The sequence below is a fragment of the Bubalus bubalis genome, chromosome 23 (genome assembly GCF_019923935.1).
Source record: "Bubalus bubalis isolate 160015118507 breed Murrah chromosome 23, NDDB_SH_1, whole genome shotgun sequence".
In the NCBI taxonomy this organism is placed as follows: Eukaryota; Metazoa; Chordata; class Mammalia; order Artiodactyla; family Bovidae; genus Bubalus; species Bubalus bubalis.
In genome coordinates this window covers 10,692,826-10,753,228 of record NC_059179.1, presented here as the reverse complement: position 1 = coordinate 10,753,228, position 60,403 = coordinate 10,692,826, and the positions used below count along the sequence as shown (strand labels likewise).

Below are 60,403 nucleotides of genomic sequence, written 5' to 3'. Positions count from 1 at the left end.
TTCTATAAATTTCATACTGGAATTGGCAGGTAACACAGAAAATGTTGTTTCTAATCCTTTCAACTGAACCCTAGAAAAACAGTATCTGATTTAAGATTTCCAACTGGATAAAAGCAACAAATAAACATAACAAAAAACAGAAAAAAAAAAAAAAAAAGCTTTTTCTCCTAGTCTCTAACCAGTCGTTCCCACTAAGTAAGAAGCTCCTGTGTCTACACTGGGCAGAGGAGGCTTGGTGTTCAGTTCAGTCCAGTCTCTCAGTTATGTCCGATCCTTTGAGACCCCATGGACTACAGCTTGCCAGGCTTCTCTGTCCATCACCAACACCTGGAGCTTGCTCAAACTCATGTCCATCCAGTCAGTGATGCCATCCAACCATCTCATCTTCTGTTGTGCCCTTCTCCTCCTGCCTTCAATCTTTCCCAGCATCAGGGTCTTTTCCAATGAGTCAGTCCTTCGCATCAGGTGGCCAAAGTATTGGAGCTTCAGTTTCAACATCAGTCCTTCCAATGAATATTCAGGACTGATTTCCTTTATGATGTGTTAGATAGGGGCTTAGATAGGGGCTTTATAAGGGCTTTTTAAGTTTTATAGGGACTTGGTTTTAGATAACCTATAAAATTTTTAGAATTGCACGTTTCTATTTTCCACTTTCATACTTGCAAGAATACAGTTCTAATTTGTCTAAAAAAACTAACCAAACTTCTAAAATGACCCAAAATTAACATTTTACAAACAATAAGAGTCATCTGAAGAGGAGAAAGAGTATTTTTGTTAGTTTGTGAATTTTCATCACCGAGTCAGGAATATCTGTTTCCACTCAGCATCTAGTGGAATATAGTTGAGATGCTGTCAACACCCTGTCTCAGAATTTTGGTCAGGAAGCCAGAACTCAGTGGCATGAAACTAATTTAAATATCTTCAGATTCTTTAGGATTGTGTCCATTTGTAACTGGATTGGAGTTGATTTGATTCAAAATTGCAGCTGGAATTGGTTTTGCTTTTGTGACTCTGTTTCAGCAGTTTAATTAAAATTATTTAGAGATTTATTTGATTTATTAGAAAGACTTTTGTATCCCTATATTGTTAACAGGAAATTACACTTTCAAGCAATACATTCTACTAACATGTCATTTTGAGTCTCAGAATGAAAAACAAAACCAACTGGAATGATAGTATACATGTTGGCAATACATAAATAATTGGAATCCAGTCTAGGCTAGAAAATCAGATTATTCTTGAGCAAAAGAAATGGGAAGGTGAAGTTTTCAAGTATTGCATAGTTGATGTTGGATATATTACCAAAAATTTTCTGCAGTGCATCCCTCGGCAAAGGAAATCCATACCATTCTGGTTGGAAAATTTTTAGAGTGAGTGACTTATTCGTCCATCTAAGGGGTCTCTACACTTTTGCTATTATCTCATATAATTTGGCTGTAATCTCTGTCTCTGGTATTCACTCCCACATATTCACCTTCCATTTTATCCAAAAATGTTGCAACATAGTATTGTATATAAGGTTTTCACATGGTATTTTATAGTAAATCTCATCTGTTTCCTACTTTTCTTACTCTACACTATGTTTGATGAAGGGGACTGGCTATTATGCAGAGTTAAAACACGTGCTTGCTTTGTACTATGAAGTGAAACCACCTAGGATTTTGCAAGCCCCGAATATCTCGTCTTTAAATTTTATGTGCTTTGTGCTTAGTCGCTCAGTCGTGTCCAACTCTTTGCGACCCCATGGACTGTAGCCTGCCAGGCTCCTCTGTCCATGGGGATTCTCCAGGCAAGAATACTGGAGTGGGTTGCCATGTCCTCCTCCAGTTAAATTTTATAGGGGCTCTTTTATAAACAGCTTTTGTTTTGATGATAGCCATTCTGGCAGGTGTGAGGTGACAGTTCATTGGATAATAGTTTTGATTAGCTTTTCTCTGATGGTTAGCTACGCTGAGCATCTTTTCATGTGCCTGTTGGCCATCAATGTCTTCTTTGAAAAAAGGTCTATTTAGGTCTTCTGCTTTTTTTTTTCTTCACCGCACAGCGTACAGGATCTTAGTTCCCTGACCAGGGATTGAACCTGTGTTCCCTGCAGTGCAAGTGCAGCATCCTAATCACTAGACTGCTGGATAATAAACATATTAAAATTTTTTTTCTGATGTTGAGTTGTATGAGCTGTTCATGTATTTTGGATATTAATGTCTTACTGATATATCATTTGCAAATATGTTCTCCCATTCAAACCTATGGTAACTGTCTCTCTGCCCACTTCTATCCCACTTCTTCTTTCCTAGCTTAAAGTGCAGCCAGTCAGGGAATCTCTAGATCTTTAGCTTTCCAGGTGAAGTTGGATACCAGGCTGTTTTTTCCCAAAAGGTAGGGTATATACCTTGAAAGTGAAAGAAAGTGTTAGTCACTCAGTCGTGTCTGGTGCTTTGTGACCCCATAGACTGTAGCCAGCCAGACTCCTCTGTCCATGGGCTTCTCCAGGCAAGAATACTGGAGTGGGTTGCCATTTCCTTCTCCAGGGGATCTTCCCGACCCAGGGATCAAACCCGGGTCTCCTGCACTGCAGGCAGATTCTTTACTGTCTGAGTCACCAGAGAATACCTTACCCTCTCCAAGTTGCTCTGTTGAAGTCCCTTCCTTGGTCCTGAATTGAGAGGCAGGCATTTACATCTCTGCTCCTTGGAGGAGGAAGAATGTGTAGGGAAAAGAAGAGGTAGAATACACAGCATAGTAATAGGTTTCTCTAAATGCCCTCTTCTGAAACCCACAGTTCCTGACCTTTTCAGATCCTTAATATCTTTGTTGGAGGAAGTCATTGAGAGGAAGTGACTGTTGCTTGACTCATGAGCTGGATCTGGGTAACCAGAGGCTCCTTACCGGCTCCCCTGTCCTTGGAACATGTCTTCTGCTTGCTCTTTCTGCATTAGAAGCTGCCCCAAAGACATAGCTTTGAGATGATAAGTTTTTTCTTTTTTTCACTTTTCAGTTATATTGGAGTATTGTTGATTAACAATGTTGTGTTAGTTTCAGGTGTGCCATAAAGTGATTCATTCACATATATACATAGTAAGCTGCTGTTGAGACCATCTGGGCTATATATGTGACTGAGCCCAGTTAAAATTGCCATATAAACTTTTAAGATTCTAGTGGACAGGTGCAGAGATAACCTGTCTTGTGGCCGTCCAAGACAAGCCTCCTAAATAAGTTCCTTTGCTTATCAAATTCTGTCATCTGCCAATCTGGAGAGACCTGTCTCTTTCTTCAATCTCTCCTTACTCTTAATATATGGGCCCAGTTTATGAACCAACAGTGTATGAGAATCAAAGAAACATTTTCTCTTACCTTTGTTGTCAATCTTGCATAGGAGTATAGCCCTTCACTTTGGCATACTGTTTTTATTGCACTGAGTCTCAATAGAACTTTCCATGTTATTTCCCTCAAGAGCTACTACAAATCTAAAAATTGATTAGTTAATTTTAGCCCAGTGAAACCCACTTTGGACTTTTGACCTTCAGAACTATAAGATAATAATTTTGTGCTGTGTTGTTCCTGGTGTCCAGCAATAGAAAATTAACACATTATCTATCCATTTGTTCCTCCCATTAGATTCTGAGTTCTCTAAGGTTGGGCTTCCCTGGTGGTAAAGACTGGTAAAGAATCTGTCCATAATGCCAGGAGACACAGATTCAATGGCAGACACATCTGCCAGATGGTAAAGAATCTGCCCACAATGCCAGGAGACACAGATTCAATCCCTGGAATGGAAAGATCCCCTGGAGAAGGGGATGGCTACCCATTCGAGAGTTCTTGCCTGGAGAATTCCAGGGACAGAGGAACTGGTGGGCTACAGTCCATGAGGTTGCAAAGAGTTGGACATGAGTGAGTGATTAACACTTTCACTTTAAGAGTAGGGATATTTTTAAATTTAGTGTAATAAAGTATATAAGGGCTTCCCTGGTGGCCCAGACTGTAAAGAATCTGCCTGTAATATCGGAGACCTGGATTTGATCCCTGGATTGGGAAGATGCTCTGGAGAAGGGAACAGCTGCCCACTCCAGTATTCTGGCCTGGAGAATTCCATGGACTGTATAGTCCACGGGGTCACAAAGAGTCAAACATGACTGAATGACTTTCACTTTGGTGGCTCAGTGGTAAAGAACCTGCCTGCCAATGCAGGAGATGTGAGTTCACTCCCTGGGTCGGGAAGATCTCCTGGAGAAGGAAATGACAACCTACTCCAGTATTCTTGCCTGGAAAATCCTATGGACAGAAGAGACTGGAGAACTATAGTCCATGGGGTCACAAAACAGACACACCTTAGTGACTAAACACCACCAGCAATAACAATAAAGTGCGAGCAAAAATCTATAAAATGTTAAAGTTTGACCAATTTAAGTTTATTAAAGAAAGAAGTTAAAAATAGTTCTAATGCATTAGCACTCATTTCAATTTTTTGAAGTACCAGCAATAAAACTGTGCTTATTTCTGTTGGCATGTGGATTTTACTTCAAAAAATAAATGAGAATTGTTTCCAAATTCAGTTGATAGTTATATTAAACTTTTACTTATTCTCTCTCTTCAGGTACTTCATTAAATTTCTTCATAAAATCATGAAATTTTAGGGCTCATGGAATACTCAGATATTATGTATTCATACTTTTTCATTTAAAGAAAAGTTGCATTTAAAAAAGTTAGAATTACTTAAATGTTGTAACAACTAAGGTTAGAACTGATTTTCTGTACAGTGTTAATTTTACTAAATTGCTGTTTTCATTTACTGAAAGTCACAAGGAACTTTAATGTATATATGTACATGTACATATAAATATGTACACACAGATTATTTGCAGAATATTCACAGATTCCAGAGATTATGAGGCAAATATATCCCTGAGGGACCATTTTTTCCCCTTGTCAATCACAAGCACACAGGTGGACACAAGAGAATTGGTAATCTTTTCTTCTCATGCTTCATTTGAATTTAGAGCGTTAGATTTGTTATGCTTCATCAATACACGTAGGCTGTATGTATTCTCTGTAATATATCAACTATTACGTGACAGCAATGTTTTTAGAAAGGATTTACTCATTCGGAAACTTATAGTTTAGTGGTAGAAGTTTGAAGTGTATACAAATAGCTAAAAATGCAGAAGGCATTTGTAGTTATTTTTTTGTTTGTTTGTTTTTCAGACAAATACTATGATCCCTCATTGGAAAGGAACTCATTAAAAACACTGAGTCCATTTGAAAATGAAAAACCACCCTTTCATGCAGGGGTTCATTTACTAAATAGAATTTAAACATCTTCATGACTAAGGTTTTCATCTAAAAAGTGACTGTGGAAGCATTATGAATTCTTTGCAATTTATTGTAAAAGCTTAATGCAATTTTAATCAAAATTCCCGTAATTTTTGAAAACTTGCTGAAAATGTAAGTTCTACTAAGAATAAAAGGGCAAGACTATTTAAAATATTTAGAGTAACAAGATAGAACTTATCCAGCTTTATTTTAAAATATATTTTAAAGCTATTGAAAAATTTTAAAGTGTATCATAGTACAAGAATTGACTACAGATTTACAAAACAGAATACATAAACCAAAAGCAATCACAAAATAGAAAAAATGTAATATATAATATATCACATGTGTGTGTGCTCAGTTGATCAGTCACATTCGACTCTTTGTGACCCCAGGGACTGTAGACCACTAGGGTACTCTGTCCAAGAGGTTTTTCGGTCAAGAATACTGAAGTGGATTTTCATTGCCTCCTATAGGGGATCTTCCTGATGCAGGAATTGAACGCATATCTTCTGTGTCTCCTGTCTTACAGGTGGATTCTTGACTTGCTGAGCCATTGGGGAAGCCCCAAATACACTGCATAATATACAATAAAAATAATATACATTCAGTGGAGTAAAGAGGTACATGTATGTTAAAGGTTAGAATGGGAAAATTAGTTGGATAGGTCTTGTGATCTTAGAGGAAAAGCATCATATTTAGAAAGAAGGAATCATTAAAAACATTCTTAAATTTTGAGATGATATTAATAGAAAACCTCCAAAACTAACACTGATGGGAAAGAAAAATAATTTTCCCTCTAACTTTCTAGGTTCTTGGCTGAGACACCACTGTAATAAAAGACAAATTAATAAGAGAAAAAACAAGCAAGTTTCACACCATGTATGCCTTCTGTATAAAACATAGAAGAGATCCAGGAAAACTGAGTCATTCCCAGAAATGGCCCAAGCCACCACCTTAAATACCATCTCCAGCTAAAGACAAAAAAAGATCTTGGGGTGCAGGGAGCAGTTATGAGAGATGAACAAGAAAACACAGTAAAGAGTTATGCACATTTAAGGCACTGTCTTCTCCATACACAAGGATGTCTAGAGATTTAAAGTCATTCTTCTCTTTCTAAAAAGACATGGAGACTGCCTTACAAGTGGGGATTTCACTTACAAACTTGTGTCTCTCACAAAATGCTGCTGCTGCTGCTAAGTCACTTCTAATTTGTACTCAATTAGAGCCTTTCCTCTGTGTGCTGTTTCTTAAAAATTAATCGGATTCATGTTGATGTATGGCAAAACCAATACAATATTGTGAAGTAATTAGCCTCCAACTAAAATATTTAAATTAAAAAAATAATCAGACTAAAATAATCATTATGCCAAAGAAGCATGTCTTAGGGTGACACAATTTGCTCCCTTTCAACACTATTAGTCATAAATTGAAATCTGGATTTAGACGCAACTCTAAAGCATATGTTCTAATATTCTGTCTGGCAATAAAGAAAAAAAAATGGCATAAACTGTAAGGGGAAAAAGTCTTCTCTTGAGCCTGTGTTTATTTCCTCTGTACAAACTAACCAAGACTTTAAGATTAGTGTTTGAAAATTGTTTAATGTTTAAAATTCTTCTGTTAGGAGCTCAAATATTTGGCTGTGCTGTTTGGCTCAATAACTTCAGACTAAAGTGCAGTTACACCCCAAAGTGCTGAGTAATCAGCCTAAAGGTATTTCCCTAATTGTGTTATGCATAGACTTCAACTTTAAAATACAGGAGGAGCTATACCTTGGATCATGTATGACTAGGGTCCAGGATATACTTTTGATTGAGGACGTTTGCCTTAATAATTTGAAAACACATACGAATGACTTGGTACTGGAATCTTGCAGCACTTGCAGAACAGGTGGCAGGTGTTATTAACCACCTGCCTGTGTCCTTGATGATCACGGCTTCTCTGGAAAGATTTGTCTTTCTTATTCCACCATGCTGTTTATTCAGTGGATATAAAACAGACTCCAGAAAGAGCTTTTAATTGTTATTAAGAATAGTTTGCTCACAGGTGATATGAGGGACTTCCCAAGTGGCACTAGTGGTAAAGAACCAACCTGCAAAGCAGGAGATATAAGAGACTAGGTTCCAGTCCCTGAATGGGGAAGATCCCCTGGAGAAGGGCCTGGCAACCCACTTCAGTATTCTTGCCTGGAGAATTCCATGGACAGAGGAGCCTGGCAGCTTCCAGTCCATGGGGTCACAAAGAGTTAGACACAATTGAAGCGACTTAGCATGCATGCATGCACGCACGTGATGTAAATGAAGTAAAATTCTGACCTGGGTAAACAAGTAACCAAATATGTACAGGAAGCAAAGCCTCCTCATTAATCCTAATTATTCCTGAAAGCACATCTTGATATTTTGATAGGAGGGTGGAAATTCAAGTAATGGCAATATATTCTTAAATATTGTCAAAAAACAAAATTTAACTGAGTAAATTCAAAGATCTAATTGGGTTTATTCAATGATTTATGAATCAGCATCATTTTCCCTAAACAGAAAGGAATTCCAAAGAGCTACAGGCTGGGAAAGATGTTTAAGGGCAGAAAGGGAGTGGGACAAGAAAGTCATAAACAAGGGAAAGAATTATTTCAGGAAAGCTCACTTCCCTGTAGGGGAAGACAGGGGTCTATCAGGTCGGTTGCCTCCTTACTGCTGGGCTGTATAATTCCAGATTGACTGGTCAAATTTCATATTCCTGGAAAAGGTTGAAACTGCAATTAAGTCTTGGTTTCCTGACATAGAATTTGGCACAAGTGACTTCATTTTGAGCATTAAAACAAAACAAACTAAAACACTTCCCCACTTTTGATCAGATCCTCAAATTAGTTCAGAAATGTGATCAAAATTTAAGGCACTAGTGCGGCTGGTAGCTACTGCTCTGGAGTTCGCCCAGTTTTCGCTGATTCTCAGTGTGATACTGACAGGTATTGAAGTTTCTGTTGAGCCTCTCTTGTAGTCATAGGTCACAATTTCTTTCTTTCTTTTTTTTTTTTTTTATCATTCCCTTTATTCTATTTTTGATGTTCTTGTCTTGAGGAGATCATATGCTTGGGCTTATGCATGCAGTATCTGGAACATGCATTTAAAGTCCTTGAGAGAATACAAGGCACCAGCAGAATTACCATGATTGTTATAAGCAGGATAATTCTCAATGTCTGGAGTGTGCTTTGAAGCCATAGTTGGTGAGACCCAAACCAATCAAAATCAAATAAGTCGAAGAAAGATCCCATTGAGGGAGTAATCATTTTAAGCCAGGTGGCTGCTCAGTGATCTTATGTAACTGAATTTCAATGTCCCCAGAGGCACCAATCCAGGTGCAGCACATGGTGTTGATCACAGCATAGATAACCCTTTGCTCAGCTAAAGGATAATTCAGGGTTATCATATTACAGGGCTTCCCAAATGGCTCAGTGATGAAGAATCCACCTGCCAATGCCGGAGACGCAGGTTCGATCTCTGGGTCTGGAAGATCCCCTGGAGAAGGAAATGGCAACCCACTCCAGTACTCTTGCTTGGGAAACCCTGTGGACAAAGGAGCCTGGTGGGCTACAATCTATGGGGTCACAAAAGAGTTGGACACAACTTAGCCCCTAAACAACAAGTTCTCCACATATTATTATTCCTATTGTATTATAAGAACAACTTTTCCAGTGAGTCTAAGGATTTTTGTTGGGCAGCTATTGTTTTATCTATCCCCAATACTTTCAAGAGTCAAGGAAGGCTTTCTGATTATAGAGTTATTTGCAGGCCTACCTCAGAGATATTTCAGGTTCAGTTCCAGATCACTGCAATAAAGTGAATATCACAATAAACTGAGTCACATAACTTTATTTGCTTTCCCAGTGCATATAAAAGTTATGTTTACACAATACTATAGTCTATTAACTGTGCAATAGCATTATGTCTAAAACAATACTGTAGATACCTAAATTGTAAAGTCTTTCATTGCTAAAAAGTGCTAACCATCACCTGAGCCTTAAGTGAATTGCAATATTTTTGCAATAGTAACATAGTTTTATTTTAGCTTATGGGAAAAGGCTTAAAAACTTAAAAAAAATTCTTTTAAATATCTTTCCAGTTCTCAGCTGGAAAAACAATAAATATTTCTGCAGTACTGAGCAACTTCTTGAATTCAAGTGATATCCCCAGTAAGGGTGCAAAAGCTATATTATTTTCCGTCTTCTACCTTAGTACTATAGAAGGATCTGGGCCAACTCACTCTGGTAAGAATTCTCACCCTTTGCCAGTTCTAGTATTCCCAGGATCCTATCTGTAGCTTAGATATCTATCAGAGTTTGGAAAGGTTTTCTTTTTTTTTAATTTGGGTGAAAATTAGTTTTATTTTTTTAGGAATATTTTATTTTTTTTAATTTTTTATATGACATTACACATGTTTTCTATGTTATTTCCTTAAACAGCCAAGAGAAAACTAAAATTAATTTTTAAAACCTTTCTTTTAAAAATTAATTTTAGTTTTCTCTTGGCTGTTTAAGGAAATAACATAGCAGTTTACTAGAAAATCTCTCAGAGTCCCATTGACCCTGGGAGGGCTCCATACAGGAGCTGTCCTTTAAGGGTAGATATAAGGGTAACCCAATCAATGGACATGAATTTGAGCAAACTCCAGGAGATAGTGAAGGACAGGGGAGCCTGGCGTCCCAGTCCATGGGGTCAAAAAGAGTTGGACATGGCTTAGTGACTGAATTGCAACCACATAAGGGTAACCATAAGGTAACTAACTTAGCAACGTTTTGTTTACAGTCTTGTAGTCTCTTTAGATGGAGAAGGCAATGGCAACCCACTCCAGTACTTTTGCCTGGAAAATCCCATGGATGGAGGAGCCTGGTAGGGTGCAGTCCATGGGGTCGCTAAGAGTCAGACACGACTGAACGACTTCACTTTCACTTTTCACTTTCATGCATTGGAGAAGGAAATGGCAACCCACTCCAGTGTTCTTGCCTGGAGAATCCCAGGGATGGGGGAGCCTGTTGGGCTGCCGTCTATGGGGTCGCACAGAGTCGGACACGAATGAAGCAACTTAGCAGCAGCAGCAGTCTCTCTAGAATGGAAAGACAAGACAGAGAATGACTAGAATGAGTACTCAAATAAAAGGTGGTAGAAGAGAGCAGTAGAAATCACAACACCTATTGTCTTTTGAGTTTTTTTGTGTGTGTGTCTTTAATTTTCTTTAGCATTTCCAATAAATTTTTTAAGGAAGCAATTTCAATACTGAAGAATTTCATTTTGTTTACTTTCAGGATCCTATTTTCAAGCATGCTTTTTAAATGATATTATTTAATTAGAATGTTTCTCATTATGGCCATGGTAATTTCCCTGAGGACTGCCTGTAATTCGGCAGGATCTTAGCTGCAATCAAGGTGAACTCATATTTCTGTCTGGCCATATCTGGGGGGGTCCCAACCTGGTGGTTACCAAGCTAAGTTCTGAGGAAACAAAACAGTAATCTTGTCTAAATCTACTTGTTTTGAGTAGGATTTTGTCACATTCATAGACATTTGTATCTTCTAAGACCACAGCTCTTGGAAACAAAATAAGTGTGCTGGTGGCTTGCTTAACTCTTGAGAATTCAAAGGTTCCATATTTATTTAAACTAAGATCATGGCATCTGGTTCCATCATTTCATGGCAAATAGATGGGTAAATAGTGGAAACAGTGGTAGACTTTATTTTGGGGGGCTCCAAAATCACTCCAGATGGTGACTGCAGCCATGAAATTAAAAGACTCTTTCTCCTTGGAAGGAAAATTATGACCAACCTAGACAGCACATTAAAAAGTAGAAACATTACTTTGTCAACAAAGGTCTGTCTAGTCAAGGCTATGGTTTTTCCAGTAGTCATGTACGGAAGTGAGAGTTGGACTGTGAAGAAAGCTGAGCGCCAAAGAATTGATGCTTTTAAACTGTGGTGTTGAAGAAGACTCTTGCAAGTTCCTTGGACTGCAAGGAGATCCAACCAGTCCATCCTAAAGGAAATCAGTCCTGAATATTCATTTGAAGGACTAATGCTGAAGCTGAAACGCCAATCCTTTTACCACCTGATGCAAAGAACAGACTCATTTGAAAAGACCCTGATGCTGGGAAAGATTGAAGGCAGGAGAAGGGGATGACAGAGGATGAGATGGTTGGATGGCATCACTGACTCAATGGACATGAGTTTAGGTAAACTGTGGGAGTTGGTGATGGACAGGGAGGCCTGGCGTGCTGCAGTCCATGGGGTCACAAAGAGTCAGACATGATTGAGGGACTGAACTGAACTGAAACCTATTTATTTATCTATTTTAGCAAAGTTTTGGGGGCTGTTGGAGCCAAACTAATACTTAAAAAGTATGTGCTACTGGGTTGGGAATTGTGTTGTGTTTTACAGTGTACCCTGCTGGGGTCCAGCCCCGGCTGATCCAGGGTATTCGAAGCGGGGACAGCGTCGGCGAGGATCAGGATACAATAGCTTCAATTAGATATTAATTAGAGATGTAAAGAGTAATAGAATGAGGATAGCTCAGTAGGAAAATTCAGTGGAGAAAAGAGGCTGAGTAGCTTGGTTTACGCGGGAGACCAATAAAACTTCAAGACAAGAAGTTTGCACCACTTACGTAGGCCGCAGGCGTCCTTCTGTTCTCCCGAAGGAGAGGAGACACTGAGGCCTCCCCGGTCGGATCTTAGAAGCCCAGGCAAAATTAGTAAGCTTGGTGGGTTCTGCGCTCCAGATGGAGACTCAGCCAGAGTGAGAGAGAGAGCGACATGTGGAGACCAGTATTTTGAGAAACTGATCCCAATTCTTTATTTTCCATGGTCTACCTTTATACACTGAGATGTTATGCAAAAGTCATATGGGGTCAGCAGTCCTGACTTTTATCAAAGTCAGGTGCTTCATACAAATGTATACAGAGGTCTTAGGGGTGTTACATCATCTTCTGGCCAGGAGGCCTGCTGACAATTTATGACCCTCTCCTTGTGACAGCGGCCAGTCAACCAGGACACTTATTTCTCCAGGGGTGATTATTCTTAAAACAGACGCCACCCAAATAAAGTTACATTCCTATAGGGTGAGGGTGTAGTGGGTTTTAGTTAAGGAAAGAATTTACTAAGCCTAAGGCCTAACGTGATTAATATCAAAGGTTAATACTTATTTCTTCTATATATTCATTAATGTGTGTAAGGGCAGGGGATGTGGAGACTTAGCAAGAAACATTGGCTCAACAAATGAAAAACCCTTCACCAATACAGTTTCTAATCAGCCCATTATACTTATACTAATAGTTTTCTAACTTTTCTAAGGAACCTGTTTTTAGAAGGTTTAAAGCATCTCCTGCCTCTCACGGTTGGGAGGCTGTGAGCAATCACATGTGGCCGGACAAGCCTGTCAGGCAGGCTAGAGAACCTTCAGAGGAGTTTGTAGATTAAAACACTCTTGTCATGCCCAGGAGTTTTTATTAACTGGAGCTCTAGGTTAACTCCTTCTCCGAAAGAGGTGGTGGGGGACAGCCCCCCGTAAAGTCAGAGGTGTAGGTGGGAGCACAAAGTAGTAAAGCAGGCAGGCTCTGGTTATGGGGGTAGATGCTCGAGGATTTCCAGGGGGACTCCTGAGGGTCGATCCCTCCTTTGTGTATGTTGAGCCTCCTTCCTCATGACCTTTGCCACGGGCAGAGTGCCTCACTCTGGCCCCCAACAGTACCCCATTGCACAAAACTTTTCTTGAGGTTGGTGAGCTACCTAGTGTCAATTGAACCCAATCTATGACCAATATATCCTAACATGGGAGTCTTTAGATTAGGTGGTAAGTGCAATACTCAATCCATGCCCACCACTTTTTGATTCCCATTGGTAGTAACCATTATGTATACCAAAGAAAGCAAACATGTGCATTTTAATATATCCAGGCAGTTAACAAGAGATGCTGCTGCATCCTGGCCAAGAAAAGGCCCTGGGTGCACCAGCAACACCTCCCATCATGGAACCTTGGAATGCAGAGAAGATGGACTGGGGATTGAGAACTAGTGGCTCTACATTAAAGGGGAACAGAGAAATGCCACTAACTGTTCCCAGGTGGATCATGGGACAAAATCAAAGCTTAAGAGTTTTCATTGATTAATGACAATTGTGATCTGAAGTAAAACATAGAGGCTTTGCTCCAATCAGAACTATTTACCAGCTCAAGCTGACCTGCCATGTATTGAAATGTAGATTATATCAGAAACTCCATACAAAGAGCCTGGACCTCAGAAATGAGAGGAACTTATCTAGGGCTCTTAGAAATGGTGAGAAAGAAAAAGAGCTCTAAAGGCTTTGTAGGTGTCACGTCTGTGTTTAACCAAATCTGTTAAAAAAAACAAACAAACAAATTCAAATAAGTAAATTTGAAGGTTTAATTGGCTTTATTCAACAGTTCATGAATTGAGCGGCATCTCATCTAGGAAATAGAAGTTCCGAAGAGTAGCAGAAAAGAAAAGGTTTTTTAAAGGCAGAAAGGGATTGGGATAACAAAGTCATAAACAGAAGAAAGGATTATTTCAGGCAAGATCACTTCCTTTAGGTGAAGGCAGAGATCTATCAGGTGGATTTCTTCTTTAATGCTGGCCAGGAAATTCCAGACTGTCTGGTTAAAGGTCTCATTCCTTCCTGAAGTTACAATTGCAATTAAATTGTCCCTAGACAAGGAGCTTAGCACAGTTAATTCCATTTTGAGTCCATTGTTTCTTTTTAAATCATATACAGGCATATCTTGTTTTACTATACTTGGCTTGACTGTGCTTTTCAGATATGGTGGAATTTTTTTGTTGTTTGTTTTTCTTACAAATTGAAGGTTTTTGGCAATTTTGCATTGTCAGTTGATGGTTAGCATTTTTTTAAGCAGTAATGTATTTTTAAAATTAAAGCATGTACTTTTTAAGATATTATTTTATTTTAGTATCTTTTAGATATTATTTTATTATTTTATTGCACTGTAGTAGATTACAGTATCATATAAATATAACTTTTATATGTTGTGGTAAACAAAAAAATACCTGATTCACTTTATTGTGATGTTCACTTTATTGCAGAAAGTGAAGAGGAACTAAACAGCCTCTTGATGAGGTTCATGAAACAAGAGAGTGAAAAAGCTGGCTTGAAGCTCAACATTCAAAAATCCAAGATCATGGCATTCGGTCCTATCACTTCATGGGCAAATAGAAGGGGAAAAAAAACAGAAACAGTGACAGATTTTATTTTTTTGGGTCTCAAAATCATTGTGGACAGTGATTGTAGCCATGAAATGAAAAGATGCTTGCTCCTTGGAAGAAAAGCTGTAACAAACCTAGACAGCATATTAAAAAGCAGAGACATCAGTTTGCCGACAAAGGTCCCTCTAGTCAAAGCTATGCTTTTTTCTGGTAGTCCTGTATGTATGTGAGAGTTGGGCCATAAAGAAGTCTGAGCTCTGAAGAACTGACACTGTTGAATTGTGGTGCTGGAGAAGACTCTTGAGAGTCTCTTGGACAACAAGGAGATCAAACCAGTCAATCTTAAGGAAATCAACCCTGAATATTCATTGGAAGGACTGATGTTGAAGGTGAAGCTCCAATACTTTGAACACCTGATAATAAGAACCAACTCATTGGAAAAGACCCTGATGCTGGGAAAGATTGAGAGCAGAAGGAGAAGGGGGTGGCAAAGGATGAGATGGTTAGATAACACTGACTTGACGGACATGAATTTGAGCAAACTCTGGGAGATAGTGATGGCATGCTGCAGTTCATGGGGTCACAAAGATTTGGACATGACTTAGTGGCTGAATCACAATAGTGCTTCATTGCAGGTGTCTGGAACCAAACCGCAATATCTCTGAGGTATGATTGTATAAGGATATTATTAATATCACAGGTCTGTCATGTCATGATAAACATTTTTTAAAAAGAAATTCAGAAATAAACTTGGTTCTGTTTGAGACATTAAGCTTCTATTGGTTAAATCCAGAGGTAGAAATTGTGAAAGCCTCATTATGTGAGATGAAATTTAAAAAAAAAAAAAAAAGCATTAAATAAGGTGACGTTAAAGATGGGATCCTGATACTACTGTAGTTATATGGTAGGAAAAGATGATTAAAATGGATTAGGGAGTATAATTCTAATAGGAATATATCACTTCTTTAGATTGAGCTTTGGAGAAGGAAATGGCAGCCCACTCCAGTATTCTTGCCTGGAAAATCTCATGGACGGATGAGCCTGGCAGGTTACAGTCCATGAGGTTGCAAAGAGTCTGACACGACTGAGTGACTTTTCCTTTATTTCCTTTCCTAGATTGAGTTTACGTGGCCATTTAGGGGAAAAAATAGAAACATTAAAAAGCAAAACAGGATTATAAATTGGTTATACCTTTATTGTTTTAGAGGAAAAGAATTGCACTTGGTTTAAAAAAAGAGAATTAATATAAAGTGTTCTCAAGGATAGACTGCATTACTGGAATTGAAAACTATATGGTATAATATATAGGACTGAAGAATAAAAATATGGCAAGAAAGAAACGAGAAAACAGGAAGAACTGGAATATATAGAGCCTTGAGATAATCTATAAACCAAATACAACATATGGAAGTGTTTATGTCCTGATTAGAACAAATTAATTTTAAAAAACACATTTATGAGACAATCATGGAAATGTGAACATTGCCTGGATATTTGATAGTATTGAGGACTTTTTGATCTGCTTGGTGTCTAGGTGTGATGTTTATATTGTGGTTGCATTTTTAAATTGTCTTTATTTCCAGATGAAATAATATGATGTCTAGAAGTTTGCTTTAAAACAATCTATTGCTGGTGTGGTGGGATATAAATACAGCAGACTTGGCTATGGATAATAATTATTTATGCTGGATGGTAGATATTTGGGGACCATATTAGATTCTCAATTTAAGCATGTGAAAACTTCAAAAATAAAAGCTTTTAAAAAATAACTAATAAGAAATGAAGCAGATAAAATTTAGAGAATTGTAAGTTTTGCATTAATTTTTGGAAACAGTATTTTAATGATTAAGCCAATTCCAAGTGTTTGCTATTTACATGTGATTTTAAGGCAATCTGGCATATTAAAGAAATGGATGGTTTAGGCACACAGAGAAAATCTTGTTCAATTCTTTGTTATACAAAATTAGTAAAGGCATTAATTACAGAGACACATAATAATAAGCTTCAATTATTAAACAAAAGCTCCTATGTGTCTGCATGTGCCACACATAAAAGAAGATATAAAAAGAAGCAAACTGGGTTCCCTGAATTTACAGACTTTATAAACACAGACATGATTAAAATACATCAAACATACATCCTGTACAAAGGAAAGTGGTAAGAGCCATAATAGAGGTAAAAGTGTAGTTTAGCATGAGATCATATGAAAGATTATTTTGTATTAGGACTTGATCTGAGGCATGAAATTGGTGCTGTGGAATATTAAACAAACTTGGGTTTTCAAGTTAGACAGAATTGAGTTAAAGTTTTCTTTCCACTATTTTCTGTAAGATTTTGCATGAGGAATTTATCCTCAGCATCCTACTTTTTAAAATTGCTATAATATTGTCAAGTTTGTTTTATTTTTTTTTTGTGTGGGAATTGTGATGCCATTATAAAGAATTTAGCAGAGTGCTTGTTTTCCCTATCTTATGTTTTGTGAGCTTCTCTAGGACTCAATTCCTATTTTTTGAGATAAGTTTTCCACAATTTTTACACAGGGTCTTAATATGTTGCAGAAACCAGTAATCGAGAAACCAAGCACCACACTTTGAGAATTGGAGAACTCAGGTTTATTATGGTGGCAGGCCCAGAGTAGTTAACACTCCAAGCTTTGAGCCCCGAACAAAGGGGTTTCAGAGTTTTTATAGACATACTATAGTGGGCAACACTAGCTGTTAATAGGCTGGTTTAAACTAAGCGGTTTTGAGCGTGTGGGACCAGCAGTCAAGATGGGGAGGGGGATGCCTGAGATGGGGAGGCATGATTAAGCAGGTTTGCAGGGGCTGGGCAATTGCAAAGAGTAGGACAAGGGTGAGTGAGATAAGTTCCAATTCCTAGTATTGTAAGTCCCCACTTTCTGAGACTACGTGACCTACATGATCCAGACTTTGCAAGAAGCAAGCTGAGTTACAGAGGTAGAATGAGCAGGAGGTTAGGTACAAATTTAACTTTTCCTCTTCAAATTACTACATAAAATGAGAATGTGCATGTGTGTGTATGTGCTAAGTCACTTCAGTCATGTCCGGTTCTTTGAGACCTTATGGACTGTAGGTTGCCAGGCTCATCTGTCCATGGGATTCTCCAGGCAGGAACACTGGAGTGGATCACCTTGCTCTCTTCCAGGGGATCTTACGGACTCAGGGATCAAACCTGCGTCTCTTATATTTCCTGTACTAGCAGGTGGATTCTACCACTAGCGCCTCCTGGGAAGCCACAATGAGAATAAGTAGGTTCAATTGACAAAATGTGTATGGCCTTATTTAAGAGGAAAAGCTAACCAATCTGATCACATGGACCACAGCCTTGTCTAACTTGATGAAACTATGAGCCATGCCGGGTAGGGCCACCCAAGATGGACAGGTCATGGTGGAGAGTTCTGACAAAACATGGTCCACTGGAGAAGGGAATGGCAAACCACTTCAGTATTCTTGCCTTGAGAACCCCATGGACAGTATGAAAAGACAAAAATACAGGACACTGAAAGATGAACTCCCCAGGTCAGTAGGTGCCCAATATGCTGCTGGCTGGAGATTAGTGGAGAAATAACTCCAGAAAGATTGAAGACAGAGTCAATGCAAAAACAACACTGAGTTGTGAATGTGACTGTTGATGAAAGTACAGTCCAATGCCAAAAAGAGCAAATTGCATAGGAACATGGAATGTTAGGTCCATGAATCAAGGCAAATTGGAAGTGGTCAAACAGGAGATGGCAAGAGTGAACATCGACATTTTAGGAATCAGTGAACTAAAATGGACTGGAATGGGTAAATTTAACTCAGATGACCATTATATCTACTACTGTGGAGAAGAATCCCTTAGAAGAAATGGAGTAGCCATCAGAGTCAACAATAGAGTCTGAAATGCAGTACTTGAATGCAGTTTCAAATATGACAGCATGATTTCTGTTCTTTTCCAAGGCAAACCATTCAATATCACAGTAATCCAAGTCTATGCCCCCACCAATAATGCTGAAGAAGCTGAAGTTGAACGGTTCTATGAACACCTACAAGACCTTCTAGAACTAACACCCCCAAAAGATGTCTTTTTCATTATAGGGGACTGGAATGCAAAAGTAGGAAGTCAAGAAACACATGGAGTAACAGGCAAATTTGGCCTTGGAGTACAGAATGAAGCAGGGCAAAGGCTAATAGAGTTTTGCCAAAAGAACACACTGGTCATGCAAACACCCTTTTCCAACAACACAAGAGAAGACTGTACACATGACATCAACAGATGATCAATACCGAAAAAAGATTGATTATATTCTTTGCAGTCAAAGATGGAGAAGCTCTATATAGTCAGCAAAAACAAGACCAAGAGCTGACGGTGGCTCAGATCATGAACACCTTACTACCAAATTCAGACTGAAATTGAAGAAAGTAAAGAAAACCATTAGGTATAACCTAAATAAATCCCTTACAATTATACAGTGGAAGTGAGAAATAGACTCAAGGGATTAGATCCGAGAGACAGAGTGCCTGAAGAACTATGGATGGAGGTTCATGACGTTGTACAGGAGGCAGGGATCAAGACCATCTCCAAGAAAAAGAAATGCAAAAAGGCAAAATTGCTGTATGAGGAGGCCTTACAAATAGCTGTGAAAAGAAGAGAAATGAAAAGCAAAGGAGAAAAGGAAACATATACCCATTTGAATGCAGAGTTCCAAAGAATAGCAAGGAGAGATAAGAAAGCCTTTCTCAGTGATCAAGGCAAGAAATAGAGGAAAACAATAGAATGGGAAATACTAGCAATCTCTTTAAGAAAACTAGAGATAACAAGGGAACATTTCATGCAAAGATGGGCACAATAAAAGACAGAAATGGTATGGACCTAACAGAAACAGAAGATATTAAGAAGAGGTGGCAAGAATAAACAAAAGAACTATACAAAAATATCTTCATGATCCAGAAAATCAAGATGGTGTGATCACTCACTTAAAGCCAGACATCCTGGAATTCGAAGGTGGGCCTTAGCAAGCATCTCTATGAAAAAAGCTAGTGGAGGTGATGGAATTCCAGTGGAGCTATTTCAAATCCTAAAAGATGATGCTGTGAAAGTGCTGCTCTCAATATGCCAGCAAATTAGGAGAACTCAGCACAGGACTGGAAAAGTTCAGTTTTCATTCCAATCCCAAAGAAAGGCAATGCCAAAGAATTCTCAAGCTACTACACAATTGTACTCATCTCACACTCTAGCAAAGTAATGGTCAAAATTCTCCAAGCCAGGCTTCAGCAGTACATGAACCATGAAATTCCATATGTTCCAGCTGGTTTTAGAAAAGGCAGAGGAAGAGGGATACCCAGCAGATAAAGGAACAGGATAAATGCCCACCAAACCAAACAAAAGAGGAAGAGATAGGGAATCTACCTGATAAAGAATTCCAAATAATGATAGTGAAATTGATCCAAAATCTTGAAATCAAAATGGAATCACAGATAAATAGCCTGGAGACAAGGATTGAGAAGATGCAAGAAAGGTTTAACAAGGACTTAGAAGAAATAAAAAAGAGTCAATATATGATGAATAATGCAATAAATGAAATTAAAAACACTCTGGAGGCAACAAATAGTGGAATAACAGAGGCAGAAGATAGGATTAGTGAATTAGAAGATAGAATGGTAGAAATAAATGAATCAGAGAGGATAAAAGAAAAACGAATTAAAAGAAATGAGGACAATCTCAGAGACCTCCAGGACAATATTAAACGCTACAACATTCGAATCATACGAGTCCCAGAAGAAGAAGACAAAAAGAAAGACCATGAGAAAATACTTGAGGAGATAATAGTTGAAAACTTCCCTAAAATGGGGAAGGAAATAATCACCCAAGTCCAAGAAACCCAGAGAGTCCCAAACAGGATAAACCCAAGGCAAAACACCCCCAAGACACATATTAATCAAATTAACAAAGATCAAACACAAAGAACAAATATTAAAAGCAGCAAGGGAAAAACAACAAATAACACACAAGGGAATTCCCATAAGGATAACAGCTGATCTTTCAATAGAAACTCTTCAAGCCAGGAGGGAATGGCAAGACATACTTAAAATAATGAAAGAAAATAACCTACAGCCCAGATTATTGTACCCAGCAAGGATCTCATTCAAATATAAAGGAGAAATCAAAAGCTTTTCAGACAAGCAAAAGCTAAGAGAATTCAGCACCATCAAACCAGCTCTCCAACAAATACTAAAGGATATTCTCTAGACAGGAAACACAAAAACGGTGTATAAATTCGAACCCAAAACAATAAAGTAAATGGCAAAGGGATCATACTTATCAGTAATTACCTTAAACGTAAATGGGTTGAATGCCCCAACCAAAAGACAAAGACTGGCTGAATGGATACAAAAACAAGACCCCTACATATGTTGTCTACAAGAGACCCACCTCAAAGCAAGGGACACATACAGACTGAAAGTGAAGGGCTGGAAAAAGATTTTCCATGCAAATAGGGACCAAAAGAAAGCAGGAGTAGCAATACTCATATCAGATAAAATAGACTTTAAAACAAAGGCTGTGAAAAGAGACAAAGAAGGTCACTACATAATGATCAAAGGATCAATCCAAGAAGAAGATATAATGATTATAAATATATATGCACCCAACACAGGAGCACCGCAATATGTAAGACAAATGCTAACAAGTATGGAAAGAGAAGTTAACAATAACACAATAAGAGTGGGAAAAGTTAATACCCCATTCACACCTATGGATAGATCAACTAAACAGAAAATTAACAAGGAAACACAAACTTTAAATGATACAATAGACCAGTTAGACCTAATTGATATCTATAGGACATTTCACCCCAAAACAATGAATTTCACCTTTTTCTCAAGAGCACACAGAACCTTCTCCAGGATAGATTACATCCTGGGCCATAAATCTAGCCTTGGTAAATTCAAAAAAATAGAAATCATTCCAAGCATCTTTTCTGACCACAATGCAGTAAGATTAGATCTCAACTATAGGAGAAAAACTATTAAAAATTCCAACATATGGAGGCTGAACAACATGCTGCTGAATAACCAACAAATCACAGAAGAAATCAAAAAAGAAATAAAAATTTGCATAGAAATGAATGAAAATGAAAACACAACAACCCAAAACCTGTGGGACACTGTAAAAGCAGTCCTAAGGGGAAAGTTCATAGCAATACAGGCATACCTCAAGAAACAAGAAACAAGTCAAATAAATAACCTAACTCTACACCTAAAGCAACTAGAAAAGGAAGAAATGAAGAACCCCAGGGTTAGTAGAAGGAAAGAAATCTTAAAACTTAGAGCAGAAATAAATGCAAAAGAAACAAAAGAGACCATAGCAAAAATCAACAAAGCCAAAAGCTGGTTCTTTGAAAGAATAAATAAAATTGACAAACCATTAGCCAGACTCATCAAGAAACAAAGGGAGAAAAATCAAATCAATAAAATTAGAAATGAAAATGGAGAGATCACAACAGACAACACAGAAATACAAAGGATCATAACAGACTACTATCAATAATTATATGCCAATAAAATGGACAATGTGGAAGAAATGGCCAAATTCTTAGAAAAGTACAACTTTCCAAAACTGGACCAGGAAGAAATGGAAAATCTTAACAGACCCATCACAAGCACGGAAATTGAAACTGTAATCAAAAATCTTCCAGCAAACAAAAGCCCAGGTCCAGATGGCTTCACAGCTGAATTCTACCAAAAACTTTGAGAAGAGCTAACACCTACACTGCTCAAACTCTTCCAGAAAACTGCAGAGAAAGGTAAACTTCCAAACTCATTCTATGAGGCCACCATCACCCTAATACCAAAACCTGACAAAGATGCCACAAAAAAAGAAAACTACAGGCCAATATCACTGATGAACATAGATGCAAAAATCCTTAACAAAATTCTACCAATCAGAATCCAACAACACATTAAAAAGATCATACACCATGACCAAGTGGGCTTTATCCCAGGGATGCAAGGATTCTTCAATATCCACAAATCAATCAATGTAATACATCACATTAACAAATTGAAAAATAAAAACCATATGATTATCTCAATAGATGCAGAGAAAGCCTTTGACAAAATTGAACATCCATTTATGATAAAAACTCTCTAGAAAGCAAGAATAGAAGGAACATACCTCAACATAATAAAAGCTATATAAGACAAACCCACAGCAAACATTATCCTCAATGGTGAAAAACTGAAAGCATTTCCTCTAAAGTCAGGAACAAGACAAGGGTGCCCACTTTCACCATTACTATTCAACATAGTTTTGGAAGTTTTGGCCACAGCAATCAGAGCAGAAAAAGAAATAAAAGGAATCCAAATTGGAAAAGAAGAAGTAAAACTCTCACTATTTGCAGATGACATGATCCTCTACATAGAAAACCCTAAAGACTCCACCAGAAAATTACTAGGACTAATCAATGATTATAGTAAAGTTGCAGGATATAAAATCAACACACAGAAATCCCTTGCATTCCTATACACTAATAATGAGAAAACAGAAAGAGAAATTAAGGAAACAATTCCATTCACCATTGCAACGGAAAGAATAAAATACTTAGGAATATATCTACCTAAAGAAACTAAAGACCTATATATAGAAAACTATAAAACACTGGTGAAAGAAATCAAAGAGGACACTAATAGATGGAGAAATATACCATGTTCATGGGTTGGAAGAATCAATATAGTGAAAATGAGTATACTACCCAAAGCAATTTATAGATTCAATGCAATCCCTATCAAGCTACCAACAGCATTCTTCACAGAGCTAGAACAAATAATTTCACAATTTGTATGGAAATACAAAAAACCTCAAATAGCCAAAGCGATCTTGAGAAAGAAGAATGGAACTGGAGGAATCAACCTACCTGACTTCAGGCTCTACTACAAAGCCACAGTTATCAAGACAGTATGGTACTGGCACAAAGACAGAAATATAGATCAATGGAACAAAATAGAAAGCCCAGAGATAAATCCACGCACATATGGACACCTTATCTTTGACAAAGGAGGCAAGAGTATACAATGGATTAATGACAATCTCTTTAACAAGTGGTGCTGGGAAAACTGGTCAACCACTTGTAAAAGAATGAAACTAGAACACTTTCTAACACCATACACAAAAACAAACTCAAAATGGATTAAAGATCTAAACGTAAGACCAGAAACTATAAAACTCCTAGAGGAGAACATAGGCAAAACACTCTCCTACATACATCACAGCAGGATCCTCTCTGACCCACCTCCCAGAATATTGGAAATAAAAGCAAAAATAAACAAATGGGACCTAATTAAAATTGAAAGCTTCTGCACAACTAAGGAAACTATTAGCAAGGTGAAAAGGCAGCCTTCAGAATGGGAGAAAATAATAGCAAATGAAGCAACTGACAAACAACTAATCTCAAAAATATACAAGCAACTCCTACAGCTCAACTCCAGAAAAATAAATGACCCAATCAAAAAATGGGCCAAAGAACTAAATAGACATTTCTCCAAAGAAGACATACAGATGGCTAACAAACACATGAAAAGATGCTCAACATCACTCATTATTAGAGAAATGCAAATCAAAACCACTATGAGGTACCATTTCACGCCAGTCAGAATGGCTGCGATCCAAAAGTCTACAAGCAATAAATGCTGGAGAGGGTGGGAGAAAAGGGAACCCTCTTACACTGTTGGTGGGAATGCAAACTAGTACAGCCACTATGGAGAACAGTGTGGAGATTCCCTAAGAAACTGGAAATAGAACTGCCTTATGATCCAGCAATCCCACTGCTGGGCATACACACTGAGGAAACCAGAAGGGAAAGAGACACGTGTACCCCAATGTTCATTGCAGCACTGTTTACAATAGCCAGGACATGGAAGCAACCTAGGTGTCCATCAGCAGATGAATGGATAAGAAAGCTGTGGTACATATACACAATGGAGTATTACTCAGCCATTAAAAAGAATACATTTGAATCAGTTCTAATGAGGTGGATGAAACTGGAACCTATTATACAGAGTGAAGTAAGCCAGAAAGTAAAACACCAATACAGTATACTAACGCATATATATGGAATTTAGAAAGATGGTAACAATAACCCTGTGTACGAGACAGCAAAAGAGACACTGATGTATAGAACAGTCTTATGGACTCTGTGGGAGAGGGAGAGGGTGGGAAGATTTGGGAGAATGGCATTGAAACATGTATAGTATCATGTATGAAACGAGTTGCCAGTCCAGGTTCGATGCACGATACTGGATGCTTGGGGCTGGTGCACTGGGACGACCCAGAGGGATGGTATGGGGAGGGAGGAGGGTTCAGGATGGGGAACACAGGTATACCTGTGGTGGATTCATTTTGATATTTGGCAAAACTAATACAATATTGTAAAGTTTAAAAATAAAATAAAATTAAAAATAAATAAATAAATAAATAAAAAGAAAAGGCAGAGGAAACAGAGATCAAATTGCCAACATCTGCTGGATCATTGAAAAAGCAAGACAGTTTCAGAAAAACATCTATTTCTGCTGTATTGGCTATGCAAAGTCTTTGACTGTGTGGATCACAAGAAACTGTGGAAAATTCTGAAAGAGATGGGAATACCAGACCACCTGACCTGCCTCCTGAGAAATGTGTATGCAGGTCAGGAAGCAAGAGTTAGAACTGGACATGGAAAAACAGAGTGGTTCCAAATAGGGAAAGGAGTACGTCAAGCCTGTATGTTGTTACCCTGCTTATTTAAATTATATGCAGAGTACATCATGCGAAATACTGGGCTGGATGAAGCACAAGCTGGAATCAAATTTTCCGGGAGAAATATCAGTAACCTCAGACATGCAGATGACACCACCGATATGGCAGAAAGTGAAAAAAAAAAATACAATATTATAAAGTAATTAGCCTCTAATTAAAATAAATAAATTTAAATTAAAAAAAAAACAACTAAAGAGCCTCTTGATGAAAGTGAAAGAGGAGAGTGAATAATTTGGCTTAAAACTCAACACTCAGAAAACTAAGATCATGGCATCTGGTCTCATCATTTCATGGAAATAGATGGGGAAAGAGTGGAAACAGAGACAGACTTTATTTTGGGGGGCTCCAAAATCACTGTAGATGGTGACTGCAGCCATGAAATTAAAAGACGCTTGCTCCTTGAAAGAAAAAGTTATCACCAACTTAGACAGCATATTCAAAAGCAGAGACATTGCTTGGCCAACAAAGGTCCATTTAGTCATGGCTATGGTTTTTCCAGTAGTCATGTATGGATGTGAGAGTTGGAGTATAAAGAAAGCTGAGCACCGAAGAATTGATGCTTTTGAACTGTGGTGCTGGAGAAGCCTCTTGAGAGTCCCTTGGACTGCAAGGAGATCCAACCAGTCCATCCTAAAGGAAATCAGTCCTGAGTATTCATTGGACGGACTGATGCTGAAGCTGAAACACCAATCCTTTGGCCACCTGATGCGAAGAACTAACTCATTTGAAAAGACCGTGATGCTGGGAAAGATTGAAGGCAGGAGGAGAAGGGGACAACAGAAGATGAGATGGTTGGATGGCATCACCAACTCAGTGGATTGAGTTTGAGTAAACTTCAGGGGTTGGTGATGGACAGGGAGGCCTGGTGTGCTGCAGTCCATGGGGTCACAAAGATTGAGCAACTGAACTGAACTGAGAGATTACATTACATATCACATTCCATGAATAGATTACAATAGATGTAGGTAGTTTAGAAATGTGAGTTTCTGATTTTCAAGCATAGCCAAAGGAAAGCGAATCAACAACAACAAGCAACACGACAAAATGTCATCTTTTTAATAGACATAGAACAGAGATTCTCAAGTATTTCTGACTAGCAGCATCTGTGTCACCTGGGATATTGTTAGAAAAATAAATTTTTAGACTCATCCCAGACCCCCGTCAGAAACACTGGGGGTTAGTCCTGGCAATTTGTGTTTTAAAGCCTTTCAATTGATTCTGATGTACGCTAAAGGTTGACACTGAAAGAATATTTTCCAGGATATTTCTGCACTTCTCAGATTAGTTTTTTCCTAGATTTTTTTTCAAGGATGTTTGTATAGCCAGGAGCTTTGAAAGATAGCCGTAATAGCTCTCTCCAAGGTAGAAGGCAGGTTGGTTCTTGACCAATATGATAAAGAAAATATCTCTCTTGGGGGCAGGGAGATAGGTATACTCGCTGCCTCCCTCCATAAGTTTGGGGGTTTCCTAAGCATAGGAATCCTCACTGTGACATAGAGACACTGTACGTCCAGTGTTTATCTAGGTCTGCCTTCACATTATCCCTGTAGGTCTTGAGGATCAAGAGAAGTATGAAGGTCATGAGGTCTGCTGTTCAGTAGACAGTACATATAATGTTGACTGTTCTATGAACTTCTCACTAAGTAGGTTAGTCCAGCTTAAAGCCAAGATTTTTTAAAGCTGGTATTTAAGAACAACAGCAAAATGATCTTAATACATAGTGCTTTGGAGTTATAAAAGTAATAACGGGTCATATTCAGTCAGTTCAGTTCAGTTGCTCAGTCGTGTCCCACTCTTTGTGATCCCATGTATTGCAGCACACCAGGCCTCCCTATCCATCACCAACTCCTGGAGCTCACTCAAACTCCCATCCATCGAGTTGGTGATGCCATCCGGCCATCTCATCCTCCATCGTCTCCTTCTCCTCCTGCTCCCAATCCCTCCCAGCATCAGGATCTTTTCCAGTGAGTCAACTCTTTGCACCATGTGGCCAAAGTATTGGAGTTTCAGCTTTAGCATCATTCCTTCCAATGAGTACCCAGGACTGATCTCCTTTAGAATGGACTGGTTGGATCTCCTTGCAGTCCAAGGGACTCTCAAGAGTCTTCTCCAGCACCACAGTTCAAAAGCAGCAATTCTTCGGTGCTCAGCTTTCTTCAATTTAAGTCTGAATTTGGCCATAAGGAATTCATGATCTGAGTCACAGTCAGCTCCTGGTCTTGTTTTCACTGACTGTATAGAGCTTCTCCATCTTTGGCTGGAAAGAATATAATCAATCTGATTTCGGTGTTGACCATCTGGTGATGTCCTTGTGTAGAGTCTTCTCCTGTGTTGTTGGAAGAGGGTGTTTGCTATGACCAGTGTGTTCTCTTGGCAAAACTCTATTAGCCTTTGCCCTGCTTCATTCTGTACTCCAAGGCCAAATTTGCCTGCTACTCCACATGTTTCTTTACTTCCTACTTTTGCATTCCAGTCCTTATAATGAAAAGGATATCTTTTTTGGGTGTTAGTTCTAAAAGGTCTTTTAGGTCTTCAAGAACTGTTCAGCTTCTTCAATGTTACTGGTTGGGGCATAGGCTTGGATTACCTATGGGTAATGGGTCATATTAGTTGAGTGCTATGATGGATCATGCATTAATTATATTAAACTCTCTGGCATAGAGAAGACATTCAACAGATAGTTGTTCAAAATGAATACAGAAATCCTCACAATGCTTTGAGGTTGAAATATAGATCCATATTTACTGTATACCTTGCTATGTTACCAACCTGCTATATATATTTGACTTGTTTATAGTTTATTTCAGCTATAATTTAATATCTTTGATGAGGTTTTGCATACACTGTTATTATGAGCAACCCATCTAAAAACTACTTTAGTGGATTACCTAAGCAGAGAGTCCTCATCTATATTTTAATTTGTTTCTCTAAGTGCTGTTTTCAAAAGGAAATTCTAGAGTGGCATCCTCCTTGTACGCTTTAAATAATTTTTCCTGTTTGGTTTAGATTATACATGGCTTTTGTGATCTGACTTCTTTGAGTGGGGCTGCAAAAATGACCAGCTGAGACATAGCAAAGCAAAAAAGTTTTGCATGTGAAAGCACAAATCCTTTCCTGTGTCTTCCAATATTTCCCATTCTTTACTTTTTTCTCACCTCTATTCCTTCTCTTTCCTTCTAACATCTACTTAGCTACTTCCACCTTCTTTCACACTAGCAGAGAAAACTCCCATTGAACTGGCATTTTTCCCTTACTAGATGTCTATGTAGAGCCTAGTAAGTCAGATATCCGGTAATAATCTGACTAATACTTTATAAAATCCTAAGCATCACCTTGTTCCATTTCCCCTCTTAGATAACTCTAGAAATATTTAATTTGAAAATGCAACAGAGCTGTGTAATTAACTTTGTGCAGAAGAGTATTTGAACTAGAATATGTGGATTTCAGCTCTGACAATGCCAATCACATATCTTTTATTAAAGTGCTCAACCTTTATGAACTTCAATAGCCTCATTTGGAAAATGATAGGGATTAAACTAGGTAATGCTTAGTATCTTTTTTTTTTTTTTTAGAGATGAAAAATTTTATTCATACCACTTTTTACTTCTATTGCAATGTTCCTAAGATTATCCTGATTTTTAAAAATATGAATTGCATCATATCTAATAAGTTTTAGATCACAACACAGTTCAGATATATTGGTCTTCCTGTGAGTTATACACAGAATATGAATACATACTTGTAACCCCAAAATAAATTAGACCAAGTTTTGGAGGGGAATGTGAGCCACAATATGATGGTGCAAAGTAAGATGTATGTATGAGGCACAACTCAGGGAGGGTCTATACTCAAGGCATCTGGGGAGTAGAGCCTAGGGATGGTGCTAAATATCCAAGAATGCCCAGGACAATAAAAAGAAATCTGCCCCAAAATGTCAACAATATTGAGGGTAAGAAATCCTTTACCTCCCAACTTCCTGAACTGGGGTTGCCAGTTGCTTCCTAACCTACCTGTGTTCTTTTCTCCCTAGAAAGGGAAAGTGAGCTGACCTCAATTCAACTTACAGTCTACTCTGCCCTTTCATGGAGTGTAACAGTCAAAAGAGCAAGTGATAGCCCCACTGCACAAATGAAGAGACTAAGCTTTAGCAACAGAAGATGGTAGAAAACAATCTACTCAATCTCCAAGCGTGCCGAAGAGGCATCAGTTGTCAACCCCAGGACTGTCACTTGGCAACACTCATGATTCAAGGCTCATTGTCTACCTGGAGTTTAGAAGAAACCTGAATGGGAGGATTGGAAGAGAAGTTTCACCTCTCTGAGTTCACGATCTCTCAAGAGTTTCTAGATACATTTCCAAGGGAAAAAATAATTTTAAAGCATTTTTTTTAAATTAAAAATGACCAATGAAAAGTTTGTTGATGCTAATATATTTTGAAAGTCAACATTACAGAAAGAAGCATTGCATTTCAAACAGTACAGAAATCATGTAAGCGAGAAGAAACTATTTTGGAAAAAGTAAATGAATAATTCTCTAAATCCAGAACTACTTTTTGTCTTCTGCCATCAAAGAAACAATTTCATTGTAAACTTCTTGAGGTGCATCCATTGCCCAGATAAAGTCCAAGTGATTGTAATTTGGAATTTGCTTGTGGTAAATGAGATTAGAGAGTTTTGAAAGCAGAAAGTCAACATCCTGAGGGTCAGCCAACAGGTCATTGTCAGCACTCCATACTGCAATTGGGACATTCATGGCTGTTAAATTGTAGATGGGAGGTGTGGGCTAAAACAAGAGGAAAAGAATCAGAATTTTCATAAGTAAATTCACTTTAAACTCAATACTTATTCAGTGCGTAAATCAGATATCACTTAAAAATTGAGAAAATTTATAAATAACATTATATTTGTTGCAGGTACACAGCAATGATTCCACACATGTCTACATTGTGAAATGATGACAACAAAAAATCTAGTTATCATCTACTGTGTGTAGTTTTACATATATATATATATAGAGAGAGAGAGAGAGAGAGAAAGAAAGAGAGAGAACTTTTAAGATTTACTGTCTTGGCAAGTTTCAAACGTGTACAGTACAGTATTAGTAACTATAGTCTCCACACGGTAATTCCATCTCCAGGTCTTACTTATTTTATGACTGGAAGTTCATACCTTTTGACCACCTTCATCCACTTTGCCCATGCCTCTAGCAAGCACCAATCTGTTTTTTATATCTATTAATTCCAGATTTTTCATGTTTTAGATTCCACATTTAAGTGAGATCATATAATTTTATCTGTGTATGAATAACTTATTTCATTTAGCATAATATTGTCAAGGTCCATCCTTGTTGTTGCAAGTGGCTTGACCCAGTTTCATAATTATATCTTAAGAATTTAAAGGCTCGAAATGTATAAGCTTCTCAAAATGGGCTGAGTCATTTATGTTTACTTTGTCTGACTTCCCAGTATAGTCACTGGAATGGTAGTCAGTTGGTTAAATGAGTTGTATTTTAAATGCTTGCCTGATTTTTACTAAATACAGGTTCAAATTCTTAGAAAATCTATCAGTAGCCCCATTTCCTGTTTCGACAAAAATCACCATTCACACGGATTTTAAAGGCATTCATAAAGCAGACCAATGGGACAAGAAAATCACTACTAATTTTCCCACTGTTCATAGAGAATTTTGTTAGTTTTTAAAGATGATATTCTCAATAATTCTGATTTAATACATTAAAATTTCTTTACCCTTATGTAATAGCCAATTCACAAAGAAATGTTTTATTATATGTATTCTTCATAATATTTTAATACTTTATACTGCTCCTTTATATGTTGGACAGAAGGGAAGAATGTAGAGAATGCCCATGAGAATAAACCCACTTTTCTTCACGCATATGCCGCTGTTAGAAGGGTTTTCCAGGACCAGCTTGGGGGGTCTTAAATCGTCATCACTTCCCCATTAGCTGACACCATCCTGAGCTGTGTTTGGCTTGGTTGCAGGGAGCATGGAGTTGGGAGTGGGTGTTTCACCCGCTTCCCCGCCCAGGATGGAGTCTCTGGTTACTAGCGTTAAGAGCCCAGGACAAAGGCAGCATCTGTGGTGCTGCTGGTTTCCGATGCTTCCCCTGAGCCTTCACGCTCTAGTGTCTGTGCTCATTCAGCTGCCCTCAAAGTACCACACGACTGCACTAAGAAACTTCCAGAACTTATCACCCCTGGTGGCATTAGACAGACTTCTGAGGTCTGGACAACAACTTGACTTTGGAAAATACTTGTAAAGTTATTGCAATTTCATCTTTAACCTTTTATATCTTTGTCTTTCAAAATGTGAATAACTGCTACTTAAGATGCTTACCTGATGATAATGCATTAGGTTCTGATATGGGGCTCCCCAGTCAAAAGCTTGGAATTTCCCAGACTTAACAGCCTAATGGAGAGAAATTAAAAACACTAAGAAATTTAAAAAAGTTACTTGGCTATGTGAATAATAACATAACAACATTTCCAAGTAGTTTACTTTTAATTTAAATATTATTTATTTTTTTCTCATTCCAAGAATAAAGACTATTAATCCTAGAGAACAATTTATTCAAGTTTAAATGCAGCTCTCCTTGAAATAATTTTTCTTGCCACTCAAGTCGTGAAAACCATTTATTTCTTGATACCCAAAGCACCCATATGTGCTTTTATAGGATTTTCGTTCACATGGATTGATAATTTCACCTGGTAGTCCCAGGCCAGAAAAATTCCCTGCTAGGAACATTTGACAGACTATTTTAAGACTTTGCTTTAGGTAAATTGGTGATGGTTGAGGCCCACAATAGTTTTAACAGCTTGAAATGATACCTGTCTCCAGTGGAGGGTGTTTTGAACAGAAGTTCCTGCTGGATTATGTGCTATATACACATCTAAGCGACTCTAGAAAGCAAGCACATAAGCACACACACACACTTAGATATACGTTCAGTTTCTTGAAAACACCTAAGACTTAAATTTTTCTGATCCATATCAAGTTTTACCAGCAGCATTACTGGCAAGATACGAGCAAAAGAGTTGTACATCACTTTATGACTTGCAAACTCTGATTATATGGGCTAAGTTCAAGGATGTATAGCTAAACTAAACAATTTTGAGTGAGAAGAGTTGTCAATGTATAATATAAAACATGAAAAATATGATACACTATGAGCTAGATTGTTTTGTTCTATGATCTACATATGTTGGGGCTTCCAGATGGCACTAATGGTAAAGAATCTGCCTGTCAGTGCAGGAGACACAAGACACAGGTTCAATCCCTGGGTCAGGAAGATCTCCTGGGGTACAAAGTGGCAACTCACTCCAGTATTCTTGCCTGGGAGATTCTATGGACAGAGGAACCTGGTTGGCTACAGTCCATGGGACTGCAAAGAATCGGACATGACTGAGCACAGTACATACTTTACATATGTTAGCTCACTTCATCTTCACAATGACTCATTTCATGGATAAGGTATAAAAATGAAGGAGTTCAAGTGGGTTGCAAAGGTAGGATCTGAATTATGCTTTAACCTGAATCCATATTTTTAACTTCTTTGCAATACTGCATTATGTTGTATGTGTTTTTAAACATCCACTTGATGCAAAGCAAATGAAATAGAAGGTAAAGAGTATGGACAAGATCTTACATAAAGAGTTGCTCTGAAAGAAGTTTTGGAAAGTTTATAGGGTTGACTATCATGTCATAAAATGTCACAACGATTTTCAGGTGATCAGAAGTGAGTAGCAAGTTTTCTGTTTTTGTTTTTCTACAAGCTGTTTACTTCAGAGCACAATGAGGTGATGGAAGGAGCCTGGAGGCAACAAAACTAGGAGCCATGACTTGTGATTTCTCATGGGCTTATCTGCATATTGGACAGAATTTTGAAGTGACTCCTGGTTCTAATAAAGTACCATTCCTAAGTGATGATAAGACAAGGAATCAAGAGTGTTGCTAAAAATAATCAGAATAGAAATTTCAGGGCATACAAACCATGTTGAAGTTTTTATTGTCAACTCCAGTAATGGCAAACAAGGCATTCTTACAAAGGACATCCAATGTCTCACGGGAGCACACTTCAACACCAAGAAATTGTTCCAAAAAAGTGTGTGGGTAGAACATTTTGTCACCAAATATAATCTGAAAAATAAAAGCATCATTACAGATTTGCAAATAACAAGCTGCAGAAAAGACTTCTTAATTTGTCTAGTTTACTGACAGAAATAGACATTATAATGTGTATTTCAATATTTCTATATGGTGTCTTGGGAAGTTTAAATACTTTCTTTCATTGAATCCCAGTGATAAAGATGTGGAATGGACAGAGCAGACATGAATACTGGGTATGTATTGTTGCATTGAGAACTGTACTGGCTGATGAAAAGTGTAATGCATAGAGAGGTACAGTCTAGTTAGGGTAATAGGAGCTATGGGATTAAGTCATAAAACAACATTGTAGAATATCAAAAGTAAGTTCCAAGATGTGTGGTTTCAGCAATAAATGACAAAAAATCAGTGCGGAAAAGGATGACTTCAAGCTATATTTTCATGAAAACGTTAAAAAGCCAAAGAGGTTTGGTAGCTTAATAATTGAAAGGACTCATCCTCATTGTTCTTGAGGATGGTTGACACTTTGTTACCCCCATTTTATTTTATTCATTTTTCATTGAAGTATAGTTGATTTACAATATCATATTAGTTTCAGTTATATGACTTAGTGACTCCATATTTTCAAAATTACACACAAAGTTTCAAAATTATACACATGCAAAGCTATTAAGTATTGACCATTTTCTCTTTGCTGGACATTTTATCCATGTGACTTGTTTATTTATTACTGGTAGTTAGTACTCTGTCATCCCCATTTTATACAGGAGAACAGAAAGCTAATAGTCAGGGTCTGGTCTAGTGAGAACTGGATTGCAGCTAGAATCCTGATCCAAGCCTCAAGGTTCAGACTGGAGGTCTAATACTATTTTTTTTTAACCCCATCTCTACACTGCCTGTCAGAAATTCTGAATACAAGTAAAAAATAAACATGTTCTGAATCAGTGAAGCCTGTAAATATATTCAGGGTCATCACACAATTTTACATTTTGAGTAAAAGTTTTACAAATATAGTTGCAGATAAAAATCTTTTAGGTTTTAGACACCTGTGTTAGTTTAGTGAGAAAAAAATGAACAGCACACACCTGAGTGAAAATAAAAAATGAACAGCACACAACCATAGAAGAAAATGGCAGCATTAAATTTTGTAGCCTGAGGCAAACTGTTCTCCTAATGGAATGTGTGTGTGTGTGTGTGTGTGTGTGTGTGTGTGTGTGTGTTGGTTTCAGTGGGTGGGAGAAGTTGGTGATTAAACTTTGGATAAAGGAAAGATTATTAAATCCCTAACATATATGCCTACATAATATCTACAGTTTATTGAAATCTATTCTACTGCCCTATGAAAGGCCCATTTAAAGAGAAAATACCTCTTAGGAATAAGACTTGGAAAGCCAAGGGTATTTGATGAGGGCTCTCCAAGTTCTTGCTTTACTTCACCACTATCTTACCCTTTCTCTCCTTTTCCTTTCCCTTCCCTTTCTTTCCTGTTCTTCCTCTTCCCACTTTTCACGGACTAGGTAGTATTTTATTAATAAAATACTAGGAGGTATTTTATTTGATTCTTTTGTGTTGCTTTTAGCTCCTCTTCCCCAGGCTGAGGGTGGAAACACAGCCTTGAAGACTTGTGTGGCTACTTGGTAAAGAAACATCCATGAAGGAGCAAAAACACTCCCAGGTGTTGCTAGCACACAAAGAAATGGAGAATTAAAAGTGGGGATCTCTTAAACTATAATGGGGATTCGGACATGGTCAGTGCTATTCAAAATATAATATAAACACATTCGTTTCCATTCTTGGCTATAAACATGATTGTCCACCAGATTTTTTTTCTCTATCACTTTGAAATCCACAAACAATTCAATATCTTAGATCCGGGTAAAGGGAATCACATACCTTGAAGAGGAAGTGAGGAATAAGTGCAAGTTTGTTAAACAGGCTCTTGGTGTACTTCACTGTGGCAACTGGGGCTAATGCATAGAAGACTTTGATTTTTTCAGCCAGTGTGGGGTTGGTAGAAAAGGCGATAAAACCTGAAACAGAACAAGGAATATGTGTAAAGGCAGGGATGTGTGTGTGTGTGTGTGTGTCTGTGTGTGTTTTACAAATAGGACATCATTACTTGGGACTTATTAAGGGTGCCATCTGGGACAACCTGAAATCAACAAAATGTCAGATTTTAGTATGCTTTATTTTCATAGATTCTGGGGACATGAGGTTTGCTGTTGTTGTTTAGTTGCTAACTCGTGTCTGACTCTTGCGACCCCATGTACTGGGGCCCAGCAGGCTCCTCTGTCCATGGGATTTTCCTAGCAAGAACACTGGAGTGGGCTGCCATTTCCTTCTCCATGGGATTTTCCCAACCCAGGGATCTAACTCACATCTCCCATTTGGCAGGCAGATTTTTTACCACTGAGCTACCTGGGAAGCCCTGGACATGAGGTTAGAACTTTCAAAAGTTACATTTAACTCTTTTATCTGACTTTTGAAAACAGGCCAACTTTAAAATAATCACATGGTAATAAAAGTATTATAATTTATATTACAACAGGTTTGGTTCAGTTTAAAATTATCTCATCTCATAAAAAGGAGATAATTAACATTTAACATGAATAAGGTATATAAATGGAAAGGTTAAAGCACAAATTTGAACTGTGTCGAAACAGAGTTTGAAACTTAGTTCTGTGGTTTATTAGCTTTGTGACCTTGGAAAAGAGACCTAAACTCTAAAAGTTTTAGTTTCCTCATCTAAAAATAGGTATAATAATGAATACTTCCTTAGGTTGTTTAGGAAATAATTAAGTTGAATCATGTAAAATATTTACCAGGAACTAGTCACTAGTAATGCTTAACAAACGAGTGGCTGAGATAATTCCAATATTTGTATACAATATTTTCAGCCCCTATCTGCTTTTAATTGTTTTCATGAACAGTACCATATAAATAGACTGGGTTCTAATCAAACAATTATTAACTTAAATTCTTTACAGTTGAATTTCATAGGACAATCTCTCCTTACTGTTAATAATGACATGTTAACTAGACTTAAGAGCAGTTTGAAACAAAACTTTTCAGATTTGTGCAAAACTTAAATGAAGAAAAAAAAAAAAAAAACTTTTCAGGTTTATGCAACTCAGTAATATGCAGCCTGATCCCACTGGAAGAACATTCTTTCCAACAGCACTGTGTTGATTAAGGAGTTCTTTATCTGGCTTCCTAACTGTGAAGATAAGAGCCAGCAGGTCACCCAGAGCAGGAATCATTCACAAGGAGAGTCAGTCTCCTCCTGCTAGAGTATTAGTAGCAGCATTACTGACACTGAGTGGGAGTCAGTAGGTCCATAAAGGGTCGGACCGTTAACTTCTCAAAACAAGCTTAATCCCATTGTAGATGCAGTTCCATCAAGGATACTTCACTAAACTTCATATACACAGCAGATTGACTGGTAGATATAAATTAGAAGGCAGAAACAACTTCCTGAAATGTATGAGTATGGTGACATGACAAACTGTCCACTGGTGAGTAAGAAGAATGGAAATGTTCAAAATTTAAATAGTCAAACGAGCAGTAGCTTGGAGTGATTTTCTGTCTGGACAGGCGGTTCTATTTACCTCAATAAATCTTAAGGACATTTCTGCATTTCAGCTAAATGTATAATTTTATAACCCTGTATCATTGAAAAGGTTAAACTATGTTCAACATGTTCTGTAGTAAAGCATAGGAGTCAGTCATAAGCACCCCTCTGATGCTCCCCAATCTGACTCTGTGATTTATTTTTCTCTTCATAGAAAATGCTACCATTATCTAGCATCGTATGTATTTTACTTATCATTTTCTCTGCCTCCACCTGCTAGAGTATTTGTGGTAAAAATACAGAGATTTTAAACTATTTACTTTTTTTGCTGTAACCTTAGGATATGAGACCCATAAATAGGGTTGACTGAATGAAATAAACTGAGACCAGAGACCATGTGGTACAAAGTTTCAGAGCATTGGTTTGGATGTCAGATTTCTGGACCTGGCATCTGAGCTACCCTACCTATAATAACTATGTTATCTTACACAAACTATTTCTTCACCCACTATTTGCTAGCCTATTTTTGGGCTCCAAACTCACTGCAGATGTTGATTGCAGCTATGAAATTAAAAGACGCTTACTCCTTGGAAGGAAAGTTATGACCAACCTAGATAGCATATTCAAAAGCAGAGATATTAGTTTGCCAACAAAGGTCTGTCTAGTCAAGGCTATGGTTTTTCCAGTGGTCATGTATGGATGTGAGAATTGGACTGTGAAGAAAGCTGAGTGCCGAAGAATTGCTGCTTTTGAACTGTGGTGTTGGAGAAGATTCTTGAGAGTCCCTTGGACTGCAAGGAGATCCAACCAGTCCATTCTGAAGGAGATCAGTCCTGGGCGTTCATTGGAAGGACTGATGGTGAGGCTGAAACTCCAATACTTTGGCCACCTGATGTGAAGAGCTGACTCACTGGAAAAGACCTTGATGCTGGGAGGGATTGGGGGCAGGAGAAGAAGGGGACAACAGAGAATGATATGGCTGGATGGCATCACTGACTCGATGGACATGGGTTTGGATGAACTCCGGGAGTTGGTGATGGACAGGGAGGCCTGGCATGCTGCGATTCATGGGGTTGCAAAGAGCCGGACACAACTGAGTGACTGAACTGAACTGATACATACAATAGGAATAATAATGGCCTTATATCAGTGGCTTGTTGTAGACATTGCAGTATATAATGAATGGAAAGCGATTAGCAAGCATGAAGACCAACATACCTGCACGACCACTGGTAAAGGATCTATACGAACTACACTACTTGCTAAGTGCTTTTACCTACCAATGGTGGTGCCTTGGGAATGACCAACATAGTGTAGCTTCTTCTGTCCTGTTCTCCTCAAGATGAAATCAATTGTAGATGGAAGGTCATATTCAGCCATTTCATCAAAGCTGTAAAAAAGACAAAATAAACTAAATACACATCTTTGTTATAATTTCTGTAAGTCAAACCTATTTAAGCTAAAGCTTCCTTTGAAAAATAGAAAACTGAATACTCTAAATATTGCTGCTTATAGACTATTTGAGTGTCAGGGGCTCTTTGGGGGTGACTTCTTTAAAGAGCTGACATTATTTCTAAAGCACAGCATGGTAGCTGCAATTTGATCCAGTTTGAAACACCATAGTATTTGTAGTTGGGGACTACTTCCATCCCTGAATCTGGCTGTCAGATTTAATAATGACTTGTATTTAGTGTTCCACTACCATGAAATATGAATAATTTCTCTATTTTATTCTTTACAAGTCATCCAGAATAATTTTTTGAAAATGAGAACAAGCTATGCCCCTCCCTATTAAAACTTTCCAGAGGCATCTCCTTACACTTAGAATGAGCTCCAAGGCCCTCATCATGACCTACACTGCCCACCCTGATCCAGGCTTGTCAGCATCTCTAGTCTCCTCTCCTCTTGGTCTTCCTCATCCTCACTACGCTTGGGACAGACGAGCTTCCTTTCAGTTCCTAGAATTTTTAGAGCACTTTTGTGCCTCAGTTCCATCAACCAACTTCTGTTCTGTTCTCCACTTCTACTAGTAATTCCCAGAAGTAAGGCACCAGAAGGCCAGTAAGAGAAAATCTTTGATAATCTCTCCATGGTGTCTGAATTTCATTATCTCCCCCTCCACTTCATTATTGCTGATGAGAGATGTTGTCCATGAACCCCAGCTGGGTTTAAATCCATGTGGATGTTCCTTTAGAAATTGTCGAGGGCAACAAATTTCCTTGCTTACTCATTTTGCTCAATCCTTGTGGAAAAGCAGATTCAGAGAATCTCGTAATAGTGGGCACTGAGATCACAGTTAGGAGGAAAACTACCCTTGGAATGAGGTGTATGAAAAATCTAAGATAGATTAGAATCAAAGGACTTCCTTCTCCTCCTACTTAAAGTGTGATTTAAAATACAACTGGATTGGAAGCAGTGAATACTGACGACTTTTAACTCAATGTTTATTTTTAATTCTCCCTTTCTTTACCTGAAAGCCCAGAATTCCGGGGAGTCTGGTGAATAGTATAAATGTTCCTGGGCCCAAGTGTTTCCTCTGCTGTTCCCCAGCCACACGTCATAACCAGCATCTGCCAGGAGGAACCCCAGGCTGTTCTTGGGCAGGTTGGAAATCCAGTTTGTGGCTGATCCAAGAAGACCATGCTGCAGAAACACAACAGGTCTCTGACCTAAAGAAGAAAATTATTCAAACCTTTATCAACTCACTCCTTATTCTCAGATAAACATGAATATAGGAAGACTAGAATTAAATAAGTTTGCTTGGTGAGGTGAATATTTTTTAAATTGTTATCTTAATTGCCGTGATATTTTCTCAGATGACAAAATATGTGCACCTGTATACTTTAAATTGTGTGCAGTTGGTTGCATGCCAGTTAAACTCAAAAAGCTATTGAAAAATTATATTATAAAGAAATTCAGCATACTGTTAATTAAGTGGGTTTGTTATTCAGGGACTCTGAGTTTCCACCCAGCACAACAAACTAAAATTGTGGGCCAGTGTGCTTCACATCATAGAAGCCAATGTAAATCTGGTGTCACTCAGACCCTCAGCTTAATCTCAGAAGTTCAAGGTGGTTCAAAGATTTTTTTCCCCTGTAAGTAACTTAATCTCATGTTCTAGAATTAGAATACATTTGACTGGAATGTATTTGATTCAAGATTCGAGACACTCATCTTTTCCCCTCATTCCGGTCCCCCCAAGCTTCCCTGGTGACTCAGTGGTAAAGAATCTTCCCGCCAACACAGGACATGTGGGTTCAGTCCCTGGGTTGGGAAGAGCCCCTGGAGAAGGAAGTGGCAACCCACATCAGTATTCTTGCCAGGATACTCTGTGGACAGAGGACCTGGGCAGGCTACAGACCATGGGGTTGCAAAAGAGTGGAGCACAACTTAGTGACTGAACAACAACCAGTCCTACCTAAATGATTAGCATCATTCTTTCCATGAGGAATCCGATAGACCTGAAGGATATAACCATCCGCAGTTATAACTTTATGCATCTCACTTGGGTAGCCCCAGTAGGAAATCATCTGACTCTGAATGGAGGAAAAAAAAAACAAAAATTAGCTTCATGAGTTTACTGGGCCATTTTTATGATTCTTATCATAAAACTTCTTATTGATTGTTAACATATATTATGTAAAGAACTATTTCAAACTTTATAATAAAATATATTTTAAAAGAATTAATGAGAGCAAATAGCATTAATATCTTTGGAAGTGTTGTTTTTAAAATATTAGTGATATGAATAACTTACAACATTCATACTGGCTTCAGGGTTCTTAGCAATTTTTCCAAGGAAACAAAATGCATTTCCAGACATGTGGATGAAACACATTGTTACAAGTAGCCACCACATTTTCAGCCTATTAGGGGAAAAAAGTTATTACATTATGTGGTAAATACCACAATATAACATGAAGTCATGATATTGAGCTGCCTTGCTCTTTTCTTCACATATTTTTCACTTATTACCTTCTCTGTCATATCGTTCTCCTGTTTCTCATCACTTTGTCAATTAGAAGACTTTTATAACACTTCTGCTATTCTGGTAATTTATTCAATTATGTACATGATTCTAGTTCTCCAAAGGACCTTTTATCAACCTACCCTTGAGGATATTTGCTATTTACCATCAGTTATGGTTTGAGTTGGTCTCCCACTGACACCCCCAAAATAGATATATTGAAGTCCTCAATATCTCTGAATGTCACTGCATTTGGAAGTAGAGTTGTTACAGATGAAATTTAAGTTAAGATGAGGCCATCCAGGAGTAGGGTGAACCCTTAATCCCATATGAATGGTCTTCTTCTAAGAAGATGGCCATGTGAAGGCAGAGAGAATGGAAGCCAAGGGGCAAAAGAGATTACTGGCAAACTACCAAAACCTAGGAAGAGACATTGAAAGATTTCTTTATATGTTCCAGAAGGAGCATAGCCCTTCAAACACCTTGGTTTTAGATTTACAGATTCCACAAATGTAAGATAATAATTTTCTGTTATTTTAAGCAACCCGCTTGTGGTACTTTGCTCCAGCAGCCCTAAGAAAATGATACACCATCTGTCAGAAAAGGGAGAGAAAGCTAACACTCAGAATGGTTGTCTTTCTTGAAACTGTGAATAAAACAAGGAAGTCTGTCTGTTTTGTATGTGAAAACTTGCTTTAATCCCCTCAAAATGGCAGATCAAATGTTACTCAAACACTGACAATACAGATAAATTTTTATATTATTGTTTTAAAATATCTGGATTCAAAGATGACCCACTTAATAACCCTTTTGTTCACCTGCTGTACCTCACATGATAAATATGACAATCAATAACCACTGCTCTATTTTTAACTTCGGGTGTTCTGATTCCTCTCCATTCCTATTGCAAAGATCACCATCAACTCTTCCCCTTTCCTAATGAATACTTTTCCCAAGGGATGCCTGCACTAACATACCCCTGCTCCCACCCCTACCTTGCAAATGCTCCATTGTGTTCCATTTGCAACCATGTAATTTTTTCAGTTTCAGACTTAACATTTTCCCCTAGGCTCTGTTCAAATACATCATAGCCAAATATGGCTGTAGGTTTCCACAGCTGCAGTCTTCTGCTCTAAACTTGACAAGATCATTTAACAACAACAACAACAAAAAATAGTGGCCCAAGGAAAACATGAAGGAATGGCATGTTCTCTGCCTTCAAGGAACTTACAACCTAGTGATAGTTCAGTGGTACCAACTCTTTCTACTTGCTCTCTTACCTGTACTGTCCATGCATTTCTCAGTCCCTTTCACTTCAAGTCAACTCAGGGCTTGCTTGCTTGCTCTTAAAATCCCATAGGTAAACTAAGGCTTTAGACTTTGTCAAACGAAAGGATGGCTGGGTAACAAGGTAGCTATAGAGCATCCTGCTCAGACCTTGGCTCAATAAGCATTTGTTGCTCAATAAATGAAAATTAATCATACTATTAGCAGCACTTTTCAAACCTAACTTTTTGTTAGCTCCATAAGTGATTTCTAATAAGTGGGATTCCCTTGTGGCTCTTCTAGTAAAGAATCTGCCTGCAATGGGGGAGACCTGTGTTCAGTCCCTGGGTTGGGAAGATCCCCTGGAGAAGGGAAAGGCTACCTATTCCAGTATTCTGGCCTGAAGAATTCCATGGACTGTATAGCCCATGAGATCGCAAAGAATCAGACACAACTGAGTGGCTTTCACTTATTAGAAGTCATATATGTACTAACAGCTAAAATAAAATTAAAAATGACTGACCTTACTATTCTTAAGAGCTACCTATGTCCCTTTATCTTTTATCAGAAATTAAAATAAATATTCTATCTCATTCACTACATGAATCTCTTCAAGGTTTATTAGGGTTATTTTTTCCTAAAGAAATTAATTTGTGTATGTTCTCTTGATCAAGGCTGTATAGAGCTCAATTCAAAGCTTCCAGGTTTTAATGGTAGAGGTAGCCTAGGAGAGAAGGCAGAGGGAAGGAAACAATTAGAGATGAGAGAAAGAGAAGCAAAGAGAAAGATGTCCATAGGATATCAAGACTGGTGACTGTGAGGAACCTAAGCTGGTCTTTTTTGATAGCTATAAACACTAGACATTCCTTGAATATCATTTGAATTGCTAAAATAAGAGCTTTTCCAGAAGACCCCACAAACATTGTTAATAAAAACTGAATATTTTTCCAAACTCCTACTACTTCTCATAGAGATTGTGAACAGAGTACCATTCTACCCATGTTGATTTGAAAATCAGTCAGGTTTTATTTCAAGTTAGAAACTGCACAGTGAGGAGATAGAGCCCAGTGGACATATGGCCTGTACCTGTTACACATTCAGAGCATTGCTTGTTCTTTCTTTTTCCTAAATCATTGAAATCAAGCCCCAAAGAAGGAGAAAAAGAAGAAATCTCCTAGAAAAAAATTATATACATATAATCAAGGTTTAAAAGTTCAATGGAAAACTATATTTTTTAAGGTGGAAATAAATTTCACATATAGATACATTATTTTTGAAGTATATTAAATAAACTTTATAACACCAGAGAGTCATACTCACTGTCACCAAAGTGAATGCCGTCTAGTTTCTTGAAGGTAAATGAAAAACCTAGCTCTCTTCGTCCTTCTCTCTCTTGCTATATGTCTCTTTATATATAGATATAGTTATAGGTAGGTGTACATGTGTATGTTTTGGGTGACCTTTCCCAAAAACGTACAGTCACTGCATTTCTAGTGAACTCCAATATTTGCCAAACAGCAAGTCAAATATTACATAAGCGGTAAACCCGCAAAAGGATATAGTTCGAAAACATCCTTAGAGATTCATTCTTCTTGATTTATCACCTGCTGAAATTCTGCCTCCTGCTTCCTTGTTCTTTGGGTTTTCTTAATCCTAGCAATTATCAAGTCTTCTCCCACACTTGGGTAGGAACAATTTAACTCATAAAGAATCACATATATATTAAAACAAGTCAATATGTCCCACTGGAATAATTTTCAGAATTTGAGAGCAAAATAATTTTTATCACAAGCTTTTCATGGTTGCTTTGCCTAAGTTAAGAAATAACTAATGCCAAATATTGCACATGTAAACAGAATGAAATTTTATCTATTTATGTATTGAGATGGTATTTTATTGTGTTTTGAACATTTAATATGAGAAGAACTGTACAAAAAAGATCTTCACAACCAATTAATCATGATGGTGTGATCACTCACTTAGAGCCAGACATCCTGGAATGTGAAGTCAAGTGGGCCTTAGAAAGCATCACTACGAACAAAGCTAGTGGAGGTGATAGAATTCCAGTTGAGTTATTTCATATCCTAAAAGACGATGCTGTGAAAGTGCTGCACTCAATATGCCAGCAAATTTGGAAAACTCAGCAGTGGCCACAGGACTGGAAAAGGTCAGTTTTCATTCCAATCCCAAAGAAAGGCAATGCCAAAGAATGCTCAAACTACCGCACAATTGCACTCATCTCACACGCTAGTAAGGTAATGCTCAAAATTCTCCAAGCCAGACTTCAGCAATACGTGAACCGTGAACTTCCAGATGTTCCAGCTGGTTTTAGAAAAGGCAGAGGAACCAGAGATCAAATTGCCAACATCTGCTGGATCATCGAAAAAGCAAGAGAATTCCAGAAAAACATCTATTTCTGCTTTATTGACTATGCCAAAGCCTTTGACTGTGTGGATCACAATAAACTGTGGAAAATTCTGAAAGAGATGGGAATACCAGACCACCTGACCTGCCTCTTGAGAAACCTATATGCACGTCAGGAAGCAACAGTTAGAACTGGACATGGAACAACAGACTGGTTCCAAATAGGAAAAGGAGTACGTCAAGGTTGTATATTGTCACTCTGCTTATTTAACTTCTATGCAGAGTACATCATGAGAAACGCTGGGCTGGAAGAAGCACAAGCTGGAATCAAGATTGCTGGGAGAAATATCAATAATCTCAGATATGCAGATGACACCACCCTTATGGCAGAAAGTTAAAACGAACTCAAAAGCCTCTTGATGAAAGTGAAAGAGGAGAGTGAAAAAGTTGGCTTAAAGCTCAACATTCAGAAAACGAAGATCATGGCATCTGGTCCTACCACTTCATGGGAAATAGATGGGGAAACAGTGGAAACAGTGTCAGACTTTATTTTTTGGGGCTCCAAAATCACTGTAGATGGTGATTGCAGCCATGAAATTAAAAGACGCTTACTCCTTGGAAGGAAAGTTATGACCAACCTAGATAGCATATTCAAAAGCAGAGACATTACTTTGCCAACAAAGGTTCATCTAGTCAAGGCTATGGTTTTTCCAGTGGTCATGTATGGATGTGAGAGTTGGACTGTTAAGAAAGCTGAGCACCGAAGAATTGATGCTTTTGAACTGTGGTGTTGGAGAAGACTCTTGAGAGTCCTTTGGATTGCAAGGAGATCCAACCAACCATCCTGAAGATCAGTCCTGGGTGTTCTTTGGAAGGACTGATAATAAAACTGAATCTCCAATACTTTGGCCACCTCGTGGGAAGAGTTGACTCATTGGAAAAGACCCTGATGCTGGAAGGGATTGGGGGCAGGAGGAGAAGGGGACGCCAGAGGATGAGATGGCTGGATGGCATCATCAACTCGATGGACATGAGTTTGTGTCAACTCTGGGAGTTGGTGATGGACAGGGAGGCCTGGTGTGCTGCAATTCATTGGGTCACAAAGAGTCAGACACAACTGAATGACTGAACTGAACTGAACTACCATCTTAAGGGCTTCCCTTCTGCTCAGTTGGTAAAGAATCCACCTGCAATGCAGGAGACCTGGGTTCAATCCCTGGGTTTGGAAGATCCCCTGGAGAAGGGAAAGGCTACCCACTCCAGTAGTTGGCCTGGAGAATTCCGTGGACTGTATAGTCCATGGAATGGCAAAGAGTCAGACACAACTGAGTGACTTTCACTTCACTACAATCTTAAGAAAATCGTATGTGAACAGTACAGTACTGGCACAGCACTGGTACACGAGGATATTCCCCAGTGCTTTAAAACTTGTAATTTTTTCTCCAGTGATGTGCTAGAGTCCCTTCCAGATGGCTGGACTTCTGCAAAGTTCTTCTCATCGATAGGTGCTGATCCACATCAGCATCCCGCAGGTTTTCTCTGTTGCAGCTGTGAATAGTTGTGTTCGTGACTGAACAACAGCAACAGTTTCAAAGGCTTCTGCTGGTTCCACAGCCCATATAGAGGTGGCTTAGACTTTTCTTGGGTCTCTTGTAATGAGGTGCTGGATTCTACAACTCCCAAAGAGATTTTCTTGTTTATGATTGATATTGATTTTTAGTTGTTAAACAGGGGAACAAAAAAGAGGAACATTTTATATTTCCTTGATGTAGAGATTATCTTAGTATTATTAAGATGTCAACTATCTCAATTTTTTCTATATATTCAATAGATTCCAGTAAAAAATTTTATCAAACTCTTTGGTAAAAGTTAACAAGCTAACACTAAAATTAAGCAAAAAGCAAAGAATCTAGAATATTAAAAGAAAATACAAGAAAAAAAAACAATGTTGGAGTATTTCTTCCTGATTTGACTTAAGTTATCATAAAGGTACTCTCACCAAGAGAGTGTCATAAACAAACTATTTCTCTATCCATTTAATAGAATTCTACTCAGTAATAAAAGTGAGCAAACATGGATGAGTCTCAAGTCATTCTGTGGAATGAAAAAGAGAAAAAGACATCCAAATCATAAAGAAAAAAGTAAAATTTTAACTATTGGCAGATGACATATTAAATATGGAAAATCCTAAGGACTCCATCAAGGAAAATTAAAGTAAACAAATTCTGTAGAGTTTCAGGATACAAAATCAATATATAGAAGTCTATAGCATTTCTATTCACTAAAAATGAACTATGAGAAATATAGATGAAAAAACCAATCCCTCTTACAATTGCATCAAAAAGGAGAAAATACCTATAATAAATGTAAACAAGGAGAAGGAAATGGCAACCCACCTCTGTCTTCTTGCCTGGAGAACCACATGGACAGAGGAGCCTGGTGGGCAGTAGTTCATGGGGTCACAAAGAGTTGGACACAACTTAGCAACTGAACAACGATAATGAGGTGAAATACTTATACACTGAAAACTGTAAGACATTAATGAAAGATATTGGAGAAGACATAAATAAACGTAGAGATATTCTGCACTCATAACAGAATGAACTAATATAAACTTTTCATCTTACCTAAAGTAATCCATAGGTCCAATGCAAGTCCTATCAAAATTCCAATAGCTATCTTTTTTTAAAAAACAGAAATAGAGCCTGAAGTCAGGCAGGTTGATGCCTCCAGTTCCATTCTTCTTTCTCAAGATTGCTTTGGATATTTGAGTTTTTTTGTATTTCCATACAAATCGTGAAATTATTTGTTCTAGCTCTGTGAAAAATACCATTGGTAGCTTGATAGGGATTGCATTGAATCTATAGATTGCTTTGGGTAGTATACTCATTTTCACTATATTTATTCTTCCAATCCATGAACATGGTATATTTCTCCATCTATTAGTGTCCTCTTTGATTTCTTTCATCATATATATATATATATATATATAAAATTTATAGTTTTCTATAAAACTTTAGTTTCTTTAGGTAGATATATTCCTAAGTATTTTATTATTTTCTTTGCAATAGTGAATGGAATTGTTTCCTTTATTTCTCTTTCTGTTTTCTCATTGTTAGTGTATAGGAATACAAGGGATTTCTGTGTATTAATTTTATCGTGCCACTTTGCTATATTTATTGATTAGATCTAGTAATTTTCTGGTGGTGTCTTTAGGGTTTTCTATGTAAAGGATCCTGTCATCTGCAAACAGTGAGAGTTCTACTTCTTCTTTTCCAATTTGGATTCCTTTTATTTCTTTTTCTGCTCTTATTGCTGTGGCCAAAACTTCCAAAACTATGTTGAATAGTAGTGGTGAAAGTGGGCACCCTTGTCTTATTCCTGACTTTAGAGGAAATGCTTTCAATATTTCACCATTTAGGACAATGTTTGCTGTGGGTTTGTCATATATAACTTTTGTTATGTTGAGGTATGTTCCTTCTATTCCTGCTTTCTAGAGAGTTTTTATCATAAATGGATGTTGAATTTTGTCAAAGGCTTTCGCTGCATCTATTGAGATAATCATATGTTTTTTATTTTTCAATTTGTTAATGTGGTGTATTACATTGATTGATTTGTGGATACTGAAGAATCCTTGCATCCCTGGGATAAAGCCCACTTGGTCATGGTGTATGATCTTTTTAATGTGTTGTTGGATTCTGATTGATAGAATTTTATTAAGGATTTTTGCATCTATGTTCATCAGTGATATTGGCCTGTAGTTTTCTCTTTTTTGTGGCATCTTTTTCAGGTTTTGGTATTAGGGTGACTGTGGCCTCATGCACAAAGACAGAAATATAGATCAATGGAACAAAATAGAAAGCCCAGAGATAAACCCATGCACCTATGGACACCTTATCTTTGACAAAGGAGGCAAGAATATACAATGGAGAAAAGACAATCTCTTTAACAAGTGGTGCTGGGAAAACTGGTCAAACACTTGTAAAAGAATGAAACTAGAACACTTTCTAACACCATACACAAAAATAAACTCAAAATGGATTAAAGATATAAACATAAGACCAGAAACTATAAAAATCTTAGAGGAGAACATAGGCAAAATACTCTCCGACATACATCACACCAGGATCCTCTATGACCCACCTCCCAGAATATTGGAAATAAAAGCAAAAATAAACAAATGGGACCTAATTAAAATTAAAAGCTTCTGCACAACTAAGGAAACTATAAGCAAGGTGAAAAGACAACCTTCAGAATGGGAGAAAATAGTGGCAAATGAAGCAACTGACAAACAACTAATCTCAAAAATATACAAGCAACTACTGCAGCTCAATTCCAGAAAAATAAACGACCCAATCAAAAAATGGGCCAAAGAATTAAGCAGACATTTCTCCAAAGAAGACATACAGATGGCTAACAAACACATGAAAAGATGCTCAACATCACTCATTATCAGAGAAATGCAAATCAAAACCACTATGAGGTACCATTTCATGCCAGTCAGAATGGCTGTGATCCAAAAGTCTACAAGCAATAAATGCTGGAGAGGGTGTGGAGAAAAGGGATCCCTCTTACACTGTTGGTGGGAATGCAAACTAGTACAGCCACTATGGAGAACAGTGCTGAGATTCCTTAGAAAACTGGGAATAGAACTGCCATACGACCCAGCAATCCCACTGCAGGGCATACACACTGAGGAAACCAGAAGGGAAAGAGACACGTGTACCCCAATGTTCATCGCAGCACTGTTTACAATAGCCAGGACATGGAAGCAACCTAGATGTCCATCAGCAGATGAATAGATAAGAAAGCTGTGGTACATATACACAATGGAGTATTACTCAGCCATTAAAAAGAATACATTTGAATCAGTTCTAATGAGGTGGATGAAACTGGAGCCTATTATACAGAGTGAAGTAAGCCAGAAAGAAAAACACCAATACAGATTACTAATGCATATATATGGAATTTAGAAAGATGGTAATGACAACCCTGTATGTGAGACAGCAAAAGAGACACTGATGTATAGAACAGTGTTTTAGGCTCTGTGGGGGGGGGGGGGCGGGGGATGACTTGGGAGAATGGCATTAAAACATGTATAATATCATGTAAGAAATGAATCGCCCATCCAGGTTCGATGCAGGATACAGGAAACTTGGGGTTGGTGCACTGTGATGACCCAGAGGGATGGTATAGGGAGGGATTTGGGAGGGGGGATTCAGGATGGGGAACACGTGTACACCCGTGGTGGACGCATGTTGATGTATGGCAAAACCAATACAATATTGTAAAGTAAAAAAAAAAAAAAAAATTAAAAAAAATATATAAAAAATTAAAAAAAAAAAAAACAGAATTAGAGCACACAATCCTAAAATTTGTATGAAAACATGAAAGACCACAATGAGCCAAAGCAATCTTGAGAAAGAAGAACAAAGCATCTCAGTTTCTGATTTCAAACTATGTTTCAAAGCTATAGTAGCCAAAACAGTATGATATTTACATAAGAACAAACACATAGATCAATGGAAGAGAATTGAGAACCCAGAAACAAATGTGCACATGTATGGTCAGTTAATTCATAACAAGAGAGCCAACAATGTAAGTGGAAAAAAAGAGACTCTCTTCAATAAATGGTGCTGGAAAACCTGGACAGTCACATGCAAAAGAATGAGACTGGACCACCATATCCACTAGTTGCTGTTGTTCAGTCACCCAGTCATGTCTGACTCTTTGTGACCCCATAGGTTGAAGTACCCCAGGCCTCCCTCTTCCTCTCCATCTCCCAAAGTTTGCCCAAGTTTATGTCCATTGCATTGGTGATGTCATCCAGCCATCTCATCCTCTGATGCCCTCTTTTCCTTCTACCCTCAATCTTTCCCAGCATCAGGGAATTTTCCAGTGAGTCAGGTGTTGGCATCAGGTGACCAAATACTGGAGTTTCAGGTTCAGCATCAGTCCTTCTAATAAGTATTCAGGGTTGATTTCCTTTAAGATTGACTGGTTTGATCTCCTTGCTTTCCAAGGGACTCTCAGGAGTCTTCTCCAGCATTACAGTTTGAAGGCATAACTTCTTTGGTGCTCTACCTCCTTTATGGTCCAGCTTTCCCAACCATTCACAACCACTGGGAAGACCATAGCCTTGAGTACATGGACCTCTGTCAGCAGTGTGGTCTCTGCTTTTCAACACATGGTCTAGGTTCATCATAGCTTTCCTGCCAAGAAGCAATCATCTTCTGATTTCATGGCTGCAGTCACTATCCACAGTGATTTTAGAGCCCAAGCAGAGGAAATCTGTCACACTTCCACCTTTCCCCCTTCTATTTGTCATGAAGACATGGGGCAGGATGCCTTCATCTTAGTTTTTTTAGTATTTAGTTTTAAGTCTACTTTTTCACTCTCCTCCTTCACTCTCATCAAGAGGGTCTTTATTTTCTCTTAGCTTTCTGCCAATAGGGTAGTATCACCCACATATTGAGGCTATTGATGTTTCTCCCACCTATCTTGATTCCAGCTTGTAATTCATCCAGCCCTGTATTTCTCATGATGTGCTCAGCGTATAAGTTAAACAACTGAACAGACAGCTCTGTCATCCTGCTTTCTCAATCCTAAACCAATCCACTGCAGGAGGGAATGGCAAACTTGCCTTGAGAACCTCATGAACTGTATTTAAAAAAATACCACTAGTTAATATACTATATATTTTAAAGTTGCTAAGAGAGTAGATCTAAAATGTTCTCATCAAAAGAAAAGAAATATGTAACTATGTGTGATGATATATAGTAACTAGATTTATTGTGGTAATCATTTTGCAGTATATACAAAAATCAAATTATTATGTTGTACATCTGAAGATACTGCAATGTTATATATCAATTATACCTCAAAAATTATCTATTTAAAATTAATTTCTTAAAGAGTAGCATCAGCTTAAGGAAAGTTCATTTTGACTTCACAACTTTATAATTAGCAATACCATAAGGCTTTTTTACCATTGCTGTCAAATCTGGAAAGCCCTCTGTCAAGGTTCTGTCATATGTGTGTTTTAAAATTTCAGGACATTTCAAATATCCCTAAATACTAAAGTACTCTCTACACTGACCACATTATTCCTAGAAGTTTGTAAAGACTTTTATAAATAATTTACTTACACATAAATTACTACAAACTACAAAAATACATTATTGTATATTGACTATGTAAATTTTCAGTTATGTGTCCATAGTCAAATTCCAAAACTTCCCATGGCCATGCCAACATTCCCTAACAGAAGGAGAACAATGACAGAGAGGAAATATAAGTGGAAACATCCAGTTGTCTTCATCAGTTGTGGTTAATACACATGGATTATTCAAATTTCATAAAAATATATCACCTTGTGAGTAAATTAGAGAGCCCTGGAATGGACTTATGCAAATGAGGGTCTTGAAGTTTAAGCTTCATGACTTTCCACTATCACTCCAGGTTGGCTTGGATAGAAGCACTCAAATTTGCGGAAGAGCAGGGGAAAAGGTGTATCTGAGAGAACTGAATGTTCTAACAGAAAATGTGTAAATTTAAAATACATGCAATCTACTATAATGGATAAATGTTACCATATTAGAATAAATTTATTATTCTGTACTGGCCTCCACCACCTTCCTTTGCCCAGACACCTGGGGTAGGGGGGGTTAGATGAAGACTGCATTTTTTAATGGAAAATAAAGAAACTCTGTTTTCTTTGTGCTTCTGAAAATAATCTGAATAAATGAAAGATATTATTTTTAAAAAGACAAAAAAAATATCTACTGTATTATTGGACATATAAAATTATAGAAAGTGAAAACTGATTTATGATGACTAAGATTAGATCAGTGTTCAGCTATGGAAAACTATGAAGAGATAAATTAACAAGAAACATGAGGGAACTTTTTGGGGTGATGACAGTGTTTGTATCTTGCTTAGGATGTTAGTTTTCTGCATGTACACATGTAGTAAAACTCATAAAGTTGTAGCTTTCAAATATGTATAAATTAATGTATGCCAATTATATTTCAAGGTAGACAGAATAAGAGAGAAGTCCTTCTTACAGAATGATCTTCACACTCATTCCAAGGGTGTAATTCAAGCAGATAGGGTGAGTGTTATGAAACCTGAACCTTAGTTTTACCTTTTTTGGAATTCCTGGTCTTGATCTTGTTTTTCCTAAATTAACACCTACTCATACCATCTGACTTATTTGGCCCTAAGAGAGGCATCATATACTTGGTCTTGAAGATTATGGTTTAAACCACCCTCTGAAGTTTATTTTAGCACAACTCCCAAACATCTATTATGGTGGTCTTTCTAGACCTAATTTACATATGCCATATTTTCATATAAACTCCCAATATAAAGAGACCACATTCTTCATGACCATGAAGTTCATTGAACTTATTCATCATTTTTAAAAGGATAAGCCTACAGAGAAAATATTTTACTGGGTTATGGATAGCAATATATCTATGAACTCTAAAGACATTATAATTTGAATTGTGTGATTTACAAACATTATAATGGTGATTAATAATTTAAGGTCTTGTCAAGGACTAAACAATGAAAGAAAGCTGTTATTTTGGGAGAGAGGTTAACATATCATTCTTTCATTTATCCATATTCTGGTTTTTAGAAAGGATACTTAGCAGAAAGGTGAGGCATGACATGTGTGTTTCTACAAAATGGTAGACTTGGGCAATTTGCACTACCAGTTTTGTGGCTTGATAGTGCTCAGTAGATGAAGATTAAGCTGCTTCTCAGGTTTAAAAGTAGTATCTAAAGATTGTCATTAACTCATCTCTGACCTAAGGTATCTATAGCTGTCTGATCCTGTACTCAGGTGCACTCAGTGTACCCAAGGTTCTGTGCAGAAGTGACTATTTTCATGTTTCTACTTAGGGCTTTCTGAGCAAATAAATGTTCAACCTGAATTAAAGGACAATCCTTGAAAGTTAAAAACTCCTAGACCTAGAGTGATTTTCTCCCATTCAAAGAGTAATAAATCCTATTTCCCTGGAATCAATTTCTTTCTTTCTGTGATAGAGACTGCCCACTTTCTCTTCCAGAGAGGTTGTTCACATTCAAAGAGGGATGAAACTCGGAGTCATGGAGCTAGCCATTTACATTCTAGTGGAGCAGTTTTCTTTTTCTCTCCCAGAAAGTGAGGTGACAAACCAACAGCTCTCTTATTCCTATTTAAACTGCAGGATTCATAAGTCTAGGGTTCTTCTCCTATGGCACAAGAGAAATCCTTTGTGCCTCAGGCTGAGTCGTCCTGCAGTTTCAGAAGGGGAACAGATTAAGGCATGAGGAACTGATGTGTTTATTGCTACAATAGTCTTGCTGATACAGAAACTTCGTGTTTTCTTGTAGGATGAAATAAATGAATAAAGATGTTAAAAACTATCAGCATAGTTTCAATTAATATCTAGTCTAATATCAGAAAACAAGTACACTAAAAGCACCTCAATACTTCAGTTCAATAGACAGGATTTTCAGATTACCTAAAAATGCCAACTAGGAAGGAAAAAAAAAAAACTAGTATGTGGGAAAAACCTCACTGTATCTCAATGGGATCACATGCAATTTTTCTAAAGAAGCTATTACCATACAAAATAAACAAATAGATTACCAGTAATATGAAGAGTCTTTGTACTGTGTAGTTTAGACAACAGTGTCTTTAGGAGCTAAAGGTTAGGATACTCACGAATGCATGGAAATGTCTGGAAGGCTTTTACAACTGTTCAAACAACTAGAAAATAGCTAATGAGAGTTCCTGCCAGTGCTGCCATTCATGGAGATGCATAATGCATGAAGTGAATTCCGGAGCTGTTGAAAGAGGGAACAAGAGGTAGGGAAAAGTAAAATAGAAGGTGATTCAGAAAATACAAAAGGTTGAAAGAAAGTTTTCCAAGCACCTGTGGGGCATGGTCTAAACAAGTAAAATGAAATATTTTCAACAGCTTTAGCTAAAAGTAGTTGATGACAATGTAATAGAGGATAATGTCAGTTTATGTAACATCTTGGCATATCTGATATATTTTGACATAAATTCTTTGTTGGCAGGAGTGAAACAACATAATCCATTTGGGATTTTATTTTCAACTGTACCAGAGGACATGTGCATTCCCTGACCAGAGACTGAACCTTTGCTCCTGGCAGTGGAAGCACGGAATCTTAACCACTGGACTGCTAGAGAGTTCTCCAAATGTTTTTTTAGTTCTTAACATAAGGAATCTCATTCCTTTAATGGAATTTAATGGAATCTCATGGTTCCAAGAAAAAAAAAAAAGAACACATAAATTCCATATGGCATCTCATGTTTTATCTGGATATAAATTGATACAATGTGTGTAGAAGAATATGGACTCCTGTTATATTTGATAATGTAAAATCAATATTGATCTCTAATTATGGTATCGCTAACTACATTCTATTGATATAGTCTTATAGAAATCCTACAACATAGACATTATAATGAATAAACACATGACTTTGTCTGCTTTGTGCCTGCTCCACACGGAACAGCTGAATGCACTGGGATGGGACAAATTGCATTTCAGAGATCTTCAGTTCAGAGTACAGATGAAGGTCAATGAATGAAAGTCATGACCCACTTAGTTACCACAAGAAAATATCAAATACCCCTACTTCAGTCAAAGGCCAGCTTTAGAGAACATGGAAATGGGAGGATATCTGAAAGGATGCATTTTTGTCCCATAGACTAAGTTACCTAAAATACTGTACTAATTATGAGATCAAGAGCTCCAGATTGTTTTAAACTGTACTTCTGTCTAGCAGGTTGAGACTCACAAGGTTCATAAAGAGATCCTCTTATTAGTTATAGTAACTCAAACTATGTTTTCTTTGTATATTAACAGTTTCAAAAAAAACTAAAATATCTATAAAATCTAAGAGACACATTAAATGCAGCCCTGTAATTATGGCAGTATGCTATAGTAAAGGGCCCGCTGTCAAGGGAGTATGGTGATCTGCAGGGAAAGAGCCCAAGTACAGCATCAGGAGTCGAGTCAGGCATTAGTGGTAGGAGCTTCAGTTTCATCCTTGGAAGGACAGGCAGAGGAACCAGAGATCAAATTGCCAGCATTTGTTGGATCATGGAGAAAACATGAGAGTTCTAGAAAAAACTTCTGCTCCATTGACTACATTAAAGCCTTTGACTGTGTAAATCACAACAAAGTGTGGAAAATTCTTAAAGAGATGGGAATATCAGACCACCTTGCCTGTCCTCTGAGAAACCTGTATGTGAGCCAAGAAACAACAGTTAGGACTGAACATGGAACAAACGACTGGTTCAAAATTGGAAAAGAAGTATGACAAGGCTGTATGTTGTCATCCTGCTTATTTATTTTTTGAAATTTTAATTTTGTATTGGGATATAGCCAATTAACAATGTTGTGATAGTTTCAGGTGAGCATCAAAGGGACTCAGCCATACATATACATGTATCCATTCTCCCAAACACCCCTCCCATCCAGGTTGCCACATAACATTGAACAGAGTTCCATGTGCTATGTAGCAGGTCCTTGTTGGTTATCCACTTTAAATCTAGCAGTTGTCACCCTGTTTATTTAACTTATATGCAGAGTACATCATCCAGCTGAGCTGGACGAATCAGAAGCTGGAATCAAGGTTGCCAGGAAAAATATCAACAACCTCAGATATGCAGATGATATCACTCTAATGGCAGAAAGGTAAGAGTAACTAGTCTCTTGATAAGGGTAAAAACGGAGAGTGAAAAAGCTGAGCTGAACTCAACATGAGAAAAACTAAGATCATGCCATCTTGTCCCATCACTTCATGGCAAATAGAACAGGGAAAACTAGAAGCATGGACAGATTTTATTTTCTTGGTTTCCAAAATCACTGTGGACAGTGACTGCAGCTCTGAAACTAAAAGATGCTTGCTCCTTGGAAGGAAAGCTATGACAAATCTAGACAGCTTATTAAAAATCAGAGACATCACTGCCAGTAAAGGTCAAAGCTATGTTTTTTCCAGTAGTTATACACAGATGTGAGAGTTGGTCCATAAATAAGACAGAATTCCAAAGAATTGATGCTTTCAAATTGTGATACTGAAGAAGACTCTTGAGGGTCCCTTGGACTGCAAGGAGATCAAACCAGTCAATCCTAAAAGAAATCAACCCTCAATATTCACTGGAAGGGCTGATGCTAAAGCTGAAGCTCCAATACTTTGGCCACCTGATCTGAAGACATGATTCACTGGAAAAGACCCTGATGCTGGCAAAAACTGAAGGCAAAAGGTGAAGGGTGCAGCAGAGGACAAGATAATTAGATATCATCATTGACTCAATGGGCATGAATTTGAGCAAATTCTGGGAGATAGTGCAGGACAGAGGAGCCTGGCGTGCTACAGTCTATGAGGGTCACCAAAATCAGACATGACTTAGTGACTGAACAACAACAACAGTTACCATTGTAATCATTGTTCAGACCATATTCACCCACATGACTGAGACTTGTAATAACCTTTTAGCTATCATTGATGGCTTTATTTAAGATTTAAATATAAATCTCTAATTTATGTTTTATTTAATATAATTAAGATTTAATAAGCAAACACTAAAAGTTTACGTATGTATATCACATAATTGCATATGTAATTACACATAAAATATGTATATGTAAAATAAGTAAAATAATTGCATGTGAAATTTACATATGTAAATCTTAAATATAAGATTTAAATCAGGATTTAAGTTTTAAATTAAGAAATTTCATGATTTAAATCAGGAAAGTATCAGTAGGGATTAAAAAAAATTACTTACATAGATTGATTATATGTAAACAAATCAAAGATAGTGATAGATCCTTAGGATGGCATATTATGCTTCCAATTCAGGGGGTGCAAGTTTGATTCTTGGTGGGGTAGCTATGATCCCACAGGACTTGCAGTCAAGAAACCAAAACAAACAAAAAAAGAAACCCAGAAGCAATATTGTAACAAATTTAATGAAGCATTAAAGATGGTCCACATTAAAAAAAGTTTTTTTTTTATTTTGAAAAATGTAGGTGGTTGGTAAATATAGAAATTGAGCATAAACTATTGAGTTAAATTCAGCATTAAAGGAAATGACAAAAACTAAAGCAGAAGAGGAGTTACAGAAGGTAACAAAATGGGATAGTCTTTCATTTAAGTAATTTAAGACCCACTGTTCACATCATGGAGGTGTGACCTGTACAATGACACAGGGCTCCATGTTGAAAAAGCCCATCTTTGATCTAATACTTTACTATTATTATATCAAAATACTTAGTAATTTTAGAAAAAGGGGCCTTGCATTATCATTTTGCTACTTGGGCTCAAAATTCATGGTCTCCTTGAATTATGTCACCAGTCCTGTGAAAACCTGAGTATATCTGTTGAGAAGAAGAAGCCCTAAATTATGGTAGTACCTTCAGGATATGTTCACAATTCTACCTATCACTATGTATTGAGTATATAATGTAGGATAGATACCTTTATAATCAGTATTGAGTTGCATCACATAATGTGGTTCTTTGAGGGTATCTGCATATTTCCTGTGAGGATCAACAAAAATTAAGACTCTATCTATGATTTTGGAAAGGCTTTTGATACCTGAGTCAGTGGCAATACCCAACAACTTGAATTTTTGTGGCAGTGTTTTCCAGTCCTTTGTAACTGATATTATAAACCATCTGGTTTTTTTTTCTGCTTCTTTTGTGGGATATTTTGTGGAATGTTCTAAACCTTGTTAACTCTACTGTTTGCAATCCCCATGTTTTGCTGTCTTCCTTTTCTAGGACTTTTCAACAGAACTTTATGTAGTAAGGAAGTGTTGTCTATCCATGCTTTCCAATATGGTACCCAGTAGCCACATATAACTATTGAGGACTTAAAATGCAGCTAGTGAGATTGAGAAACTGAAATTTTAATATAATTTAATACAGGAGGAAAAGGGGACGACAGAGGATGAGATGGCTGGATGGCATCACTGACTCGATGGATGTGAGTCTGAGTGAACGCCAGGAGTTGGTGATGGACAGGGAGGCCTGGCGTGCTGTGATTCATGGGGTCGCAAAGAGTCAGACACGACTGAGCAACTGAACTGAACTGAACTAAACTGAATAAATTTTGATTTAAATTTAAATAACTACATGAGGCTGTTAGACATCTAATTTACTGGACAGCTCTCTGACAAATACATGAAACAGGCCAAAGTATTTTGGTAAGTCATGTTAATCTTGGGCTATCGATACATCTGGAATGACTAAATCCTACTGCATCATATGTTAATACTTAGATTCTTTTACATCAATTTATGACTGAAGAAGAATGGAAACAGGAGTAAATAAAACATCTTTTGAGCTTTTGACACTTTATATTAATTACCAATTAGCAAACTTTTCTCTGGGACAAGCATTATCCTAATAAAAAATAATGCTTAACAAATTTCCTCTTTTCCATACTAGAGAATACTAATATATTGAGTTTCTTTGAAATAGTTCCTGGTCCATATAGCTGGTGCAACAGGATAAGACTTGGTTTCGTGGAGTTACAGCCAAGAGGACTAACTGAAAAAGTTCCCATTTGGTTTCTTGGCCAAAACGTATGACTGACTCAAAATTTATTTTCAGATTAATCTAGTTTATATTTTCATTCATAATTGGTATGCAGAAAAAGATTTTACCTTTATGTGGAATTTTCTTTTTATGAAAATACCTCCGTGATACTCCAAGACAAAGAATTTTTGCAAAATAGTAAGAAAGATTTCTGTTGCAAAAGATTCTGATGGACTCATAATTGTAAGGACTAAGAAATGGGGCTTTTGTGGAACTCTAATTTTCAAGCCTAAGTACTTCAAAGATTGTCTCTTCTGAAAAATAGGAGTGGCTAGGCAGTGGAAATATGCTAAATAAATGTCTGCAAAAAAAAAAATGAGATGAGGCATCTCTTCTTGGGATGTGATATATGTTGCTTTGTTCATTATGAGTCAATGGAGTAAAAACTTTCATGGCAATGAAGGTACATGGAATCCAATAGTACCATTCATCTATGGATTTCAAGGGTATGTGCCTTGGAATAAGATGCTCTTGTACCCTGTGTTCAGGCAACAGCTTACACATTAGCAAATGGTATTAATAATGTGAGATTACTTTGTCTCCAATATTTCAGCCATCACATGATAGGCTTCTAGAGTGCTAAGAAAGAAAAGTTAGAATTTACACTCATATCTCAAGGGTTCCTAAAATTTCAATCTATCATCAAACTCTAGTGATTGCAAAAACTGATAATAAAACTCAGCAATAGACACAGGACCAAAAAAAGTCAGTTTTCATTCCAATCCCAAAGAAGAGCAATGCCAAAGAATGTCCAAACTATGGTACAATTGCTCTCATTTCACATGCTAGCAAAGTAATACTTAAAATCTTTCAAGCTAGGCTTCAACAGTATGTGAACCAGGAACTTTCAGATGTACAAGCTGGATTTAGAAAAGGTAGAGGAACCAGAGATTAATTTGCCAACATCCAATGGATCATAGAAAAAGCAAGAAAATTCCAGAAAAATGTACTTCTGCTTCACTGACTACATGAAGACCTTTGACTGTGTGGATCACAACAAACGGTGGAAAATTCTTAAAGAGATGGACATAGCAGACCACATTACCTGCCTCCTGAGAAAAAACTTGTATGTGGGGCAAAAAGCAACAGAACCGGACATGGAACAAAAGACTAGTTCAAAATTGGGAAAGGAGTACATCAAAACTGTATATTGTCACCCT

General features: G+C 37.5%; 1 protein-coding gene across 1 annotated transcript; it reads right to left on the bottom strand.

Annotated features, from left to right (window-relative positions):
* Positions 1 to 29,861: 29,861 nt before the first annotated feature.
* LIPF (lipase F, gastric type) lies at positions 29,862 to 40,869 on the bottom strand. The gene is made up of 9 exons (XM_006058434.4): positions 40,768 to 40,869; positions 40,429 to 40,546; positions 39,481 to 39,679; positions 38,291 to 38,400; positions 35,333 to 35,469; positions 33,326 to 33,472; positions 32,164 to 32,235; positions 31,673 to 31,744; positions 29,862 to 30,098 (listed from the first exon to the last, which is right to left on the bottom strand). The coding sequence occupies exons 1-9, from the start codon at positions 40,867 to 40,869 to the stop codon at positions 29,862 to 29,864; spliced, it is 1,194 nt and encodes a 397-aa protein (XP_006058496.1).
* Between the last annotated feature and the right edge of the window lie 19,534 nt (positions 40,870 to 60,403).

What these genes read in the sequence shown, in the direction of transcription:
- LIPF (XM_006058434.4), bottom strand. Translation starts at nt 40,869, where the DNA reads ATGTGGTGGCTACTTGTAACAATGTGTTTCATCCACATGTCTGGAAAT. An exon ending in CCGGAATTCTGGGCTTTCAG is followed by an intron (nt 38,401 to 39,480) that starts GTAAAGAAAGGG and finishes TCTTTTTTACAG; the next exon opens with CTTTGATGAAATGGCTGAAT. An exon ending in ACCTAATGCATTATCATCAG is followed by an intron (nt 30,099 to 31,672) that starts GTAAGCATCTTA and finishes CTCTTGTTTTAG; the next exon opens with CCCACACCTCCCATCTACAA.